The following is a 72,089-nucleotide window of genomic DNA, read 5'->3' as shown; positions in this document are numbered from 1 at the left end:
CACAGGCTACTCTTAAAAAAAGCTTTGAAGTCTGTAAGGGAAGAGAACTGTGTCATTTATAGCTATCAAATATTACTTCACAACTGAACTATGAATCTTTGCTTATCCTGAATTTCAAAATTAATCTCAAAAGAAAAGAATTCTATGCAGAATTTTTTTCTTGGTTAAAATGTCATGAACTTGGCAAAATCTTTAGTGATTCAGGAAAGGATAGACATCTGAATAAATTTTCAGAGTTGAAACTTTTGGAATTGTCTCTAGGTATTTTAAATAATATATAAATATTAGTATACAAGTGTTGAAATTTTTGCTCAGCACAAAGGTGGGCTGTGTCTTAGAGGATGACATTAGCACTAAGGAGAGATAGGTCATCTTCCAGGAGCTCCCAAAGCTCTCCCAAAGTTCTCCTGATTTTATCCCATTTTACTGTGAAATAGTGACCATGTTTCCAACAAGATCCTCAATCAAATCTAAAAGAATGGATTACAGATAGATATTGAATGTTTGAGTATGTAAGAATGTAGAAAGCAAGAGAAGGGCGTATATTAGTGTCTTGCATTTATGCTTCAACACATTCAACACATTCAACAAGCCTCTTAAAATGAATTACTAGTTTTTTCATTGAAGAAACTGAAGTAAATCATGATTAAATAAATTATGGAGGGTTACAGAATTAAATAGTTATTCACTAATAGGTCACCTGACTCTAAATCATTTTTATTTATGAAGTACCAACCAGGGACTAGATAATGTTCCCTAAGATCTGAATGTTTTATTTGTAGTACAAATGATTGAACTAACTTGATTACCAGAGATAAAATATTTCATTTAATACAATGAATATATATATGTGTGTGTGTGTGTGTGTGCACGCGTGTATCTATATATACCCACAAGTATATACATGTGTGTATAATTTATATATACATACACACGCATAACTTATACACACATGCACACACACAGACACACACACACATATATATATATAACTTCACTATTTGCCCTTTCTCTATCTTCCTGAAACATTTAGAATCAAACTGGATACCTGACCAAAGGGAAAATTACACAGAGGCATGAGCTAAGCTCTACCACATGATTTCAAATGCATAACTCTTAAAATATGGATAACTACAAACATATGGGGAATATATATGTGATCCGTCTGTTGAGTGTGTGTTGAAAAAATTGAGTAAGATTACTTCTCTGTTAGTAAAAGAACCATGTAGTTATTTTATTTTAAAACTTGGTAAGAGCTTCGTGTCCTAAGTTTATGCTAACACAGTCACAGCCTTATTGCCTCTTGGGACTGATGTAAAATATTAAAAGGGCACATATATTGTACATGTTTGTGGACTAGTTACCTAGACATTTACATGTGAGTTTTTTAGTTAAGCATTCTATGTTTTCTAGCTTCCAATATTGGTGCAGTAAAACATCTGAGGAAAAAAAATTCCAGGTAAAAAAACTTTACAATACCTATCAACATTATATCTGCATTTTACACTCATTTTCCTGCAGTATAAATTGAATAGAGAAAAATTTCTTATATTCCGCTAAAGATCCAGTTAAGCACACTAAAGTACATTGTCAGGCACTGGTTAAACTTAACTTCCTATATGAAGAGAATATCTTTTTCAAAGTGGAGTTATTTTCCCCTGTGCAGTCATAATTATATAATCAAAGTCTTTTTTCTCTTGTATGTAATATGTCTACACACTTTAGTAGGCATATATATTTAAGTAAAATAATAGATGCTTTCCATCAAACAATCAGGATACTGTAGAAAGCTTGAGTAAGGAAAGAGTCCAGATATCATTAAGCCAAATACATAGCTTCACCTTCTGGAAAAATCATGCCTAGGGAGACTGACTGGACAGTTCACAGTCACATGGTAGTGATCTAGTCAATACCCATGAGAATTGTAACAAAGAATCCTGATCCCTAGCCTAGTATCTAGTATCTTGCCTCATGTTATAAATAATTTTAGGTAATAAGTACTGTCCTTAGAAACAAATTTAAATAGTTTTCAGATTTCAGGGAAATAAAAAAAATAGGTCCTCACTTTCATTGACTTTATTATGATAACATGGAAGAGAACTTTAAAAGAAAATGGAATACTTGAGATTAATTATTTTTTAATTTTTAATTTTTTGAGATGGAGTTTCACTATGTTGGTGAAGCAGGATTTTTCTCAGTCCTGCTTTGACAGCCGGAAACATGTGGCCAGCAGGGACTCAGCTTCTTTTTTCTCATTGCCCTGCTCCAGCCTGCAGCTCCCAGACTGGCCTGGTCCTGCTGCTGTTTCCCGTCTCATGGGGATGCCACCTGGCACTGGCAAAGGATGGGAGGGCTATAGCATATACCTCTTTTTGCCCCTGCTGTTCAGGGGGTCCCAGGTTCTTGTCCCACATCCAAGAAGAATGAAGGGTGAGGAAGACAGGGACAAACTTTACTGAGTGACAGAACAGCTGTCAGTGGAGAGAGGATGCGAGGGTGATCCCCCATCTGATGTCAGGTGGTTTTTCCCCCAGTGTGGCTGGGTCCGGGGCTTTTATGGGCTGAGAATTGGGGAGTGCATGCTGATTGGTTTGTGAGTATGCAAAAAAGTTAAAACAAAGACACTACTCAAAGGTGGGCATGACAGAGTACAAAAATCAATTAGGGAAGATTAGGTATATGAAAATAGGTGAAGGGTGAGGATCAATCAGAGGAAAGTGTGCCAAACGGGAAGTGAAGCTCCTAATCTGGTCCACTGATTTAACTTCTGGCTTGGCTTTCAGGCTTTAAACTGTCTTTGGCTTGAAGGTGGGGTTTCACCAGGGACTTTCCCCTATCTGCCTAAATATTTGTTTCCTGCCACTATCAATTTTCCCCTCTGAAGAAGTACATCTAACTGCCATTAGGATGGGGATGATGACTGATCTTCACTGCTTCCTGCTGACAGGGGGCACTGTTTTAGGAAGACAGCAGTCATATCTCCCTTGGAGGCCTGTCTAAGGGTCCCTGTTAAAAGACAGCCATTGTCTGAGGCTCCCATTTGCTTGACCATTTTGGAGTTTGATGGCCTAAACGTGAGAAGAGACAAACTGGGTTATTAGAAGACATGGATCAAAACGAAACAATGGGGAAGGACAGTTTAAAAATCCCAAGGCTGCCAACATGCCCAGATAACTGGAGGCTGTGATTATACCTGCTAAGACTTGGGTGCATAGGTCTTGGCTTGGTTATCTCCATTGGTCTTATTTTCCATTATTGATCCATTTTGTTTCATCTGAGCTGCAGCCAGAGATCACTGGTTGGTTCATAGGGATAAGCAGGGTTAGTCTAAAATGCAGACAAGAACTTAAAGACAATTAATGATACTAGAATTTAATGACAAGTGTATGATCAGTTTTGAAACATAATTTTCCCTTTCCAGTTCTTATTTTTCCTAAAAACAAATCATAATAGAACTGATTTGTTTGCAAAATAAACTTTAGTCTTACATTTGGCCTGATTATTTGCATAAAGTGCAGCAAGAACAAATATTTTCACATAGGCTTTTTAAATTGGCTCAGATGGAAGTCTGGTCCATAAGGAACCTCAGGTAAGAATTTTTAAAGCTGAGCCCAGCCATGGGTTTTAGTCTCAAATACCTACGAACTGGGTAAATTCCTCTCTTCTTGAGGTCACAAGATAACTTGGGGCTCCTGGACCTGTAAAAAATTACATTCTTTACTTCCCACAGGTTAAGAACCCTGTACAGGAACTGTGTAAACAAGGTATGAGGTCAGTTTTCCCAAGGGGCTTTTACTGACTCTGCTTGATTCCTTATAGGGAAGGACATTATTCCAGTCAAAGTCATAGTAAAACAACCAGCTTCTCCAGTTGTGTCCTGTTGCAAAAGAAAATGGATTCTTATTGCTCTTATGCAAATAATTATATTGTCATAAGTTAAGAATACTCACAAATAGTTTCCCCGTTCTGGGGAAATCAGACGGAGAGAAACAAATATGCTCCAAATTTTGTTCACAAGAGTATGCCTTATTCAATTCTTAATAGCTGTAAATAGCTCAAAATGAAAGTTTCCATGACTCTGAAAAACAAAGTGTTTCAAGCAAAATGTTAAAAAGATTACTTTAGTCTTCTGTTTATTTAGTGCATTTAGTTAACTCTAGCTCTGCTTGATATTTATGAACATTTCAGTTCTCCATCAGTCCTAAATGTTTTTCCTCTATTCGAATGTCATAATCTCCAATAAGAAACCTGCATTTGAGAGCACCCGTCAAGGTCTTATAGCTGATTATAAACCACCTTTTGAAGAGGATTAAAACAAGACAAGCATTGTCTGTGAATGACAAAATTGTCTTCAGGTAGTCACAGTCAAAAACATGACTAACAAAGAAATTTGGTTATTTCTGTGGTTTACAATAACTTAACATAATAACCTTAATTATGAATGATAGGATGCACTCAGACATTACAGTTTTAGAAATCTCATGTAACTAAACACATCAAATAATCCTGTTTACTTCTCTTTTGGATGCTCCAGGAGCTCTCTATAGTGTCCAAAAGTTAGGGACTAGAAAAGACAAATTTGAAGCTAAAATTTGATTTTTGGAATCCCACCAAATATGTTAAAGGTTTAAAGCTTAATATTATGCTTAACTAGTTTGACCATGAGGGGAGATTCTTATAAACCTTTTATAACCCTTTACAAATTTTTGTTAAAGAGTAGATCAGTGTCTTAAGAAAACCTTGTTGTGCTTTGATTCCAATGGTCAATTTACAGAAAAACCAAATAATACCATTTTGAGTTTAGTCAATATGTTCATACAAAGAATTTATTTTACAAGATTTTTACAAACAGTCCACAACCTATTCAAACCTTTTGCTCTATCTAATTTGAAACAATCCTTTAACCCTCTAAGTGAGGCAAAAATTTACATTCCCATGCCTTCTTATAATCTTTTACTAAAAACACATTCTACTTTCCTTACACACCTTGCATGTAAATCTATCTTCAGTGGTCTCAATAACATTATAATGGTAATTCTTAGTAATTTTTAATTTTGGTGTAAAACTTGCCAAGTTATTTTAATTATGTACTAGGTGCAGATAGGGTCTGACTCTTTCCAGCATAGTTAGGGGCATGGTTAACTCCACATGACTCCATGCCTTATCAAACTGTAAAGCAGGCAAGTCCAACATTTTTCAAAAGCCAAAGAAGCAACTTATAACCTTGAAACACTTAGCAGATCCAATATCTGACCATGTAATTTAGACCACATGTTTACATTTTGAAGACATTTTTGTTTTGCCAATAACCTTTAAAGCTGCTTTTATTTCTCAAAGGTTAAAGTCACATGAACTAAAAGGCATTACAGCTTTTATTTTTCCTTTAAAAATGTTTGATCTAAGTGCTTATTTTTTCTTTAAGCCAATTAATTGGAGCTTTTAAAAACTATGAACATGATACAAACTACACATATATAATTACACAGACAGAAAAAGATCCAATAGTTGTAAGATTTTTCATTTGCCAGTCTCCTAATTGATTACTGGCCTCAGGGTGGAGCCTTTCAAGAAGTATGGCTATGAAAAAAATGCAGTTTCTATGGTTTAGCAAGAAGGCACAGCTGGAAGACAAAAACAGATTTTGAGAGGGATCTATTCACTTTTAATTCTTGGGTTCTGTGATGGTTAATATTGAGTGTCAACTTGATTGGATTGAAGGATGCAAAGTACTGTTCCTGGGTGTGTCTGTAAGGGTGTTAGCAAAAGAGATTAACATTTGAGTCAGTGGACTGGGAGAGGCAGACCCACCCTCAATCTGGTTGGGCACCATCTAATCAGCTTCCAGAATGGTAGGAAGGTGGAAGGGCAGACTTGCTGACTCTTCTGGCCTTCATCTTTCTCCTGTGCCGAATGCTTCCTACCCCTGAACACCAGACTCCAAGTTCTTCAGCTTCTAGACTCTCAGACTTAACACTAGTGATTTACCTGGGGCTCTTGGGACATCAGCCACAGACTGAAGGCTGTACTTCCGGCTTCCCTACTTTTGAAGTTTTGTGACTTGGACTGACTTCTTTGCTCTTCAGCTTGAAGACAGCCTATGGTGGGACTTCACCTTATGATCATGTGAGTGAAGACTCCTTAATAAACTCCCTTTTACATATACATCTATCTTATTAGTCTTGTCCCTCTAGAGGACCTTGACTAATGCAGATTTTGGTATTAGTGGTTCTAGAAGAACATAATTTTAAGGATGGATTTCTTTAGTGGGTTGTAGTTTTCTGGAGTTTGGTGTTTAACATGATTAGCCCCCCAAATGCTAAGGACTCTACTTCTAAGAGTATGGAGAACACTAATAGTTCATGGCATGAACTATTTAGAGAGTTATGCAAAATAAATGTATTTGGCATTCCTGATTCACTGCTAATTAGAAGCAAGGAGTTTAGTGACTCTATACATATTACTTTTGTCCATATGTGGAGTACCAAGGAATATAATGAAGTTGTTTAGTTGCTTCTAAGTTTGCTGGACAAAGTGATAAAAGAAAAAGGATGAACTCAGGGATTCTAACTCCTGGCTGCAGAAGCACATACTGAGCCTTAAGTCTTTCAAGATTGCCAAGTAAGAGTCTTATCTCCTGTAGACAAAGGCTGAAATTGCAGAAAATGAGGCACAAGCTCTTCTCATGCAAGTGGCTGACCTGCAACGAAAGGTACACATTCAGTCTCACCAAGTGTTTACTGTTAAAGTAAGGGTATTGATTGGAAAAGAATCGGACCGTGCAATTTGGAATAAGGACATATGAGAGGACCCTGATGAAGCTACGGATACTGAGCTTATCTTTTTTTTTTTTTTTTGAGACAGAGTCTCACTCTGTCACCCAGGCTGGAGTGCAGTGGCCGGATCTCAGCTCACTGCAAGCTCCGCCTCCTGGGTTCACGCCATTCTCCTGCCTCAGCCTCCCCAGTAGCTGGGACTACAGGCGCCGCCACCTCGCCCGGCTAATTTTTTGTATTTTTTAGTAGAAACGGGGTTTCACCGTGTTAGCCAGCATGGTCTCGATCTCCTGACCTCGTGATCCGCCCGTCTCGGCCTCCCAAAGTGCTGGGATTACAGGCTTGAGCCACCGCGCCCGGCCATAAACTCTTAAGAGTCTTTTTTTGCCAGAAGAAACAGCCTCTCCACCTCCAGTGGTAGCAGCATCCACTCCCTGACCCACGCTGCCTTCAGCCTTTCCACCTTTGTCTGAGGAGATTAACCATGCACTACCTGAGGAAACAGTGATGGCTTCCCCCGAGGCAGTTGTCAGTCAAGACAATGCTGATTCTCCCCAGGACCTACCCCCAACATCCCTGTTTGCTTCTAGACTTATAACAAAAGTTTCGGCAGGCCCCCAGAGGTGAGATTCAGAATGTGACCCATGAGGAGGTGCACTACACTCCAGAAGAACTGCTTGAGTTTTCTAATTTATATAAGCAGAAATCTGGAGAACAAGCATGGGAATGGATATTAAGGGTGTGAGATAACAGTGGAAGGAACATAAAGTTGGACCAGGCTGAATTTATTGATATGTGCCCACTAAATAGGGATCCTGCATTTAGTGTTGCAGCTCGGGGAGTTAAAAAATGTTCTTGTCGTTTATTTGCTTGGTTAGCCGAAATATGGATCAAAAGAAGGTTCACTGTGAGCGAACTGGAAACGCCTGATCTTTTAATGTAGAAGGGATTCAAAGGCTTAGGGAGATAGGGAGATTGGAATGCTGGAGTGGATTAATCACTTTAGACCTTATAACATTAGAGCTTACAGCTGCTTTGGACCATACTGCTCACCGGGTCCTAGATTCTTATCTCACATCCCAGAAGAATGAGGTTGCACTGACAACTGAAGTGGGAGAAGGGTGGAGAAGAATTTTATTAAGTGACAGAACAGTTTCTCAGTGGAGAGGCGATGCGAGGGTGGTTCTCCACCGTTGGGTGGTTTCTCCCCCTATGTGGCAAGGCTCAGGACTTTTATGGGCTCAGAATGCGGGAGTGCATAGTGACTGGTTTGTGAGTATGCAGAAAAGCTAAAACAAAGAAGCCAGTCAAAGGTGGGCAGGGTAGTATAAAAAACCAATTAGGGAATAGTAGGTATATGTAAAACAGTCAAAGGTCAAGGATTAATCAGAAGAAAGGATGCTGAACAGGAAGAGAGGTTCTCAATCTCGTCCATGGATTTGACTTGTAGCTTGGCTTTCAGGGTTGAAAATGGGTTTCACCAGGCATCTGCACCTAACTGCTTGAGCGCTTACTGCTGCTCTCATTGGTCTCGAATTCTTGAGCTCAAGGGATCCTCCTGCCCCCGCTTCCCAAGTAGTTGGGACTACAGGCACACACCACTATGCCTGTCTTAAGGTTAATTTATAAATAAATACATATATAGATCCAAATATAGAGTATGTGAGCAAACTTGGGTGTGTGTATAATATTCCTTTAAAATGGAGGGAGGTAAGTAAGAAACTACGAAAGGGAAATCAACAACAGATTTTTGACTGTTGAGGGCATTGAATTCATAGTTGCAAACTTCCTCACAAAGAAAACCCTAGTGGTAGATGGAATCCAAGTTATATTCTACCAAATATTTAAGAAAAAATTAAACTTATTCTACTCAAACTTTCCAGTAAATTGAAGAGGTGGAAATACTCCTTAATTCATCTTTGAGATCAGAATTACCATATATTGACAGCTGATTTTTTTAACAAAAGTATAAAAGCACATCAGTGAGGAAAAGACAGAGTTTTTAACAGATGTTTCTGAAACTATTGAATTTCTACTGGCAAAAATAAAAGTATTTTTATACATATCTCATACCACAGACAGAATTCACTCAAAATGTATAAGGCACCAAAAGTTAAAAACTGAAATTTTAAAATTCTACATAAACCATACAAGAATTCTTTTGCAAACTTGGTTAGACAAATATTTCTTAGATATAACATCACAAGCATGATTCAGAAATAAACAAATGTATTCATTAAACTTAATCAAAATTTTTAAATTTTGTCCTTTGAAAGATATTATTGAGAAAAGGAAAAGACCAGCCACACACTTAGAGAAAATATTTGAAAAATATACACTTAATAAAGGTCTTGAAAAATAGAATCTATAAGCACAAATACAATAATAGCAGAAGACTGCAGTATTTCACTTTCATCAATGGATAAAATATCCAAATAGAAAATTAGTAAGGAAACATCAAACTTAAACAACACTATAGACCAAATGGACCTGACATATACAGAACATTCCATGCAACAGCAGCAAGACAAGCATTCTTCTCAAGAACACACAGAACATTATTCATGATACCTCACATGTTATGCCACAAAGCAAGTCTACATTTAAGAAGACTGAAATCATGTCAGTTATGTTTTCCAACCACAATGGTATGAAACTATAAATCAATAACAGGAGGAAAATTGGAAAACTCAAAAGTACACGAAAATTAAACAAACAGTCCTAAACTCCCAGTGAGTCAAAGAAGAAATCAAAAGGGAACTGAAAAAGAAAATTAGAGAAATGAAAATGAAAACTAACATATCAAAATTTATAAATGTAGCAAAATCAATCAGAAGGAAGTTTATAGCAATACATACCTACGTAAAGAGAGATCTTTAATAAATAATCTAACCTTATGTCTCAAGTAACTAGAAAAGTAAAAAGAAACTAATCCCAAAGTTAGCTGAATGAAGAAAACAAAAAATATTAGAGAATAAATCAAATAAGTAGACTAGAAAAACAATAGATCCAAGAAACTAAGATTCTTTTCTTTAAAAAAAAAAAAGCATAAACGAAATAGGTAAACCTTTAGCTAGTCAAATAAAATGAGAGAATACTCAAATAATAAAGCTATAAATGAAAGATAATAAATTATAACTGATGCTACAGAAATACTATTTTCAATTATATAGTAACAAAGTACATAACCTAGAAGAAATTAATAACTTCCTAGAAACATACAACTTATCAAAACTGACTTATGAAGATACAGAAAGTCTCAACAGACAAATAATAAGTTAGGAGATTGAATCAAATCAAATATCTCCCAACAATGTAGGACCAGATGGCTTCACTGGTGAATTCTACTAAATATTAAAAGAGGGATTAAGGTCAATTCTTCTCTAACTTTTTCAAAAAATATTGAACTGGAGAGAACATTTCCAAATTTATTTTATGAGACCAGCAATAACCTGATACCAATGCCTGACACAGATGCTCTAAGAAAAGAAAATTACAGGACAATATCCTGCTGAATATAGATGTAGAAAATTCCAGCAAAATACAACCAAATTGAATTCAAGAGTACATTAGAAAGATCTTACTCCATGCTCAAATGGGATTTATTTCTGGGACGCAAGGATGGTTCAACATATGAAAGATAAAAAGCATATGATCATTTCGATAGATACAGACTAAAAATTGACACAATTTAACACCCTCTCTCAATAAAAACGCTCAACAAACTAGGTTTATAGAAGGAATGTATCACAACTTAATAAAGGCTATATATCACAAGTCCAGGGCTAACATCATACTTCAAGGTGATAGGTTTGAAGTCAGGAGAGTTGGGGAGGAAATGATAGATATACACATTACCATGAATGTGGTGATGGTTTATGAGCATATAAATTTGTCAAAAGATATCAAATTTGTCACTTTAAACATGCAGTTTGTTGCAAGTAGATTCCTTCTCATGAAACCTTGCCTCTACTAAAAATACAGAAAAAAAAAAAAACATTAGCGGGGCGTGGTGGCGGCGTCTGTAGTCCCAGCTACTCTGGAGGCTGAGGCAGGAGAATGGCGTGAACCCAGGAGGTGGAGCTTGCAGTGAACTGAGATCGTGCCCCTGCACTCCAGCCTGGGTGCCAGAGTGTGACTCCGTCTCAAAAAAAAAAAAAAAATTTCGATATTCTTCCAAAATTGTTGTATTATTTATCCAAAACAATTTTATTAAGAATATTTTGAAATCTATACACTGAGCTAGCTTACTACAATGTTAGAAGACAGAATAAGAAAACTATATTTTACATTGATTTAGAAAGGACCAATTTAGAGAAAGTAAACTCTTTTCAGTGTAAAACCTTAACCATTACTAAGACAAAGTCAGGTTCAACATAGTACTGCAGAAAGAGAAAGACTTTGCATTTCAGACTTTCATTTTGATCTGTAGTCAACAATGCTTATTTGAATATGGTGATTATTTTTCTGTTATAAGATGGTGGTTAAGGGGAATAAAAACCAAAATTCTACACCATCTGTATACAAATCTCAACCCTATCACTAAGTCTAAATATCTCTTTCCTCATCTGTAAATGGGACAATACCAATAGTTACATGCATTCTGTGAAGACTGAGCTAGCAAACAGGTGTAGAGTAGAATGATAGATACCAGAAGCCGGTAAGGGTATGTGAGTGGGATGAATAAAGTTTGGTTAATGGATACAAACACAGAGTTACATGGAAGAAAAATGTTCTAATATTCAATAGCAGAGTAGGATGACTATAGTTAGCAACAACGTATTGTATATTTCACAGTATCTTCAAGAGAAAAGTTAAAATGGTCCCAACATATAGTGATGCTTAATACTCAAGGTGCTGGATACCCCATATACCTTGACTTGATCATTACGCATTCTATGGATGTAACAGACACTCACATGTACACCATAAATATGTGAAATATTATGTATCAATAAAATAAACTGAGTTGATACACAGAAAACAGAGTTTCTAGCACAAAGTAGATATTTTAAAAAGTCAGCCAATATTACTAATATCAGAAAGCTTTATTTTCTGATTATTCTGTTTACCAAAATTTTACTGCTTATCAAAAGAATTTAATCAATTATTCATATTCTGATCATTTCATAGTCTCTTATATTACTTATTTTGAAAAGCAAGTACAAACTTTCAGAAATGTGATTGAAAATGTTAGAAATTAATTTACTATAGATTTTCAATGAATTAAACACTAAGAACTAACATTCAACGTTCCTTTCATTAAGGCAAAAAAATCACTTGTGGCCAAACAACATACTGTGAGCACATACATTGTCAAGATGCAACTAACATACAGGAGATGTTTTAGAATGAAAATACAGTAACTATAATTGAATAAAATTATTTTTGATTTACTTTTTATAATTACAGTAAATGCATATATTTACTTCTATCACTTTGGCATTTTATATGTGGTACTTTTGATTTTTTAATAATAAACAGTAACATTAAAACAATAATGGTAATTGCTAAGGCTTATACAGCAGTTACTAGTTAATAGACACAAATTTACATTCTTTACATCTATTTACTACTATAATACTTGTAATATTCCTATAATTTAAGTATATTATTGTTCCCATGATGATAATAAAAATGAAGTAATTGAGATACAGGTAACTTGAATAATTGTCCGAGATCACACACCTAGAAAAGGGGCAGGATTAGGAATTGACAAAACACTCTCACACAAATCTACCTACCGACATTTCTTTATCTACATTACCATGCAAAATAGAATATATTCTACAACAGTCCATTTATCTATACCTTGATTTCTCTAGTCATCTGTATATCTCAATGTCTTCCGTGACACTCATTTATTATTTCAAATCTTTAAAGTTCAGTAGCTTTCAACAATATTCTTGCTAGCATGCGAACATATCTGTATTCACCCATGCTCTCCCTCTCTAGTGCTTTGTAACACTTGGTCATCGTGATAAATATGTGCAGTACCTACAGACACAAACATTAGCATTGCTTTGGCAATGATGACATTAGAATATGGAACAACCTACCTGCTTTCGTTGTGTGTTATGATGTTGACAAACATTGGCATAGATCACAGTTAAGTTTGAATTATTATTATTATTGTTGAGATGGAGTCTCACTTTGCCTTCCAGGCTGGAGTGCAGTGGCACGATCTCAGCTCACTGCAACCTCTGCCTCCCGTGTTCAAGCAATTCTACCTTAGCCTCCTGAGTAGCTGAGATTACAGGTGTGTACCACCACACTCAGCTAATTTTTGTATTTTTAGTGGAGATGGCATTTCACCATATTGGTTGGTCTCAAACTCTTGACCTCAGGTAATCCAACTGAGGCCTCAGCCTCCCAAAGAGCTGGGACTACAGGTGTGATCCACTGTGCAAATTTTTAAATGAATAAAATATTGTCATTGAGGTTGTACCTAAGTTGAAGGTTACATATATTTAGAGCAAATGCTTTGCAATTCCAACTGCACCATATGTATTTCATTTCCCATTACCTATATCACCAACATTTAGTTATTATTCTGTAGTAAAAATAATTTTTTTCATGCTGTGTATTTCTTACATGTCCCTTTCTTTGATAAAGCTCAAAATAAAGAAAGTTCATTTGAGTTCTACATGACCAGGCAGGAAGGATACGGAAAAACATGCCTATGGGATAGGAATATTTTTATTATATGAAGTATATAAAAATTACTTGGCAAGGCACATTTGAATAAATGATAATACCTCTAAAAAGTAAAGGGAAGTGAAAATTATCTCCAGCTCTTTGCCCTGCTTCTGTTTGTAGTCGTTTTTTTTAACCAAACAAACAAAAACAAAAAACCATGCAACTTTTACAACCTACTATACAAATATAATTATAGTAAAAGTTGATTTAACATATTTCTTTTTTTATTATACTTTAAGTTCTAGGGTACATGTGCACAATGTGCAGGTTTGTCACATATGTATACATGTGCCATGTTGGTGTGCTGCATATTTCTAAGCCTGATTTATTTTTAAACCAATTGTAATGAAGATTCACAAGCAAAATAACTTTAGTCTTGTGGTTCCCGAACTGCCATCCTGTGTGCAGCAATGTATTCAAAAGGCACAATGGGATATTTTTAATTTTCTAGGGAAACACAACAGTACCTTTGGATATCCACGACTTCTACTATTAACTTTTTGTGCTTAACGACTTAATAAAAAGAATTGCTGGTAATTTATTTTAGCTTAGGAATAATTTTGAAAAATTACGTGCACCATAAACCAAGGAATTATGGGAACCCCTGTTTTAGACACTTCCTTATATTATTATATTAGAATTTTAGTTTTAATGGATACTACAGGGCTAATTTATGTGTGTCAATTGCTAAACCAGAATCTGGCATGATTTGTTTTATGCGATCACCAGAGCAGGCACCAGAGAAAAGACAAGTAGGCGAGGTAAAAAGAAACTTTATTAGCTAGCCAATGTGAAGGAAGAAAGGGCCAAGTTCACTGGTCTCCGGTGGTGGAGGCCGAGGAAGTCGCTCCCGCGTTCTCCGGCGAGGTTCCTAGGTCCGCATACGAGGAGAGGCCGAGGAAGTTCGCGCCGCGCGCCTGCCAGGAGCGGCTTTTCTGTCTACGGCTTGGGAGTGGGAGGGCAATAGACGGGACATGGGCGTGTCGGGGGCATTCCGTAGGTGCGGCCAGGTAAGTTTCCGCTTATGCCATGCTGCGCCTGCGCAGTTGGTCTGTATTGTTCCCGGGCGTGGGCTGCATTTTCCCGCGCGCGGGTAAGTTGGTGATGAAGAACCCGGAAATGCGCCGTCTTAGTCGTCTTTGTCCTCTCCCCCCGTCCAGACATGGCATGCGTCTGGTGAGAATTCATCTGAAGGTAACAACAATTGAAATATGCTGTACCAATCCTCGTGCCCTATTTCCCAAGCAGGTCTGTATCATTAGAGAAAAGGAAATTAATTGGTTCTCTCTACAGACTCTCTGTTTATGTTCTGTCAACAAAGTGTAGAGATCAGAAACCATCTTTTAACATTTTCCTCTTGCATGGTAATTGTTAAAAATCCACCCCCCAATGGCTTCCATTATTCTACTAGGCTACTCTTTCCTTTTCACATATTTGTTTTCCCATTATTTTTCTACTATGCATTTATCCAGAAGTTTCAGTGTGAATTAATAGCTTTTCTTTCAAAGAAAAAATATTTCTTACAGGGTATGTTTTCATATGCAGCACTAGAGAAATAAACCCAACAAACTCCGTGACATACCATGCAAGCTAGAGTAATACACTCTGTCGACGAAATTAATAAATCATCATAATATCAGATCCATCTCTAATTATAAAGACTTCTTCCGAGGGCCTCATGTTTCTTAGAGACCTATCATCTCCTCTTGTACTTTCGATAAATCTCAGATGTGTCTTAAGCTGTATATAATTATGTGACTTCAGATTGTGTATTTGAAACAAATTCCAGTTGAGTGAAGACTCTTCATACCTAATGATGTAGGAGCAAAGCACCAAGAGGGTCCCCTATTGTAACTACTTTGACAACCCCATCTTTTAGTGCTGAAATTCAGCTTTTTGGAAATAGCTACTTTGCAGTTCCATGGAATGAAACTCAATTTGTGTCACTGGCTGCTGTGCTGTAAAGGAGAATTTCAATGCCCTATTGAGTACTAAGTCTTTTTGTTAGTTTGTTTGCATGTTTGCAGAATAATCTTTACACTGACATAATGACATAGCCATAAAATTTCCTGAATTGAACTTTTGCTTCTCTCTGGAAATGAGATTGGAAGAAAAAAAAATTAGTGTAAAACAAATGAATACAAAACAGAGTCTTCTCTGTAATTAAGGATACACGGGGCTCATTATTGCAATGTAGGAAGGGTATACCCAAGAAAAGATTTAAACATCCCTCAGTAAAACTGTGGAAGAAAACTCTGCTAGATGGTGAGAAATAACAACAGAGAACTGAGAGTGAACAGTTCTAGGAAGGATAAACACTTCCTGAATGTTAAGCTAATTTTTAAAAATTATGATCTGGTTATTTTAAAAATGTTAATCTATTACATTAGACCATTTTGTATTGCTAGAAAGGAATACTTGAGACTGAGTAATTTGTAAAGAAAAGAGATTTATTTATTTAGCTCACAGTTCTGCGGATTGTACAAGAAGCATGGCACCAGCATCTGTTCCTGGCCAGTACCGCAGGAACCTTTCACTCATGCTAGAAAATGAAAAGATGCAGGCGTGTCACATGGCAAGAGAGGGAGCAAGAGCGAAGGAAGCAAGAGAGATGCTAGTCTCTTTTAAACAAGCAGCTTTCCCGTTAACTGAAAGTGTGAAAACTGACCTATTGCCATGGGGAGGGCACCAAGTCATTCATGAGGGATCTTTCTCCATAACCCAAACACCTCCCACCAGGCCTCACCTCCAACACTGGGGATCAGATTTCAACATGAGATTTGGAGGGGACAAACATCCAAACTACAGCATCTATTAAAATGAATTTTAGTTACTGGAAACTAAAAAAGAACATATCTCAATAAAAATCTACTCCAAGAGATCTACTTTTTAAAAAAGGTTAAATAAATAAATGCAGGCATTTTACGGATTTTTAATGCAGAGCTCTTATTTCATGATCTTTATCGCATGTTTCCCTTTATAAACGTACTGCATTCTCTATGAAACGTTTTCTAATTCAATTCTGTTTTGACTTAAAAATATGTTTACATCTAATTTCTTTATTATTTTATTTATTGACTATCCTACCACTCGAGTTCTATTTTTTACTGACAGATTTTCTAAACATTTTAGAATTTATGTCTTCTATTGCGGGAACTTAGCCCATTTAAACTCACTGTTATACTTGATATGGTGTACTTCGTTGCTAGTATTTGCTATTGTCTAATTCCTTAACGGCTTATATATTTATTTACTTTTCTCTATTGTAGTTATTTGTTCTTCTTGAATCCTGTTCATTCTTTTTGATTGTTTCAGTTTAATAAAATTTTTACTGAAGTGTAAATTGTCTACAAGTGCCAAGAAATTTTAAAAAAAACTAATTACTTTTATTTTTCTATTTTTAAAGGAAGAAAAAATTCAATTTTAGTTCAAAAATAATCTTCAGTCTTTCCAACCCCACTCTTTGAAATGTAAAAGGTGTATATCTACTCTAAATAAAATATGTTTAATATTATACAGTTATTTATTTATGTATTTATTTTTGAGACGGGATATTGTCTTGTTACCATGCCGGAGTGTGGTGGCATGGTCTTGGCTCACTGCAGCATCAACTTTCCAAGCTCAAACAATCCTCTCACCTCAGCTTCCCAAGTAGCTGGAATTATAGGCATCCACCATCACGTCCAACTAATTTTGCTTATTTTTAGTAGAGAAAAGATCTCACTCTGTTGCCGAGATTCGTCTCAAATTCCTGAGCCCAGTCTCCTGCCTTTGCCTCCCAAAATTTTAGGATTACAAGCATGAGCCACAGCACTCAGCCAATATTATACAATTTAAACCTACGCTTACATTCCCGAAATTATTTTTATTTCTGTATTTTATTTTTAAATCATAATCATAACAGGCATTACAGTTTAACTTCTTTACTACTGTGAAATTTCCTACTTGAGTTCTGGATTTTGATTAATTTCTTAAAGAGTAGTTTTCATCCCGATGGAAAATCCTGTCTCATTGATAATATGTCCCTGCAGAAAATAACATTTCCCAGAGAGCTAACTGTACCTTTAACTCTTTTCCACTCCAGAAAGCATAACGGAGGTGTAAACTATTTTCATCATGTCAGAATTATAGGCTACTATCTTGTTATTTTTTTATCTTGCAATTATATGTACCCTGCTATTTCTAATTATGGGTACTTTTCATTGATGTTGCCTAAAATATGGTGAACAATTCTGATTTATTGCATCATTGTTCTCTACTTCTACCTTTCTCTGTCCTCCTGCCTCCCTCTCTCTTTCCCTGTCTTTTTTCTCATCTCTTTCTCTCCTTGTTTCTCTCTTCTATGTCCTTCTTACCTTCTTCATCCCATCGTCTCTTGATTTATCTATATGTTTTCTTCATATTCTGAATTTTTGAAATTTCTTCTTTATACCAAACCAAAAAACATTTGTTCTTTTTTTCTAGTTGATAACAGTTATTTACTGTTCACACCCTTAAATGGATATTCATTAATTTTCTGCTTCACTTTATTCCTTATTTCTGTCATCTCTGTGTTCATATTTGCCTCTATATCACCCTTTTGTCTCTCTGCTATTATTTTCTAGGACCATTCCCATTGTATTATTTTCTTAAGAAATAAGGCTGATGTTAATGTTTTATATATTGGAAGATGCTTGCAAAGATGCTTGTGCTCTTCTGACTCTAGCTAGCCCTGGAATTTTGCTACATATGGAAGGTAGCTGAAAGGCCATAATATTGCTCCCTATTATCAGTGATATTAGCTACTTTTGCCTTCTTAGGAAAAAAAATAAAAATAAAAACTCCATGGCATTTGGATGAGACTATGAATTACTGTCACAGTCTGCTTAGTTCCTAGTTCAGCTAGGTCTGAGTTCTTGTCCCATGACCAAGATCAATAAGATGCACAGACACTGAAGAATGAGTAGAGTAGGATTTATTAAGCAAAAGGAGAGCTCTTAGCAAAGAGAAGGGACGTGAAAGCAGGTTGTCAGAAATGGGGCTGAGTTCTAGTTCTTTCATGTGGCAAGAGCAAGGAAGTCTTCCATGGGTTCTGCCCAAAATGGGAGAAGAGTGTTGCACCTGCACATGCTTGGGGTTGGCCAGAGTAACACCATCTTGCTTATGACCCATGAATGCCTTGGCAAACCCATGGCAGGGAGGCAGGGATGTGGGGTGCTAAAAACCACAATATTAATGTCATGTTAATAACGTTATAATGAGTTGGATCAAGTTAAGGACATTTAGGTTGATTTATTCTGCCTGGGCTTAAGTTGGGACAGTCCCACCTGAGCAACAACCTGGCATAAGGGAAAGTTCTTAAGCACATTTCTTCCTGTGAGCTGCAGAGGGAGTGTAGGTGCTCTCCTGCAGGTGTCCCTGGGAACGTTTACCTTCTGAGACCTTCCTTCTCTATCTGCCTAACCAGCCTCTAACTGCCTCCTCTCTCATTACTTTAAATCTGACACTTTACAGACTTTTATGTAGTACAAATGTTCCATGGGAATGTTTTGTGTTCTCCTGTTCAGTCAGGTTGTCTGACTTAAATAAGATTTCTTTAAAAAAAAAAAAATGGGTTATGTACTGGTGTTAAAAGCCACAATTCACCCAAATATGCCTTTCCCCCACTGTGTTTCCTGTCTGCTCTCTTCCCTTGCTTGAAGTTTAGGGGTTGGGAATAAAATAAAAATGTTTCATTCTATGTTTCTTAACCACAATCAAGACTGCACTTACAGAACATTATATTTGAGTCATAGATATCAATTTTCCTTGTTGACAAAGTTTTTTTTTCTTAGAATTAGGTTTAAAAAATGAGAGTTACTAAATACTATTTCTTCATTCTTTGAAAAGCAGAAAAGCTAAGATTATAAATAGGTAATCTAGACATGTGCTCCTCACTCCTTCCTATAAATTAAAAAGAAATATAATCTAGAGGCTTGCTAAAACATTTTGCAAGATACTGTGGTGTAGTAAAGACCACAAAATTTAGAATCAAAGCGGTCAGGGTACTAGACTCCATTCTGAATATATGACTTTTGTTCAATACACACCCTGATGATATTCGATTTACCCTTTTCTCTCTCATAGAATTGTTGTGAATTCAATGCCAAGTACTCATTTACTTCAAGTCACATGTAATAACCAGGATTTTTAAGTAATGCTTTACTTTTGCTTAAAAGATATTAAAATCAAAGAGTTGTATCTTTGTATCTCCTAATAAAATTAATAGCCAAACTTTTCTACAAATGATTATAAACGTCACTGTGATGATATAAATCTTAGAGGAGAATAGTTTCAGATTAGAGGAATAATCGTTTCTCATGACTTCAGAGAAAGACAAAGCAAAAATAAAATCCTAGAAGGTAAAGCCATTGGGGGGCCCTATGGGCAATAAGAGAGCCAGATTTGTGTGGCTCTTAAAGGTGTTTCTCTGAGGATTATTGATGACAATAACTATCTATTACATATTGATTTCTGGTATGCCATTGCTTTGAGTCTTGCAGACATGAAAGAAAGTAGCTTACATTATAAGTGTCATGATGACAAACATAAATAAAACAAGTTCTGAATAGCTTTTGGGGGAAAATTACATTTTACATGGTGATTATGAGTGTGCTTTTTGTTTTCTATAACTTCAGTTTGGCATGTTTTTGCAGTTGCTGGTACTGATTGTTCCTTTCCATGTTTTAGTACTTCCTTCAGGAGCTCCTGTAAGGCAGGCCTGGTAGTGACAAAATCTTTCAGCATTTGTTTGTCTGTAAGGGATTTTATTTCTCCTTCACTTATGAAGCTTAGTTTCACCGGGGCCTATAGGGGAGTGGGGAGAGGGAGAAAGAATATTATTAGGAGATAGACCTAATGTAAATGACGAGTTAACAGGTGCAGCACACCAACATGGCACATGTATACATATGTAACAAACCTGCACGTTGTGCACATGTACCCTAGAACTTAAAGTATAATAAAAAATAATAATAATACTTAAAAAAATAAAAATAAAAAAATAAAGTCACAGTGAACATTCATTTGTTAAATTTGTTTTACATAAAAACATCTCTCTTGACTCAGGACCAGATTTATCACTAGGAAAATCCAGGCATTTTTTTCAGCACCTGGCTCTCTTTCTCTTGTCATCTGTATGATCGTCATATTTATTTCCTCCCCTCTATGTTCCTATTAAGGATCTAGAACCATCACTATCTATCTCATGCTCCCCTTCCTTAAAAACTCTACTTTCTAAAGTGCATTAAAGTCCTTTTATGTAATGTTTTGTGTACATAACAACACTGGACAAATAGTAATTAAAAAGTGGTGGTTAATTGACAAATATCTAAAATGATATGTTTCTTAGAGTTATTTACAGTAACTGATACAAAATTTCTGCAACCAAACAAGTTGAAACAAGAACTGGCGTGTCCTCATTTTCCTGTTTCACCTTTCCTCTGCTGCTTTGTGAATTTTGGGCTTCACTGGATATGATTCTAGAGGTTCTCATAACCTTTATATGGTCACTATGTCACATATTGTTGGTAGAATTTTCTGTAAATTCCTTCCTACATAAAAATTTTATCTAATTTTTTAAATATATTTTTCTAATTGCCTTCCCCCCAGAAGTAAATTTGTATTTTTAATTAAACAGAGAATTCTTCTAAGAAGTAAAGAGAAATTAAAAAGCTAGTAGAAGGAAGACATTTCTTTAATAAATCTCATAGTTTCTGCTTTGAAACTAATTGCCATATTGAATTAAATGGATATTTTTGCACACACATACATGAAGATATATACACACCTATTTTGAACTTAAAAAATGATTGTATATTATAAATGACAGAAACCTCTATGACATAGTGTTTGGCTATACAGAGTTCACACTTCGGCTTTAGTTAAATTCATCTTCTGAATAGTTATATTCTATACCAAAAAACTAGAAGCAAATATTACAAACCATCAAGGCCATAAGTATTTAATTATTTGCCCGCATGCCTTCATGGCTTCTGACTATGCTAATAAAAGACACAAAGTTTCAATAAGTATTTAAGTATTTATGAGCACAAAAGTTGAATAAACAGAGAATTAAAATATAGTTCTTTAAATCCTCTCGGCAATGTATGAAAAAATTGACTTTCATTTACATTTGATATGTAATACCAAATATTCCATAAATACAGATATATAGATACAGATAGATGATAGATGACATAATATTAATAGATACAGTGATCGATGCAGAGACACACGATCTGAAACAGGATCCACAATCTACAATCTGTAGGCCAGGTTCAGTCACCACATCTTTCTGTAAATCTAGCTTTGTAGAAACACAATCATGCCCGTGTGTTGTTTCGTCAATGGCTGCTTTCGCAGAGTGAGAGATGACAAGGTTTGCAAAGCCTAAAATATTTACTAGATGACTCTCTAGAAAACTTTCAGAAAATATTTGTGAACATTTGTTCTAGAACAAATGCTTTTTGCAATGACATAAGAAGCTTGGACTAAAACAATGACCATTTATCTGCATTCTCTGTTGTTCCGAAATGAAAGCAAGTTACTCTCACTGGTTGTTCTATTCCACATGGGCTTGGCTTAGATTATCTACTGGACGGAGTACACTTAACTGGATTTGGAAGATCCAAGAAACAACTTCACTCATGCAGTTGGTGCTTCACTGCTTCTCTACAAAGTCTCTTTGCACCCTTCCCTTCTCTTGCCTCATCTCCTCTTTCTCACTGCACCCAGCCTATATTGGCTTCAGGTTTCACTGCGTGGTAGTCTAGGGCATTCAGACTTTATATGCCAGCTGCTTCAATAAAGGGTCTTTCAAAAGGAGAATTTGAAAGTTTCAGGGTTTTTCCTAGATTTAGTTGCCATAAAAAATAGCTTCTACCTCTTTCTTTCTTTCTTTCTTTTTTTTTTTGAGACCGAGTTTCATTCTTGTTGCCCAGGCTGGAGTGCAATGGCGCGATCTTGACTCACTGCAACCTCCGCCTCCTGGGTTCAAGCAATTCTCCTGCCTCAGCCTCCAGAGTAGCTGGGATTACAGGCATGCACCACCATACCCAGAAAACGTTTTTTGTATTTTTAGTGGAGACAGGGTTTCTCCACGTTGGTCAGGCTGGTCTCGAACTGGGTCTGCACAGACCATAAGGCCAGTGCAGATCCAAGGGGAGGGGGAAAAAAGATACTTTTTCACAGGGAACTAGTAAAGTCACATTAAGGAGCACCACTTGTGATGAGAAATATTTCTGCACCAATCTTTAGAATCACCATCTACCAGAAGGATGCTTAATGACACAATCAATTTATATTCTGGCAGGGTTCTTCATCCCATCACAGAATGTTAACTAAAAGTGTGTAGAAAGCTAGCCAGTCCAAGGAACACATTGAGAAGTACTGACCTTGATCCTAGAACACTACAAAGATTTCTAAATTTTTTGATGATCTTAATGAGATAATTTAACATACTCATTTCATGTTGGATTATATATTTATATGTAGAAAACATTTTAGGAAAGTTGTATTAGTAAATTTCTAGTAAATGTATACTCAAAATTGCATTTCTGAAATATATTTTTCCCAAATGAAATATTATTGAAAATTCATCTTTGCTTAATCAAATTCTTAATACTTAAAAAGCTGGATATGGATTTGTGAAAGCAACCTTCATTCTTCTTATAAAGTATTCTTATCCTTCCATTTAATTTGAGCTTATGCTTACTATATGTTACTAAAATTGACTGAAATAGACAATTTTTATACAAAGATGTCTTAGATCTAGTCGTAATGACCAAAACTATAGATCATAATCTCTCAAGTAATTTCAAAAGACTTCACTCATGTGTTTGGTGTCTCAACACCAAAACGATAAGCTCTGAAAGAAAGTGAGCTGCCAATATTTGACAAATAATATTCTGTAAAGTGAAATATTTTTACTTATAATAACCTGAAAAAATGAAAAAAAAATCCATTTAGTTCTTAAAGTGATCAGTTGTATATTTTCTATATTTCTATGCCACATGGGATGTTAGGAATTTTTAATTATATTGTGGATAGCTTTGAGATCTTTTTTTAATAAGTTGATTCACGAATAAATTTAAAAGAATACAAAGTTTAAAAAACCTATAATTAAAATTGTTCTTGTTAGTAAACATGGAATAATAAGGTACTAAAATAAAACAATATTACATAAAGAATTATTTGAAATTTACATAGCATGTGATATACATATATAACCTTCCAAATGGTCTATGTGTCTGATTTCATTATATAATTTGAGGTGAAGATTATACATTCATTATGAGAGTAAAAACTATATATTAAAAGATTTTTGTTCAGAAAAAGACTAAGAAAATTATATCAGGAATAATTTGTACAGTCATGTATTTCTGGGACTCTCCATGAAGTAGCAATTTAGCAATGCTTTCTCAAAATGATGACTGACCAAAGCCATAAAATGTGTCCTAAGAAAAGTGTTTTTTGAAAACATGTTTTAGAGGTCATACCCTTGAATAAGAATTTTAGCGTGGAATACAGTAACCATTTATTTATCATATATTTGCATACCTGTGAATGTAGACCTAGTGATGTTTTGTACTCTGGAAAAAGCATGTGGCTGCCACATCTTTATCTTTGTTTTAGTATTTGCCCTCTGGCTGTATTCATGGACATGGCTATCCAGGATGCTCCCACACACATGCCATTTTTGACTAAATGGGTTTAAATATATACTTGTAAATTCCGTAAAGAGTTGACTTTGTCTTCTGCAAAAATAAATGAGTAAAATGGTTCCCCAAATTTATTTTTTTTTGCTAATCACCTCCTATGGGCTTGATAGGAAAACAATAAGCACTGAAAGAAAGTGGGCAAATAAACTGAAAAACAAAAAAAACTTGGAAAAGTATAATATGTTCAAAAAATTCAAACTGTGTAGTATACGGGAACATGTCACTGCAGCAGAAAGCTTGAAAGTTGTGATATCCATGCAAGTCCTACCATAAATGCTAAGATGAGACGTAAGAATCAGAAATGTAACTAGAACGTTTGTACGAGCCTCTCAAGCATTTGTTGTCCATTAATGAGATTCCAGTGCTTATTTGTAGCAGTTTTATGTTCCCAGAGCACAGAGAGTATGGTAACAGAGAATGAGAAGGTGAAACATACACCCACACACCAACCCGGCCATGTCTAAGCAGCACTCCTGTCAGTATTAAATTTAATAGGAGTAACACACAAATTCATGTGTAGGTATGATTACATTTAGAGGGCACTACTCTTAGCAATATGCTGTGATATGTGGCATGAAGGCTCACCAAAGAGGTCAGTGTCCTGTGAAAATACTACTTTACATGACAAAAAGGGATTAAGGTTGCAGAAGGAATTAAGCTTGCTAATCACCTGACTTTCTGAGATGAAAATTATTCTCATAATAATTTGATGCTGGGCCCAACGTGATCATTTTTTTTAAAATTGGAAGACGGAGAAGAAAGTGTTTGACTCAGAGTAGTGTGATGTGAGAAAATATGGCTCACTGTTGCTGGCTTTGAAGATGGAAGGGAGTCACTAGCCAAGGAATCATGGAAGCCTCTAGAATCAAGAAAAGGAAGGGATCGAACTCTCCCCGAGAGCCTCCAGAATGCAACCCGTTGACGCCTTGATTTTAGCCCCGTGAAACCCATTCAGCACTTCTGATCTCCCTCGGTGCAGTATAATAAAGTAGGGTGTGCTAAGTACCTAAGTTTGTGGTTATATGTTACAGCAGCGATAGAAATCTAATAAATAGGTTTTGACTTATCCAGATACACTAAGCGCAGACTGCATCCTTCTGCCCAGGCTGTGAATGACCCAACAAAAACTTAATGGAGACCTTTCCCCCTTACCTGTTCCCCCACTTCTTTAAACATTGTTTTGCCCTCATTTCTGCCATGACTTACCCTCTACTGACTTCCCCACAAACACATGAAAAGTCTCTTAGAATAGCCTTCTTTGTACTGCAGTTACTGGACAGTTATGATCTTTGAATGTTTACAGTGTTGACTAAGAAAAAATCTAAAAATCAAATGAAGAAGGAATACCAGCTTTGAAAGTAAACTGCTACGAAGTCTGCCAGGATTTTACTTCTAATTACAACAATAAAAATTGAAAGGCTGTTCATTCTGAAGAAAAAAATAAGTTTTTTCGCCACTACTACCAGAACCCAGCTGATTCTGGAAACTATAGAAGTGTGGAAAAAGAAATATAAAGGAAATATTTTTCTTTCTACGTGAGAGAATGTACAGAAATGCAACACACACACACACACTGAATTGAACAGAAATATTCTGGTGCCTACAAGCTTCCTGAAGGTTAATTCCCGCTGTGGTGGGAACTGGCCTGATTTGCACTGACATGCAATGCTCTTCATAGACAAATGCCTCCTGTAGAGAAGTGCCTTCCGGTTGCTCCTGTTTGGGACAGAACATTCTATTGCACATACTTGGTTACATCTTATTTATCGTTAGACACATTTTTAGATAGAAAACATTCTCCATTTCCATCATTACAACTTTTGTTGAGATTCCAAAATAAATTATCCATGCTATCATACTCAGTCACAGTCAAACAATAAATATGGTAGTATATTAAAAAAATAAGAGACATGACGAATGACAATAAAAGGCGAGAGCACTATTCTCATTAAATTCAGAGAGCCAGCTCTGGGATGTGTCAGATGTGATATTTGATGACAATAACTGCAATTAATCTTGCATAAAAATTTGCCTAATCCTGTAATGTAGACACTTTATTTTTTTTATCATCTAATAGCTTATTCTGAAGTGAAAAGAAAGCATTTGTCAACTAGGTCAAGGGGAGTAAGAAAATTGGAAATGTTAAAAAACATAGACAAAGAATGTACACAGAATAAAGCCAGTAACTTTCAGCACGTTGTGACCCATTTGAAGACAACTATTAAATAAGTTTAATTTCATTTAACTTTTAACTCATGTCAGCCTAACAATATATTGACATTAAAGTAACATGTAACTTGCTGTTCTTACACACGCACAAGAATACACATAGAAGCATACATATGCAATTTTTCAATGTTCTATAAGAACTATTATTTATGTAGTTATAAGCTGATGTTAAATTATAAATGGTGAATGGTATTAACATATGTCATAATTTAAGACTATCTCTAAGAGCAGCACTATTGGTTAACCCATTTTAAAAATAATGTATCAGAGGCTTTCACATATGATTTAAGACTCACAGATGTATTTTAGATTTGCAACATTATCAACAAAGCAGCACCTTTTAAATAAATAATTAAAAATTCCTCATTTGAAACATGCATTATTAATGAGACACTTTGATTAATATTAAGAATAGGCATTTAATTTGTGAAGCACACCATATACACACAACAACAGTGCACTAGTCATAAGTATACAACTTGATGAGTTCTCACAGTTTACATACCTACATAACACTGCATAGATATAATGGAGTAGGCAATGTTTTATATCATGCTTTTAAAGCAACAATAAAGTTTTGATTCTCAAAGAGGAAAGAAGATAAAATCTATAATATGTTAAATAAAATATCATTGCAACCTTATATAAATTAGAGAAAAAAGAAGAAGAAATGATATTCTTTTGAAAACAGTTATCTGAAATAAAGCAGAGAGCCAGCCAAAGAAACCAGTGCAGATATGCTCTGAGCATTGACAGTTGTTAGATTAAACACCAGGGAACTGTTGATGGGGAATGTAGTGGATCTACTATGTTGAATATGAAGGAATCAACATGTATTTATGAAATGTGATATTTATACTAAATTAGACAAGAAAGAGGACTCAAGAAAGGGTTCTCCATGAATGGAATTATTTGCGTTACAGATCAAATTTTAAGGTTGGCTTGCCTGATGTTTAGAAAGCAGAATTCTAATATTATGAGAGTTATTTTTGTTCTTTCTAGAGTACCTGAAAATTAAACATCAAGGAAAAACAGAGCTTACATTTAGAAATTGGAAGGAAATCTGTGAATCACAAGAATACTTTTTGATTTTTTTTAAACAGCTTCACATGAATTAACATAAGTGAATTTGAAAAGCAGCCAAATAAAACCCATGAATATTATTTTGTTTTTTGTTGTTCTTTTCTTCTAAAAATAATGATTGGATATAAGTATAAATTCAGACTTCTCAATACTTAGCTCTCAAAGCGTGACCCCCAAACAGCAACACACTCAGGCCAAGAATTTTGAATTGTTTTTATTTCTCTCAAAAAGATGGATTCTCTCAGAATCTTCTTAGTCCATTCTCTTACCATACAGTGACTAATGAATTACCACAGGTGCTTGTTTACCATCCAGTTTCCTGGACCTCACATTCAGAGGCTCTGACTTGATAAACCTGTGTTGCAACCTGGAATTCTGAATTTGTAACATATACCCCCCAGGTAATTCTGTGGAGAATAATTCAGTTAGTAGTAACTAGTAGCAATAATTCAGAAATAAAAGTACTTTGATTCATGGCATTGACTATAGATGTCATTTCATAGCATTTAATGATTTGGCCAAAAGTTTTAATTGTATTGCTACTCTACAATATATGTAAATATGCAGCCGAAGTATACACTATTTGAAGCTGCATTAATTCTTCCAACATACCATAGTGCTTTTAAATTTATTTTTAATTTAGCTAATGTTCTGTATCTCTGCTCTAAGGAGTTAAACATCGAGACAATCTGAAGTTAATGAATTACCAACAAATACCATGAACAAATTGAGTTTCCTTATAGACAAATGAGGCATAAATAAATGTTAACATTAACTTAATCATGGCCTATTTTATGCAAGATATGTTTCTAGGTGGAATAATGATTAAAAATGTATGTTCTACTGTTGGGAGTCACTCACGATGGTGGCAGAAATATTAAAGGGAAATATTAGGAAAATTATAGGAAATAGTCATAAACCTTTTGGAAGGCCGAAAAGTTACATAGCTTGTAATAATTGAACAAGCTGAAGGCAGCCGCTTGTTACTTTTGAGCATTAGGTCATAAGGTAAATATTAGGGACAATAGAAGTTTCCCCAGTTAAGTCTGTTTACCTTACTTCCATTAACTAACCTTTCAGCCAGATGACCCTCTTGGCGGGAGGTCGACTAGGGATATTGCCCCAGTGGAATTTACTTCAGACCTTGGTAACTGAGCTTTAATCATTCATAGAACTACTCTCTTAACCATGTTAATTATCCACAAGTGTGTTTACTCAAAACTTCTGTTAATTGTATGCTAAATAAATGCCTGCAGTGCGAGCTGCTCAGGGCCGCCACAGAGATAAACCTCTCTTGGTGTGCAGGCAGTCAGACACTCAACTGGAATGGAAAACCGAGTATCTGTGTGTCCGTGTGTGTTTTACTCATATGTCGTTTGGGTCAGGGTCTGAGGGCAGACCACCGCAGCTAACGCCCACATGTGAGGAGCCTTACCTCATTCTACAGTCCTACGAAGAGGGTAGTGTAATGTCAAGTGTGGAGTACGTGTGTGTGTCTATGCCTGTGACTGTATTACTCTAGTAAGGCCACAAAGTGCATCTCTTGAAGAGATGATATTGAATTATAACAAAGTGACCTAAAGTTTGCATTCAGTAAAATAATCAGAAGTATAATGTTAGGTAACATTATACTTATAAACTCTTTGCCAGGAAACAGGGAGATGAAAGAAACAGTCTGTATTGGGTATCAACTCTGGATCAAGCAGTTTTTTATTGCTTCTCATATATTATCTTCTTACACATTACCACCCAACATCACAACTTGTACTGGATAAATATTGTGAAAGAATGTGACTTAAGTGAGTCCCAAAGCCCCCAGATTAGAAGACCACTTTTCAAGGCAATTAGCATAGACACATCAAGGTGCAGAAACACCAAGTCCGTCTCTCTGTCTTAAGATACTTTTATTTTTTATGAGGGGACACCAATAATAAGCAATAAAAATAGGTTGACCAGGCCCAGTGGCTCACGCCTGTCATCCCAGCACTTTGGGAGGCCGAGGTGGGCGGATCACCTGAGGTCGAGAGTTCGAGACCAGCCTGACCAACATGGAGAAACCCCATCTCTACTAAAAATACAAAATTAGCCAGGCGTAGTGACGCAGACCTGCAATCCCAGCTACTAGGGAGGCTGAGGCAGGACAATCGCTTGAACCTGGGAGGTGGAGGTTGTGGTGAATCGAGATTGCACCATTGCACTCCAGCCTGGGCAACAAGAGCGAAACTCTGTCTCAAAAACAAAACAAAACAAAAAAAAACCGGTAGAGACTGTATCATATTAAGAGGTGATACATGCAATGAAAAAATAAAGAGTAAATAAAGAGGAAAATCAAGGGGAAATTAGAGGCTGGGGACTACTGGAAGGGAGGCATCTTGCCATATTAAACAAAGTGGCCAGGACAGACCTTTTTCAGAAAGTGACTGGAACAAAGACTTAAAAGAGGTAGAAACAGCCCATCATATGTTTAGGAGGAGAGCGTTTCAGTAAGTGGAAGAAAAGCTGGAAGAGAAGCACCAGTATCAAATGTAACATGTATGTTGAAGGAACATCCAGGAAGTCAAGATGAGAGCAGGTCAGAGGGTTGAATCAGGCAATGATGGTTGAGCAGACCATCACCTGCATTCTGACTTTCACTCTGGGCAAGAAGCTAATGGTGAAAGTGTGGGAGCACAGAGGAGCTGTGATCTGGGCTATCATGTATAAGAATCCCTCTGATCTTGTTGGGCATAGACAACAAGAGTCAAGTGCAGAAGCACAGAGATCTGTTAATCGCCTACCTTGCCTACCTTTCAGGTTCTTCTGCTTGTTTCTTTTCTTCCTCCTGATTTCTTAATATTGAAGTCTCTAGTGTCAGACTTTGCTCTTCCCTTCTCCTGGCGCACTCACACTCTTGATAACTTCATCCTGTTTCGTAGAAATAAACCATCATCTGATTGTTCTCAAATTCTTATTTCTATTGAGATCTCTCTTCCCCATTCTAATCACATATGAACAATTTCTAGATTTCCTCCTAGAAGCCTCCATTTGGATTCTTAATAAGAGGTCCAAAAGTGACTTTCTCATCTTTCTCCTAAAGCTTGTTTTATTGGCTGCCTTTGCTGTTTTTGATGACCACAATCCCCCCGTTTCCTGTTGCCAGGCCACGAGGGGTAACCTAACAGTCTGGATTTTTTGTGGTGGTTGACAGAAACAGGAAAACATTATACCTAGAGAATTCAAGGAGAGTGGCCAGCCATGAGTGTTGGGGTGTGGGGATGCTAGCATTCTGTGACTCCCTTTTCCACCTGCTTATGCAGTAAAAGGCCAGGTAGGGGGTTCAGGGCTGTGCATGCTCCTTTTTAAACTTCTTCACCTCCACCTAGAGGCTTGTGCAAACAATGAACAGGAAACTTTTCAGCTGTTTTTCCCTTAGGATGCCAAGTCCAGGAATGCAGCATCTCTTTTATTCTTAAGAGAGCAGCCAGAAACCTTGACATTTCTTTGTTTCTTTAGTTGGTTGCTTTATTAGTCATACATGTGGCTGCTGTGGTGGTACATGGTTCTGCATTGTTTCTACACTGCTCCTAGTTATAGTCTAAGTCAGAAGGAGAATGACATGTTTTTCTGCCCAGAATCTCTCTGACAAGTATATGGTGCATGATAGAATGGTCTCACCATAATCAGGAAAGCAAGATTATTATCCCTGTCCCCCAACACTAGCATAACCGTAGAAATTCTGTTGCAAAATTTCTACAGCATGTGCTTTAACTACTCTACTGAAATGTATTTGGAAGTGATACAATCCTTTTTGTTTTCTAATGGAACTGTAATGGTCCTAATCAGTTTATTCAGGCTTGACCTCTATAAAGACAAACAGCTTCTTCTAATCTAGTCAGACATAGGCAGAGGAATGGAACTGCAACTCTTCTCTCACCATATACAAAAATCAACTCAAGATAGATTAAAGACTTAAATTTGGCTAACACGGTGAAACCCCGTCTCTACTAAAAAATACAAAAAACTAGCCAGGCGAGGTGGCGGGCGCCTGTAGTCCCAGCTACTCGGGAGGCTGAGGCAGGAGAATGGCGGGAACCCGGGAGGCGGAGCTTGCAGTGAGCTGAGATCTGGCCACAGCACTCCAGCCTGGGCGACAGAGCAAGACTCCATCTCAAAAAAAAGAAAAAAAAAAGAAAAAAAAAAGACTTAAATTTAAGACTAAAACTATAAAAGCACTAGAAGAAAATCTAGAGAAAACTCTTCTAACCATTGGTGTAGACAAAGAATTTATGACTAAGACCTGAAAAGAACAGGCACACAAAAACAACAACAACAACAACAACAACAACAAAAAACCCACCAAAAATAGACAAATGGGATTTAATTAAATTAAAAAGCTCACCACAGCAAAATAAATAATCAACAGTGTGAACAGACAACCCGTGGAATGGAAGAAAATATTTACAAACTGTATATCTGACAGGGAACTAATTCCCAGAATTTACAAGAAACTCAAACAACTCAACAAAAACCTCCAAATAATCTCATTAAAAGGCAGGCTAAAAACATGAATAGACATTTTTCAAATGACCAACAAGTATATGAAAAAATGTTCAATATCATAAAGCATCAGAGAAATTCAAATGAAAATCAAAAAAGACATCACCTTATACCGATAAGAATGGCTATGAATAAAAGACAAAAAATAACAGATACTGGAGAGGATGCAGATAAAAGAAAACTGTTATACATGGTTTGTAGAAATGCAAATTAGTACAAACTCTATAAAAACTGGGATTTCTCAAAGAACTGGAAATAGAACCATCATATGATCCAGCAATGCCACTACTGAGTATATCTCCAAAGAAAAACAAATTATTGTAGCAAAAGATACCTGCACTTGTATGTTTAACACAGCACTATGCACAACAGCAAATATATGGAATCAACAACCTAAGTGCCCATCAAGGTGAAACTGGATAAAGAATAGGTGGTGCATATATATACAATGAAATACTATTATTCGGCCATAAAAAGGAATAAAACCATGTCTTTTGCAGCAATATGGGTAGAATTAGAGGCCATTAGCTTAGGTGAAACAACTCAGACACACAAAAACAAATACTGCATGTTCTCACATGTATACATGGGAGCTAAATAATGTGTACATGTGGAAGCAGTGTGTGGAATGATGGACAAGGAAGACTCAGAGTGGGGGAGCTCGGCAGGGTGACAGATGATGGAAGACTACTTGGTGGGTACAATGTGCATTTCTCCAGTGATGAATGCACTGAAGGCCCTGACTTCACCACAATGTAATATGTCATTGTAGCACAACTGCATTTGTATTCAAAATATATACAAAGACAACACACACATACACACACACACACACACACACACACACACAAAAGAAAAATCTAGGCAGAGAGACTGGGGAAATAGAAGATCCACATGACCCTAAGAAGAATTGGATTTGACTTTCTATACTCCTTGTCACTCATTGCATGACCTTGAGCAAGGTACTTTGCCTCTGACTCTCAGCTATATGTCTACGCCTGGCAAAATGATGCCTGCCCTTTACAGTTTTTTTCACAAGAGAATTTCAGATAGGAGTGTCGATAGGACATTGCTTTTAGATAAGAGGAATTGTGAATATAAGCATTGTCCTTCTCCCTCCTAACTCCAAACCTGATTTGTTACCTAACTTTAGTTGTTTCAGCCACCACAACTGAGGTTGGACTGACCAGCAAGAGCAAATGGAGATGCTTAGCCAATGAAAACCAAATTTGGAGACACAGCCATGGTCAGGACAGCTTTATTGTCCACTTGCTTGACTTTCTTGTCAACCAGGTCTTCCTTGTTGTAAGACCAACAACCAATCAGGACAACAGGTCTTTCCTGTTGTAAGACTGACAACCAATCAGGACAACAGGTCTTTTCTGTTGTAAGACCAATAACCGATCAGGAAAAAGATAATGGAGTAACATGTCAGTGCAGGCTCACTCCAGTGTTGTGTTTGGCTTATTCATACATGCAATAGTCATTGCTCACAGAAGACTTACAGACCTCTAACCAATTCCATTGCTCTGGACTCCAAATGTATACAGCCAAGGTAAGTACCTTCTTGAAACTCACCTTAAATTAAGCTATATAGTCACTTTATTTTCAAGCCAAATTTAACTCATATAGTGACTGTTCCACTATTAAATTGTTGTAGCATTTTAAAAAAAAATTTTTTTTTTTTTTGCTTTCAACTTACCTTCTAATATCTTATTGAAATGGAGAACTGGGAGTCTTGCAGAATTACAGCATTTGAGATTTTGAGGGTGCAAGTCCATAAGACTTTATGTTTCTTGGCATTTTTATATGTATTTCCAAAAGAGAGTGAAAACAATTATGTCTAAGCTGTGCTATCAACACAGATGCCAATCTTGAGTATAAATTAAGGAGATAATGTTACTGCATGGGTGATAAGCTCTGAGAAGATCTCAGTCATATCATGAATCCCCAGTGGCTCTCATATATGTGAACCCTTAGTGGATGTTACACATATTTTGTCATTTTTTTTAGCAAGTTATTTATATCATGAATTTACGAACACGAAAAACAGGGTGAGGCTAATATAGCAAACAAGCAACCCATTCTATTTTACTTCAATCCCCAAATGCCAGTAAAGTTTACTTCTCCTTTGACAGCTAGAAAATTGCAATTTGGAATGGAAAGCTTATCCCTGCAATAAAGATCAGCTAGTAAAGTTTTACAGAGAAATGAGAAATTTGGCTGCTGGTTGTATTTGAATCTTGTTGGAAAGGAGGCTCTCACCAGAAAAGGTTGTGCCCTTGATGTGTTAAGCAGGCTGTCCACTTAACCCAAAGGTCTATTCAAACAGTTCAATCAAATTGTAAGCTGTCACAACAGCATCCAAATACATTAGGGCAATCCTGTTAACAGCTGAAAGACCTCGTCTAAGCACTGAGTTATGTTTATTCAGAAAAAAAGCTTCATTCCCAGCTGAGAAGCTGAAAATAGACCTCAGGTTAAAAAAGATAAGTTTTTAAATTGATTTTTGATTGTACAGATTCCAAATCTATGAACAGTGGCCCTCTAAGGCAGTGGTCTTCAAGATAGGGTCTTGTAAACTTGTTAGAAATGCAAATTTTTTTGCCCTGCTCAGGCCCTAGTGAATCAAACTCTAAAGGCATGCCCAGTGTTTTGCTTTTCAACAAAGCCACCAGGTGGTTCTGATTCAAACTGAAGCATAAGAAACACTTCTCTAGGAGTTCATATTTTTGGTGAAGCATTAAGAATACTGTGTTCATTTTCACAGTGAAAATAAATTTTGCAAATTGAATTTATCACGATCATTGAATAGGTTACAATTTTTTAGAAATATCTTTTTTTTGTATAGTTACTGAAATGCAAAGCTGAATACTAGTGAATTAAATGTAACATTAATATGGATTGTTGGGATTGTTTACATCATCATGGAAAGGAAAACCAGGTAATGTATAAGCTGATCATTATAATGTTGTTATTAGTAACAACAAGAAAAGAAATATGCGGGATAAATATCGCCTTCAAAAATGTGGGTGGTATTTCTTCACCAGAGAAAATGAAAATATATTACAAATCTATTTATACAGTAATTATGCCATCTTAATTTAGGTTGATTAACTCCAAGTAGTTGAATAAAGTCTGATAATATATTCTAAAATTTGTATTATTGGTTCAGCGTAGAAAATAACCACTTCCACACTTTAATATGGAAAGGACCTTGTTATTGCTTCCCAAGAGATCTGGGATGAATCTGGCCTCCCATTACTGTGTGGATGACTTTGGAAAACACCTTAACCCTTCTGAGCTTCTGAAGTTGAGGATTTTGAAGTTGTTTTGCTTTGTTTTGTTTGGATATTGAGTTGATAAAACCAAACTTGCACAGCTGGTGTGAGCAGTCCTGACAAAGGCAGTACAACACGCATCAGAGTAGCTGCCACACTCTGGCTGTGTCGTTCATATTGCCTCTTCCTTTCGCGTTACCAGTGTTCTTTATCCCTGTTGTACACTTGCCATCTGTGATGCAAATCTTTCCAGGCATCTCTGTCCTTTGGTTCAGGCCTAGCTCACCTCCCTCAGCTTTCCTCTGCTCCTTCCTCTGTAATACATATTTCATCATGTGCAAGCAATCACATATCTCCAAACTTGTTCCTTATAATGATCATTTAATTTCCTCACCTTACTGAAATATGATAGCTCCATTTTGCTAGCAATTCTCTTCTCATGCCACAGAAAAGTCTTGGCGTAGTTCTAACGTATTCTCTTATCTAGGTCATCTGTCATGATCACTCTAAAGCCTTCCTATTTAAAAATGAATGCAATGCAAGCATGCAAACTACTTAGATCCTCCTCTTCTTTTTTTAACCATTCACTTTATAAGTGTCATGGGGTACTTTTATTTTTAATCTAGTCTTCATTTCCTGTGGGTATCCACACTCCCTAGGCAGACAATGTTCTCTAGTCGTCAGCTCCAATCTACTTTTGCCATATGTGACATTGAAACTAGCTTTCACTTTGTTCCTTAACATATCCCTCAAGGTTTTCTACTTTTGTGCATATTTTCATGCCATATATTGAATACAAATATCTTCATTTCTACAATATCCTCTAAAAATACTATCCATTAAAGCCCAACTGAAATGTCATAATCTCCTATCATATATCATCTGTTCATTCTCTTGATTTAAACTGTAACTGCCTTATAATATATGCTACTTATGATAATGTGTTTTGCTATCATTTCACAATTGAAAGTATGTATTTACTCCAAAATGCATGCCTCTGTCTCTTTCCTTCTGTGTCTATACTTATAGCTAAACATATCTATTCTATATATTTTATATAGAATTCAAATTATAAAATAGCTATAAAGATGTAGATGGAATACCATAAGTATGTATTCTAGCTATATATGAAATTTATTGTATTCAAATGCATATGTGAATTTTTCAATGTTCTATAGAAGAACATTGGCACCATTTATCAGCCTTATAAGAAGGGAACTCATTGAAAGACATTATAATCACAGAAAATGAAAAATAAAAGAAGTTCTCCAAAAAGCATCTTTGTCATAGAGAGAGCTGATGACTTCTTACCAATGCACTCCCCTATGTGCTTAAAAAATTATTCAAAAGACTAAAAATCCCTGAGTCAATCACTAAGCATCTATTTTCCTTGTTGGATCTTGATTTGTGATACCTGACTGGTATCTATAGGCTACTGCTGACTGCCGGGACCCTACCTGTCAGCATTGTACTACATCTCCTATCTCGTTTATACCTGGGCTAGTGGCTTAGTCTTTATGCTTACTTTGCTGAGCCCATGTATTTACATTAGTCAGACTAGAATTTCAACTGGTGACTCTGGGTCTGGCATTCATAGTTGTCTTTCAAAGAGGTAATAAAAATTTTAATTTTCATTAAAATTAATATGATACAAATAAAAATATGTTAGAAAAAACAAAAACAGGGGGACTTGTCATAATAGCTAACAAAATTTGTAATAATATGTAACAACTGATTTGTAAATACGAAATTTAAATTAATGTCAGATTATGGCAAACAATTTTGAATGTTTCTTACATTTTGGCTCACATCTATCCTCTTGAATATTTTTTCTCTTTCTCAGAAATCATACCGACTAAATTTAGAGATGAAATATTTGCTACTATTATAAAAATGCAATTGTCTTTACAGAATATATTATTTTCTGTATATTCAAAATACAGCCCAGAAGATTTAGGGGAATACTCTTCTTTCCTGTGTTCAACCTCCTGAAAAACAAAAGCAAACTAACAAAATCAACTTTAAACAAATAAGGCAAATGGGTATATTTGACTTTCACAGCTTTTGACTAGGTAGTCATTTAAAAATTCATTTAGGTACAATTTTAAGATCTGCTTTAATAATAAAATTGATTAAATTATTAGTTTTAACCTTTAGGTTCAAGGGTACATGTGCAGGATTGTTATATAGGTAAACTTGTGTCACAGGGGTTTATTGTACCAATTATTTTGTCACCCAGCACTAAGACTAGTAGCCAATAGATATTTTTTCAGATCCTCTCCCTCCTCCCACCCTTTACTCTCAAGTAGGCCCCAGTGTCTATTGTTCCCCCTCTTTGTGTCCATGTGTTCTCATCATTTAGTTCCCACTTGTAAGTGAGAACATGTGGTATTGATGTAGGATTTTTCTTTTGGTCAGTTTGCAAGCTGGGACCCCCAGCCAGCGATGTCCCACCTGGGCCTAACTTGGTCACGCTACCTGCTGCAGGAGATGGTCACCCATTCAGTCAAGTCTTGCTTTTGCACCGGTTCCCAAGTTCCTGTCTAGCATCCAAGAAGAATGAGGTTGCTGACCATCAAACAGTGAGTAAGGCGGGAAGTTTTTTTGGGTGATGAAACAGCTTTCAGTGGGGAGGATATGTGAGGTAGTCCCCCTATCTGAAGTCAGTAAAACTCCTTTAACATGGCTGAGACTAGGGCTTTTATGGGCTCAGAATAGGGAATGTGTGCTGATTGCTTTGTGAGTATGCAAAAAAGTTTAAAGGAAAGACACCACTCAAAGGTGGGCACAGCAGTATAGAAAACGAATTAGGAAAGAGCAGGTATATGTAAAATAGGTGAAAGGTAGGGATCTATCAGAGGAAAGCACACCAAACAGGAGGACAGGTTTGCTATCCTGTCTGAGGGCTTACCTAGGACTGTCTTTGGCTTGGAGGTTGGGTTTCACCGGGGACCCATCCTTATAGACCTAGGAATTTGGCTGCCTCTGGCCTCTATCAGTATTTGTTTTTTTGTTATTCCATTAGTTTGCTAAGGATAATGGCCTCCAGATCCACCCATGTTCTTACAAAGGACATGATCTCATTCTTTTTTATGGCTGTGTATACTCCATGGTGTACATGTATAACATTTGCTGTATCCAATCTGGCATTGATGGGCATTTAGGTTGATTTAATGTTCTTGCTATTATGAAATTAGTGCTGCAATGAAGAAATGCATGCCTATGTCTTTATGGTAGAATGATTTATATTCCTTTGGGTATACACCCAGTAATGAGATTGGTAGGTTGAATGGCAGTTCTGTTTTTAGCTCTTTGGGGAATCTCCATACTGTTTTCCACAGTAGTTGTACTAATTTACACTCCCACCAACATTGTGTAAGTCTTCCCTTTTCTCTGCAACCTCACCAGCATCTGTTATTTCTTTACTTTGTAAATAATAACCATTCTGACTGGTATGACGTGGTATCTCATTGTGGTTTTGATTTGCACTTCTCTCATGATCCAGTGATATTGATGTAGCTTTTAAATGCTTGTGACCACCTGTATGTCTTCTTTTGAAAAGTGTCTGCTCCTGTTGTTTGCCCACTTTTTAATGAGGTTGTTTGTTTTTTTCTTGAAAATTTGTCTATGTTTCATATACATATAGGTGTTGGATATTAGACCTTTGTCAGATGCATAGTTGACAAAATTTTTCAAACTTTGAATGCATATTTTTATCACATTAATTCATTTACTGTATACTATCGAGTATCTATTTTGTTATCATCTGTGACATATGCTAACAAGAGCGAGGAAAACAAAATGAATATGAAGAACTTTATGCCTCAGAGAGCTCACAGTTATATGCACAAACACAAATGCACATCTAGGTTTACTAAATAGACTGGTTGTCTACTACTACATATTGTAGTAGGGATTAGGACTGAGATTTATTTGCATATTTTGTACTTCATTTTCCCCAAGATTAAGATTAATTTATAATGCTATTGTCTTTTTTGAGATATAGGATTCTATCTATATATGTCTGCCAAATAAAGCTTATTTATTGAGTTTTTCAATAAATAAGTATGATTTTAAGTCATAGTTATTATTTGTGATCTATTTACTACTTTTTAAAATCTCCCCCTATAGGGATTTGTCAATTTTTAAAATTCTGTCAATATTTCCTTTCTATAATTTTAGGGTATGATTCTTCAGGGTTTAAAATGAAGGATTATTATGTCTCCCAATAAGATGCCCCGTATATCATCTATATAGTGACTGACTATAAATCATGACATGTTCTGTATTAATTTCTCTTTTGTCTGATAGTAATACACTATTATGACTTTTTTCAGAACAGTATATTCATGGAATAATTTATCCATCCTTTTAAATTCAGCTTTTCTGAATTACTATGATATATGTGGATCTTTTATAAAGACTATACAGTGAAATTTTAATTTTTTTACTTCTGGAATTTCAGTATTTCAAGTAAGTTAAATCAGTTTTTATCTATTGTGATTACTAATGAGTTTTTGTTTTCTTATCCTTCAAGTTTTCCTTGCTTTCTCTCTTTTTGCTATCTAGTATATAATTTAAAAAATTATTTCTTCTCAACTATCTTGTTAATATTTTAGTAGTTATTTTAAATATTAAAATCCACACTTGAGTCAATAAATGCTGTTTAATTTAATAATTAGAACAAAAATTAGGCATCATTACTAGTATTTCAAAATAATAAGAGCTATTAATGACAAACCTACAGCCAATATCATACGAATAGGCAAAAGCTGGAAGCATTCCCTTTGAAAACCAGCACAAGACAAGGATGCCCTCTCTCTTACCACTCCTATTCAACATAGCATTGGATGTTCTGGCCAGGGCAATCAGGCAAGAGATAGAAATAAAGGCTATTCAAATAGGAAGAGAGGAAGTCAAATTGTCTCTATTTGCAGATGATATGATTGTATATTTAGAAAACCCCATTGTCCTAGCCCCAAATCTCCTTAAGCTGATAAGCAGCTTCAGCAAAGTCTCAGTATACAAAATCAATGTGTGAAAATCACAAGCATTCCTATACACCAATAATAGAAAGCCAAATTATGAGCAAACTCCCATTCACAATTGCTATAAAGAGAATGAAAGACCTAGAAATACAACTTATAGGGGATGTGAAAGACCTCTTCAAGGGGAGCTACAAACCAATACTCAAGGAAATAAGAAAGGACAAAAACAAATGGAAAAACATTCCATGCTTATGGATAGGAATAATCGATATCGTGAAAATGGCCATATTGACCAAAGTAATTTATAGATTCAATGCTATCCCCATCAAGCTATCATTGACTTTCTTCACCTAATTAGAAAAAAAAACTACTTTAAATTTCATATGGAACCAAAAAAGAGCCCACATAGGCAAGACAATCCTAAGCCAAAAAAACAAAGCTGGAGGCATCATGCTACCTGGATTCAAACTATACTGCAAGGCTACAGCAACCAAAATAGCACGGTACTGGTACCAAAACAGAGATATAGACCAATGGGACAGGCAAGAGGCCTCAGAAATAACGCCACACATCTACAGCCATCTTATGTTTGACAACCCTGACACAAACAATCAATGAGGAAAAGATTCCCTATTTAACAAATGTTGTTGGGAAAACTGACTAGCCATATGCAGAAAACTGAAACTGGACCCCTTCCTTACACCATGTACAAAAGTTAACTCAAGATGGATTAAAGACTGTGATGTAAGACCTAAAACCATAAAAACCCTAGAAGAAAACCTAGGCAATACCATTCAGGACATAGGCATGGGCAAAGACTTCAGGACTAAAATACCAAAAGCCATGGCAACAAAAGCCAACATTGACAAATGGGATCTAATTAAACTAAAGAACTTCTGCACAGCAAAGGAAACTATCATCAGAGTGAAGAGGCAACCTACAGAACAGGAGAAAAATTTTTAATCTATCCATCTGATAAAGGGCTAATATCCAGAATCTACAAGTAACTTAAACAAATTTACAAGAAAAAAACAAATAACCCCATCAAAAAGTGGACATAATATATTAACAGATACTTCTCAAAAGAATATATTTATGTGGTCAACAAACATATGACAAAAACCTTATCATCACTGGTCCTAAGAGAAGTGAAAATCAAAACCACAATGAGATACCGCCCACTGTAGTTAGAATGACCATCATTAAAAAGTCAGGAAACAACAAATGCTGGAGAGGATGTATAGAAATAGGAGTGCTTTTACACTATTAATGGGAGTGGCAATTCCTTAAGGATCTAGAACCAGAAATACCATTTCACCCAGCAAATCCATTACTGGGTATATACCCAAAGGATTATAAATCATTCTACTATAAAGACACATGCACAGGTATGTTTATTGTGGCACTATTCACAATAGCAAAGACTTGGAACCAACACAAATGCCCATCAATGATAGACTGGATAAAGATAAAGAAAATGTGGCCCATCCATATACACCATGGAATACTATACAACCATAAAAAAAGGATGAGTTCATGTCCTTTGCAGGGACATGGATGAAGCTGGAAACCATCATTCTCAGCAAACTAACACAGGAACAGAAAACCAAATGCCACATGTTCTCAGTCATAAGTGGGAATTGAACAATGAGAACACATGGACACAAGGAGGGAAACATCACACACTGGGGCCTGTCAGGGGGTGGGGTTCTAGGGGAGGGATAGCATTAGGAGAAATACCTAATGTAGATGACAGGTTGATGGGTGTAGCAAACCACCATGGCACGTGTGTACCTGTGAAACAACCCTGCACGTTCTGCACATGTATCCCAGAACTTAATGTATAATTAAAAAAAAAAAAAAGAATTACAAGTAGAAATCAAGTTAGTCTGTCAAACCATACGTCCTCCTCAGTATATGATACCTTGCTAGTTAAGAATTGTTATTTCCTAAGCCCATATATATATTTAATCTTTACCTTCTACAGATAAATAGAAGGAAACAAGGTTTTTTTCTGTTTTTTTTTTATAATTTGTTTTCTTTTAGAGGTGGGGGTGTCTCACTATGTTGCCCAGGCTATTCTAGATCTCCTGGGCTCAAACAATCCTCTCACTACAGCCTCTCAAATGCTGAGGTTATAGGCATAAGCCATCATGCCTGGCTGACAAGAAGTTTTGATTAAGTGTCTACTCCATGCTAGACATTGTACTATGCATTCTTCTCACCCTATCCTTTATTGAAGGAGGTTTTTGAAATAGTGCCCTTTTCAATACAATATTGTAACAATTATTATTTAATTCATTTTCATTTGCTTATGCAAGTTATACTAGAACTACATTATACTGTCAAATCATACTGAGCATCTAACAAACTAAACATTACTGCTCTTCTTAACATAACTTTCACTATTCTTTATTGCATAATCAATTCTTTTGGTTTGTTTGTTTGAGATGGAGTTTTGCTCTTGTTGCCCAGGCAATGGTACAGTCTCGGCTCACCGAAATCTCCACCTCCCAGGTCCAAGCAATTCTCCTACCTCAGCCTCCCAAGTAGCTGGGATTACAGACATGTACCATTACACCTGGCTAATTTTGTACTTTTAGTAGAGATGGATTTTCTCCATGTTGGTCAGGTTGGTCTCGAACTCTTGACCTCAGGTGATCCGCTCACCGGCCTCCTGAAGTGCTGGGATTACAGGCATGAGCCACTGCACCTGGCCAGCATAATCAGTTCTTTTTATCAAATACAGAGATTCATACTTACAGGTAAAACAATTTGTATTTTCCCTTGCCTATTTTTTTTTTTTGTTTGAGATAGCTTAAATTACCAATTTTTAAAAGTCATATTAACCATGGTTTCTAACATTTAATCATTTAATGTTTTGATTAGCATCCCATTTCTAAGTTCAAGTATTTGATTAAAATGTTACAGTAGATAGAACGTAATCTAAGCACTTTTTTCTTCAACATACTACCAGAAAAAATCTATCTGTGCTAATTTTGGCCATTACTGCTAGTGAAACCTTAATTTTGTCATCTATAATATTATTATGTACAAAATCATGTTCTGAGTGCTAATTTTATTCTGAGAAATATACTGGTGTTAGTTCTAAAAACTTTTAAACAAACTCATTAAGTAGAAACTATTATACACACTTTGCATATGAGGTAAACAAACTTCAGAAAGCAGAGCTAATTTTCATAATGACACAGAACTATTAAATTGTAAAGCCAGAAATCAAACTCGCATGTGTCTAAATGGAGAGTCCCACTGTTTAACTCTATGCTACAAATATTTCTGTGGTTTTCCTTGGAATCAACATCAAACTTGTAAGTCTGTGTAGCTTCTGAAATCTACTATGATTTACATCAAAATACCATGGCCACGAATTAATTTATCAATATTTCACAACATTTATTAACAATGAAACTTTGATTCCGACTATAGAAATCCTCTGGAATTTAGAATGCGATTCATCTGCTTATAGCAATTTGAACATACTGAAAGTAGCTACGTTATTTTTACTCTATCTTGGCTTATCTAGGCTTTCAACAATCTCTTAATATTATAAATGTTAATGATAAGCATTTTTACAGTTAAAAATTACTATAAAAAGCGGAGATTGAGACATTGAAAAGTTCTGCTTTTTCTCTATCATCTGTTAATATAAAAATATTACCCACATCCAAGAAATATTTTACATTTCATTTTTCTGCTTCTGATTCTTTCCTCTTTAGGATTTTTCTAGTTACCTTCTACTGCTTCTTATTACATACTTGTGAAAGCACTTTCCTTGTTTTTAGTGTTTTCCATTAAGTGTAGCACATCCAGAGATTTATTCTTTATAAAATTATATATATTCATGCAACTTTAAAACATTTTTTATTTTTTTTAGAGACAGGGTCTCATTCTGTCACACAGGCTGGAAGGCAGCGACACTATCATAGCAGCTCACTGCAGCCTTGAACTTCTAGGCTCAACCAATCCTACCTCAGTCTCCCAAGTAGTTACAACTACACATGTGCACCACCACACCTGGCTAATTTAATTTTTTTGTCTTGCTATGTTGCCCAGGCTGGTCTCAAACTTCTGGCCCCTATTGACTCTGTTATCTTTAACTCCTAAAATATTGAGATTACAGGAGTGAGACGCTGCACTTAGCCTCATGCAACTTTTTAACAATCTTTCTTGTGCAATTCAATCTTTTTATAATGAGAAGGATATTTATGCATATAGATTAAGACATAGTTTAGATAATGCTATACCAAGCATTAATACTGCTTTTGTATTATTTAAAACAGAAGAATGTGCCGTCTGAGCAGACAAAACACAAGAGCTACCCCTTTTTCAGAGCTGTTGCTGCTTCTCTTAGGGTGAATAAGTTGCCTAGAGAGCATTATCTGGATGCCCGTCCCAAATCCACCCTGGCTAGATAGCAGCCTGCACATTCTGGTGCTTTCTATAATTTCTATTTTTTCAGAGAGTTGATCTTCTTATGGACTTACATAGTAGTTCAGACTTTTCCTATCATAGAATTTTTCATAACAATTACCTAGATTTGTAACTTTATGATGTCAGGGAGTAGTCATATCTTGTTTACCATTGCATACCTGCAAATAAGATACTCTGTGGAACGTATATTGTTATTTACAATATGCATTAATATTTTAAATAAGGACCAAATTAGTACTGAAATATCTGATAAACTCAAATTACTCATTATGTCCAAATTATTTTCTAACTGAAATTAAAATTCAATTCATGACTTCTTTTATATATATACCAATAAACTATATGATTTATTATGTTATCATTTATCAGGAAAGAATGACATTGCCAAAATGGTGGAATAAAATCAATATGGCTTCACCATCCCCAACAGAAAACCAACAACAATTACCCAGTGCAAAAATTATCACCAACAATATCCCAGAACTCACAATTTAGTCTGAGATGAATCCTGGAGCCACAGAGAAGTGAAAAACCATGAGCAGAAGACAGAAGAAATGGACTTCTCTATTTGCAGTGCCTCTCCCACCAACAGTAAGGCACCATGCAGAAAAGTCTCCTGGATTCGCAATTTCCATACTGGATGAAGAGAGATTGATGCAGACAGCCCATTTCCCAGTCATTTTGATCCGTACACAGGAAAACCGTTCCCACCTCAATCTGTGGGAAGACTTGTAAGTGCCTGAGGGAGAGGGCAGTTGGAGACAGACAGTGGAGGTAGGGCCAGTAGCCCCAGGAGATGAAACTCAGACAAATAAAATGTCAAATCAGACAGGTGGTTAAGCAGCATTATTCTGTGAGAGGCACGCTCCATGGGCCATCTGGAAAAGAACCCCTAGCCAGTCTCCCCACACAGCTGGAACATGCCCTTTGGGACCCCACTCATTTGGAACAGGCAGGCCTTCAAATTTTTGCTAGAACTGTGGCAATACTGGGTTAAGTTGCCACCTAGTAGCAAAAAGAGGGACTGACCTAGAGCTAAAGGGATCAATATGCAAACTGCACAGAATATTTAAACACACGTATGTTAGGGAAACCAAACCAGCCCAAGAAGCAAATAGTGGAATAAATAACTAATCATTCAATGCAAAAAAGTAGACTTACATCTGTAAGAAATGCTGACAGAAAACTAGGAACCTTCCCAAATGGACAAAGTAGAGAACTAGTGTTTGATTCCAGCAAGATGGTGACATGAGCTTTCAGATCAATAATTTAAAATAAGAGTATTGAGGAAACTCAGCAAAATCCAAGATAAGGCAAACAAGCAATTTGGAAGCTTATCAGAGATTAACAAAATAAAAAGCAAACAGAAATCCTAGAACTAAGAAATACATTGACTGAAATAACAAATGTATCGGAGGGTCTCAACAACAGAACCAATCAAACAGGAGAAAGATTTTGTGACTTCAGAGGAAGAACATTTGAAAATATGCAGTCAAAGCAGAAAAAAGAAAAATAATAATGAAAATGAATTAAAAATGTCTACAAAATCTAGAAAGTCACCTTAAAAGAATAAATCTAAGAGTCATTGAACTTAGGGATCTGAAAAAAAAGAAAGTGGTAGAAAGTTTATTAAAAAAAAAAAAACAGAAAACTTTCACACCTAGAGAAAGATATAAATATTCAAGTACAGGAATGCCAAAGATTACCAAACCAATTCAGCCTCTGTAATACTACCCCAAGGCATATAATAATCAAACTCTCAAATATCAGGTCAAAAAATATTCAAAGGCATCAGTGGAAAAGAAGCAAATAACATATAAAGGAGCTCATTTGTCTGGCAGCAGAATTCTCAGAAACCATACAGAGGAGGAGTGAGTGGATGATACATTCAAACTGCTGAAGAAAAAATTGCTAACTGAGAATAAATTATCCAACAAAGCTATCCTTCAAACATGAAGAAGAGATACTTTTCTAGACAAATGGAAGCTAAAGTAATTCATCACCACCTGATCTGTCTTATAATAAATGCTACAGAGAGTTCTTCAGTCAGAAAGAAAAGGATGTTAACATGCAACACAGAAAATCATCTGAAGATATAAAGCCTACTGGTAAAAGTAAGTACACAGACAAATTCTGAATGCTTTATTGCTGTAACTGTGGTGTGTAAACCACCATACCTCTAGTATTAGCACACAATTCAAATGTATCAAAAATTACTAGATTGATTTGTTAAGAGATAGATGAATATAAAAATACATAAATTGAGATTAAAAAACATCAAAAAGTTGGAGGATGGAGTTAAAGTATAGAGTTTTTTAAGTTTATTCTTTGCTTTTCATTAAAAAATAATTTCAAATTTTATTTCAGATTTACAGAATACAAGTGCAGGTTTGTTATATCTATATGTTCCATGATGCTGAAGATTGGGGTATAATTAATCCAGTCACCCAGGTAGTGAGCATAGTACCCAAGACTTAAGTTTTCAACTCTTGTCCTCTTCTCTCTCTTTCCCTAGTTGTCCCCAGTCTCTATTTTTGCCATCTTTATGTCCATATTTACCCAATGTTTAGGTGCTACTTATAAGTGAGAACATGTGGTATTTGGTTTTCTGTTCCTAGGTTATTTCACTTAGGATAATGGCCTTCAGTTCCATCCATATTGCTGCAAGGGACATGATTTTTTTCTATTTTATGGCTGCTTATTATTCCATGCTGTGTATGTACCACATTTTCTTTATCCAATCCACCTTTGATGAATCCTAAATTGATTTCATGTCTTTGCTATTGTGAATAGCGCTGCAATGAACATATGAGTGCATGTGACTTTTTGTGATTCTTTTTCCTTTGGATATATACACAGTAATGGGGTTGCTGGGTCAAATGGTAGTTCTCTTTTAAGTGCTTTGAAAAATCTCTAAAATGCTTTCCACAGTGGCTAAAGTAATTTCACTCCCACCAACAGTTTATAAATGTTCTCTTTTCTCTACAGCCTTGCCAACATCTGTTATTTTTTGATTTCTTAATAATAGCCATTCTGACTTGTGTGACGTAATTGCTTATTGCAGTTTTGATTTGCATTTCTCTGAAGATTAGTGATGTTGAACATATTTTTATGTTTGTTGGTCACTTGTATGCCTTCTTATTAAAAGTGTCTGTTCATGTTGTTGGTCCACTTTTTAATGAGGTTATTGCTTTTTTTCCTTGTTGAATTGTTTAACTTCTTTATAGATTCTGGATATTAGATCTTTAATGGATGCATACTTGGTGAATTTTTATCCCATTCTGCATGTTGTCTATTTATTTTGTTGGTAGTTTCTTTTTCTGTGGAGAATCTCTTTAGTTTAATTAGGTCCCACATATCAATTGTTGTTTGTGTTGCAATTGCTTTTGAGCACTTAGTTATAAATTTTTTCCCAAGGCTGATGTCCAGAGGTTTTCTCCTAGGATTCTTATAGTTTGAGAGCTCACATTTAAATCTTTAATCCATCTCGAGTTAATATTTGTATATGGTAAAAGGGAGAATTCAGTTACGTTTTTCTGCATATAACTAGTCAGCTATCCCAGCACCATTTATTTAGTAGGTGGTCCTTTCTTCATTGCTTATTTTTATTGACTTCATTGAAAATCATATGGCTGTAGGTGTATGGCTTTGTTTCTGGGTTGCCTATTCTGTTGGTCTATGGTCTATTTGTCTGTTTTTGTACCAGAGTACCATTTTGTTTTAATTATTGTAGCCTTATACTTTGAAGTCAGGCAACGTGATACCTCTGGCTTTGGTCCTTTTGCTTAGCATTGCTTTTGCTGAATTCAGCATTTGTTTCTTTTCATTCTTTGTGATCAAAGCTATTTTCTATTTAAAATAACTTTTTATAACTCTGAGATGTTTTTTGTAAGCCTCCTGGTAACTACAAAGGAAAAACACATAATGGATATGCTTAAAAAAAAAAGAAGAAGAAAGAAAAAAAAAGAAAGGAACTGAAACATACTACAGGAAAAAATCACTTAATCAAAAACAAAGATGTTAAGAAAGAGTTACAAAACTACCAAAAAAATAACAAAATGGCAGTAGTAAATGCTTGCCTATCAATAATAACATTTAATATAAATGGACTAGGTTTTCCATTTAAAAGACAGACTGACTGAATGGATTTTAAGAAAAAGATCCAATTGTATGCTGCCTACAAGAAACTCACTTCACTGTAAAGACACACAGAATGAGAGTGAAGGTATGGAGAAAGATATTTTACACAAATGAAAGTCAAAAAACAGGAGGAGTAGCTGTGTGTATATCAGATAAAATAGACTTCAAGTCATATGATTATTAACCAGAATGAGATATTTTGTTTTTGCCTAGATAGAAACATTCCACCTTTACTATATGATGCATGTACTTTATAATCAAAGTTAGAATAGAAAACAGTTTTTCTTTTTATATGGATGCTCTAAGATGCTGTCTTTTAGAACATTACATTTAAAAAAAAAATTAACTAAAGTCACTAATTGCTACTTGATCCCAACCTCTTGTTTAATGATGAGCACATACAAATTGCTACTCTTGAAATTTTTTCTACGAAATTATTTTGACTTATTTCCTCTCATTGGTTTACTTCAATTCCCATACCCATACCTAAAAATTATACTCACTTATTTTTATTAGAATGCATGACATTTCTTATTTTAAATAGACTTTATTTTTAGAGCAGTTTTAGGTTCACAGCAAAATTGAGCAGAACATAAAGAGGTCTGTCATATGCTCCCTGCCTCTACACATACATAGCTTTCCCTATTATTGACATCCCCTACCACAGTGGTACATTTGTTACATCCAATGAACCTTCATTAACACATCATTATCACCTAAAGTCCATACTTTATGTTAGGGTTCAGTCTTAGGGTTGTACATTCTATGGTTTTAAATAAACGTATAATAACATATATCCATATTTACAGTAGCATACAGTGAAAAAAATATGTTCAGGTTAATTAATCAGCACTGTATACCTTTATCAGCTGTTAAATAACAACAAACAATGACAGGTTTTCAGTCTCCACCTATTGAGAGTTGAAGCCAGCTGGGCTTCTGGGTCAAGTGGGGACTTGGAGAACTTTTCTGTCTAGCTGGAGTATTACAAACACACCAATCAGCACTGTATGTCTAGCTAAAGGATCATAAATGCACCAATCAGCCCTCTGTAAAAATGCACCAGTCAGTGCTCTGTGTCTAGCTAAAGGATTGTAAACACACCAATCAGCATTCTGTAAAATGGAACAATCAGCACTCTTTAAAATGGACGAATCAGCACTCTGTAAAATAGACCAATCAGCAGGATGTGGGTGGGGCCAAATAGGGAATAAAAACTGGCCACCTGTGCCAACAGCAGCAACGTGTTTGGGTTCCCTTCCACGTTGTGGAAGCTTGTTTTTGTCACTCTTCACCATAAATCTTTCTGCTTCTCACTCTTTGGGTCCACAACACCTTTAAAAGCTGTAACACTCTCCACGAAGGTCTGCGGCTTCACTCCTGGAGTCAGTGAGACCAAGAACCCACCAGAAGGAAGCAACTCAGAGTGTATGGGAAGGAACAAACTCTGGACACGCCATCTTTAAGAGCTGTAACACTCACCAGGAAACTCGGCAGCTTCATTCTTGAAGTCAGCAAGACCAAGAACCCAATAGAAGGAATAAATTCCAGACACACTATGATGCTGTGTTTTTATTAAGTTTGCTGTACACTGTATTTTTTCCTTAGGTGAGAAGAAGAAACATCAGAAGCAGTTAAGGAAACAGAAATTGGGTTCTCTACGGAAGAAGAGGCATTCAGCTGGATGGCTTTTGAAAAGCGTTTGCTGTAGATTCATCTGCAATGACTTTTGTCTTAGAAGTCTTTGATTTTATGCACTGACATGGTTTCTTATTCTGTTATAAATATACACGGTTCCAGTCCTTCAATAAACCTGTCACATTGTTATTATGTATAAAGGCACTTTTTCTGCAGTGTTAACAATGTCATCATCATCGACACTAATGTCGTGATCATTTTAATTCAGAACGATATTTGGCTATGTTTCGATAAATGGACAACTGGAGCCTCATTATCAATGTTAAAACATTTCCAACATTTACTTATTCCAGGTTGCTGACAGACTCTGAAGGTATATTTTTGCATGTGTAGGGTCATATTTTTTTCTTTTGACATACAGAATTCTTCAAAATCACCAATTTGTTTATCATCAACCTTGAACATAATTGCAGGTCAGACATTGTGTCAGGCATACACTACTGTCTTCAGTCACTGTGTTCCAAGTGTTGGCAAAAATATATACAGAATCTTTTATGCTAAATTTATTTGGAAAACTTTCCACAAATACACCTCTGTTCAGAGTAGCTAGCATTTTATTCAGAAAAGTGTATGTGTGTGTGTGTGTGTATATATATATATATAATTATTCCTCATTGATGTAAGAATACCATGGTCACATGGCTAAATTAATGAAGTTACAGTTGAGAGAAAGTATTGGCAAAAACTGCAATTAGTTTTGCACCAACCTCATACATGCCATAAGTGTTATTTTTGATAATTTCAGCTGGAGAATGAGCAGAAGAATTGTTAAGGAATAATAACATCTCACAGTTTCCATACAGTTCATTTTATTTGAAGTGAGCATAAGCCACTGGTAGAAGATGTTTGGGAAACCAATCAGAAAAGATGTCCTTGGTAATCCATGCCTTTTTGTTAACATAATAAAGATCTGGTATGAAATTCACTCCTTGAAAATAGTAAGAATGCAAACTTTTGCAAATCCAAGCAAGTCTACATCCATTTATTCCTCCTACATTAGCACATCCAAAGACAGTCATTAAGCACTTGGCATCCTTAATTCCTGCAAGGGCCATTTTATAAGCTGTAATCAATGTCTTTCTGGGGTAATAACACCAAAATGGTGATGATTTATCAGCACTAGAGACTTATTCTAATGTCAGATTTTCATCAGTGATGATTTTGGCAAACTCATAAATTTCTCCACTGCTTCATGTTTAGCAGATCCGTTATCACCACAAATCTTCAAAAAACTGATGTCATGCCTTTTCTTACATTTCTACAATCAGCCTGTTAAATACTTGTAATTCTCTTCGGTTCTCAGTCCATTATGATATATGATTCTTGCATGATCAGCATACCATCAGCTGGCCTGTGGTCAGTGCTGATGGGTATACACTCTCAATACACAATCAAGATCCTCATTTTTATCTTTATGTAGTGTTTTTCTATTTTAATGAATTTCTGTTCATCATTTTCAGCATAGAACTTCAACGGTTTTTCCTTCTGATTCTTCAGGTCATATATGGTGGCCATTCAAATATCAAACTCTTCTGTAAGATATTTTTCACTTACAACACTGTCCAGTTTTCTCCAATAGCTAGAAATTTTGTGGCATAGATAAAAATAAATGCTTCCTTTGTTTTCTTATCACTGTTACTCATTGGGGGTATCTGCAGGTCTTTTTCAACATTTTCAAAAATACCTTTACATAATAGAATAAGAAAAAAAAAAACATAATGAGTAATGTATGTAGGCTTTGGGCCCACGTGGGGTATTGTGGGGAACATGCCTTTGAGATGTTTGGGCCAGGACAAACATGAGTTATCACTCTTTGTGGGTGTGATTTTGTGTGCTTTTTGTCAGGAAATCTAAGCATGCACACAAAGACATAAGAAGCTAAAGAGAGCTGGTAGGGTTGTTTTTCCCTTGGGAATGCCAAATAAACTATACGTTGTGCACCAGTGTTTTGACTGCAATCTGTCACATGAGGTCAGGTGTGACTTTTTCCAGTGTTGGTGTCATGCCAGCACTCAAAAAGTTTTGAATTTTGGAGCATTTTGTATTTTCAATTTTTGGATTAAAGATTTTCAACCTGTATCTTCTTTGGTGAGTTGTCTGTTAGGGTCTTTAGCTCACATTTTCATGGAATTGTTTGTTTTCTTGTTGTTAGGACTTACTTGTATAATTTAGATAACAGTCCTAATGTTTTGTTTGTTTGTTTCCAAGTATTTACCCCTAGTCTGCAGCTTGTTTCTTCATTTTTTTGACAGTATCTTTCACAGAGCAGAAATTTCTCATTTTAATTAAATCCAGCTTATCAATTACTTTTTAATGAATGATGCCTTTGATGATATATCTAGAAATTCGTCACCAATTCAAAGTCATCTAGATTGTCTCATATGCTTTTAGTTTTATAGTTTTGCATTCTGCATTTAGGTCTAAGATTCATTTTGAGTTAATTTTGTCAAATGGAATGTATATTTTTAAATTCTTTTTTTTTTTTTTTTTTTTTCCTGCATGAGGATGTTCATTTGTTCCAGCATCAATTGTTTAAAAGACTACCTTTGCTCCATTACGTTCTTTTTGTTCCTTTGTTAAAGATCAGTTGACTACATTTATTAGGTCTGTTTCTGGGCTCTTTATTCTGTTCTACTGATGTGTTTGTCTACTCTTTTGACAATACTGCACTGTCTTAATTATGGCAGTTTGTAATACATTTTGAAGTCAGATAGTGTCAATCCTTCACCTTTTTTTCCTCTTTCAATATTGTGTTGTCGCTTCTGTCTGGGTATCTTACATCTCCCTATAAACATTAGAATCAGTGTGTTTATATGTACAAAATAACTTGCCTGGGTTTTGATTGGGGATGCATGGAATCTCTTGATACAGTTGAAAAAAATTAACGTCTTGAATATATTGAGTCTTCCTATCCATAAACATGGAATTCTCTCCATTTATTTGGTTCTACTTCGATTTCTTTCATCAGATTTTGTAGTTTTGCTTATACAGATTTTGTATGCGTATATTATTAGATTTACATCTACGTATTTCATTTTTTTCATTGCTAGCATAAGTAGTGTTCTGTTTTTAATTTCGAATTTGACTTGTTCATTGCAGCTATATAGGATGGTGGTTGACTTTTGTATACTAACTTTGTGTCCTACCACCTTGCTATAATTGCTTATTAGTTCCAGGAAGAATTTTGTCAATTCTTTTCAACTTTCTACATAGATGATTAGGTCATCTGCAAACAAAGACAGTTATATTTCCTCCTCCATAATATGTATACCTTTTATTTTCTTTTCTTGTCATTGCATTAATTAGGACTTCCAATAAGATATTGAAAAGCAGTAGTAAGAGGGTGTATTATTGCTTTTTTCTTGGTCTTATTGGGAAAGCTTTAAGTTTCTCAACATTAAATACTATGTCAGCTGTAGGTATTTTTATAGATGTCTTTTATCAAGTTGAGGAATTTTCCCCCATACTGAGAGTTTTTATCATTAAATGGGGTTGGATTTTTTCAAATACTTTTTGTGCATCTATTGATTTGTTCATCTGATTTTCTTTACATTTAGGTTATTAATACGATGGATTAATTGATTTTCACATGTTAAATCCTCCTTTCATCAGTGAGATAAATCCTCCTTCGTTATGATTCATAATTCTTTTTATACATTGTTGGACTCAATTTGCTAATATTTTTGTTGAGGATTTGTGCATTTATGTTTATAAAATATGTTGGTTTTTAGTTTTCTTGTATTGTCTTTGTCTGTTTTGTGTATTAGGGTAATGTTGGCCTTAAATAATGAGTTAAAAATACTTCTTTTGCCTCTGTCTTCTGAAAGAGATTGTAAATAACTGATAAACTGTCTTTCTTAAATGTTTGGTAGATTTCACCAGTGAATCCATCTGTGTCTTGTGCTCTCTTTGGGAGTGTTACTAATTATTGATTCAATTCTTCAATAAAAATGTCCTACTCAGATAGTCTGTTTCTTCTTGTGTGACCTTTAATAAATTGTGACTTTCCAGGAGTTGGCCCGTTACATGTAGGTTATCAGATCTGTGGGCATAGAGTTGTTAACAAACTTTTTTTTATGTCCATGGTATTTGTATTGCTATTTCATGTTTATTTTTGATATTACTGAATTTGTGTCTTCTCTCTTATTTTCTTAGTTAGCCTGGCCATGGGTTTATACTTTTTTCATTTTCTGTATTGATTTTCTGTTGTTAGTTTCATTGGTTTCTTCTCTCTCTCTCTCTCTCTCTTTTTAAGAAACAGGGTCTTGCTATATTGCCCATGCTAGATTCGACTCTTAGCTAAAGTGATCTTCCCACCTCAGCTTCCTGGGTAGATGAGACTACAACTGCATGCCACTACAGCTGGCTTTCTTATTTTTATTATTTCTTTTATTCTGCACACTTTGGATTTAATTGGCTCTGCTTTTCAGTTCTTAAAGAGGAAGCTTTGATTATTGATTTTAGAACTTCCTCTTTTCTAATATATGCAATTTTATATATTTCCTTCTAATCACTGCTTTTTCTGCATCCCACACATTTTGACAGTTTGTATTTTTATTTTCATTTAGTTCAAAATATTTTTTAATTTATCTGAAGACATTTTACTCCATGTGTCTTTTATTAGTATGTGTGTAATCTTCAAACATTTTGGGCTTTCTAAGTTATCTTTCCATTATTGGTTTCTAGTTTAATTACATTGTCACCTGAGAGCAGACATTGACTGAGTTTATTTTATTCTAATTTGTTAAGATGTGTTCTATCATCCAGAAAGTGGTCTATCTTGATGAAGTTTCCATGTGAGCTTGAGATGTGCAATCTGCTATTATCAGAAGAAACAGTCTATAGATGTCCATGATATCCAGTTAATTTATAGTGTTGCTGGATTCAGTGATATCCTTACTAATTTTCTGCCTGCTGAATCTGTCAATTTCTGACAGAGGGTCATTGAAGTCTAAAACTACAACAGTATAATAGTAGATTCATCTATTTCTTCTTGCTGTTCTGTCAGTTTTTGCTTCTTGTATTTTGATGTTCTGCTACTATAAATGTACACGTTGGAAACTGTTATGTGCTCTTGCTGTATCTTTAATTTTCTATAGCTGAAATTATGTGCCTAGATGTGCTGGTTTCTTTTTTTTTTGTTTTTTGGCATGATGCTGCTTGATGTTCTCTGAGCTTGCTGAATCTGTGGTTTAGTGTTCAACATTAAAGGAAACGCTGTAATTATTGCTTCAAAGATTTCTTTTTCTTTCTTCTTCTTCTGGTTTTCGCATTAAATGAAATTTACTTTTGTAGTTGTCCCACAGTTCTTGGATAATCTACTTTTTTGTTGTTGTTGTTGTTTTTCAGTTTTGGAGATTTCCATAGAGATATTTTCAAGCTCAGCAATTTTTCTTCCTGAACCATATCAACTAATAAGCCGATCAAGAGGCATTCTTCATTTCTGTTACAGCATTTTAAATCTCCAGTGTTTCTTTTTGGTTCTTTAGGAATTTCCATCTCTCTGCTTACACTTCCCATATGTTATTTTATGCTGTCTACTTTTATTATTAGAGCCCTTAGCATATTTTTATGTCATAAGTTTATTTATGAACACATCTAGTCTGCCATATGAATTTGAGTTTGATCCATTTTTCAAATAAAGTACACCTGTTAAAATGTTCTTCCTATCTAACAATGAACTAAAACATCTTTATTTCTTAAGTAGTTTGTGTCTTACTATAAAGAAAGGTGTAGCAAATTCAAATCCAAAGTACAATATCATAATTAATAAATACCACTTGTTTTCACAGTCTCTGCCTCCTTAGGAGCCATTATAAGGAAGGACCAGGGAAGAATTTGCCTCTAGCATGTAAATTAGAGTTGCTTTAAATTCTTAGTCTAATTCCCACACTCTTGCCATATCTGAGTCTGGTTCTGATTTTGCTCTATTTGTTCAAACTGTGTTTTTTTTCCCAGTTAATATGCCTTGTAATTTACTCTTGATAGCCAGGTATGATATACTGTGTAAAAGGAGCTTCTGTAAATGGGATTTTTATGATGTAGAAGTTAGGTGTTGGGGGAGGGAAAGCATTCTATGATCCTACAATTGGGTTTTAGTCTTTTAATAAGCCTGGACCTCTGGACTGGGAGTTTCACACGTGCTTTTCTGCCCCCTTTTAAGTGAGACAGAATAGCTAAAATGGGCTGTGGTTGAGTATTTCTCTTCTCCACATGGAAGCCTAGAGTCAACAGGAGTTGTATATTTCCCTTTCTCCATGTAGATTAGGCTCTGGTAAAACCCCAGCGGGTGAGGCTCTAGTTACATAGTTTTTTCTTAGTGAAGACCTTGTTAGGAAGAAAAGAATGTCTAGCATATTTCAAAATGGTTATTTTTCCCCTTCCCTGTAAGAAGAGTGAAATAATTTTTTCTGATATTTACCATGAGTACAAAGTCAAACTTCTGGAGATTACACTCACCAAAGGTGGGGACATCCTTATGACTGCCTCAGGCTTGAGCACACTGAGCCTCTAGCAATTCATTGATTACATTTCAGGTTTCCTAACCTGGTACTGATTTCTGTGGTGATTTCTGCACATGGGTTTCTGCTGTAGTAACTTGTGATTCTCTCTATTTGCTTGAGGGTATCTCTAATTTGGAGGGAAGTGATTGGCCCTGTGATCTCACTTCTCTTAGGGATCTAAGAAAAGTTTTTGATTTCTTAGTTTGTTCAGCTTTTTACTTCTTGTTAGGATGGAATGGGAACTTCTAAGCTCTTTACATGCTGGACTGCAAATTGGAAGTTTCTACGTTTTCTATTTAAGTTAATATGTGCATTACTTTATATACAAACTATGGGTAAGGTCACAAGTACTATCTTTAGCACTTATTCCTATTATTCCCTATTAACAATCATGTGCATTAGGCTGTTCTTGAACTACTGTGAAGAACTACCTGAGACTGGGTAATTTACAAGAAAAGAGGTTTAATTGGCTCATGGTTCTGCAGGCCATACAGGAAGCATAGCAGCATCTGCTTGTGGGGAGGCCTCAGGATACTTCCAGTCATGAAAGAAGGCAAAGGGGGAACAGGCACATAGCATGGGGAAAGCTGGAGTAAGAGGAGAGATGAAAGGTGCCACACACTTTTAAATCACCAGGTTCTCTCGAGAACTCCCTACCATGAAGGCAGCACTAAGCCATGGGGGATCCATCCTCATGATCCAAATACCTCCCACCAGACCCTAATGCCACCATTGGGGATTCCAGTTCAACATGAGGTCTGGGCAGAGATAAATACCCAAACTGTATCATTGTGTACCACCAGAATCTCTTTCACTTCACTTGAAATACCTGATTTCTTCTAAAATATCTAATTTGAGTAATTTACCTATATTTCTTCCTCCTTTATAATTTATCTTAACATGATTTATCAGTTGATTGTTTCTCCCACCTCATTATTTTCTGTTACTTTTCTTTTCTTTCCTTTTCTTTTCTTTTTTTTTTTTTTGAGACGGAGTTTCGCTTTTGTTGCCCCGGCTGGAGTGGAATGGTACGGTCTCAGCTCACGGCAACCTCCACCTCCTGGGTTCAAGTGATTCTCCTACCTCAGCCTCCTCAGCTGGGATTACAGGCACCTGCCACCACGCCTGGCTAATTTTGTATTTTTAGTAGAGATAGAGTTTCTCTGTGTTGGTCAGGCTGGTCTCGAACTCCTGTCCTCAGGTGATCCACCTTCCTCGACCTCCCAAAGTGCTGGGATTACAGGCGTGAACCACCGCACCCGGGCTAATATAAATAGATATTTGGAAGCCCTGTTTTGGTCATTTGTGATTACAATAGTAATTACAACTTACCCCATACTCTTAAGAAAAGCAAAAGGACTATAACATAGGGATTATTACATTCTATATGTAAACAGGAAATCTAAAATATAATGAGTATATTTACTGCAGATCACACATCTAAAGATGAGGAAGCAGAGAAGACTTCTGCCACTTTTTATATAGAGTAAGTTTTTCTACTATTAAAATTTATCATCCTACTATCTTTAACATAATAAATATTCAATTTCTATTTCCTATTTCTGCTCCCCAGATCTATACCTTCCAATAAAAATAAGAGAGCCAAGCACTTGCCATACATAACACGCAGCATTTTTCTGCACAGAATTCTAAAAATCACTAGAGAAAGGCTTTAGATCAGCAGAATCTATTAAAAGTTTGAAGTTAAACGGGTTGACTGTCTCCCCCATGTTGCACGTATTCTTTCCAAGTAAAGCTCATGCCATTCGTTATGTCATATGTGCAAGTCAAAACTCCATATTCCTGAGCTGGGAAGTACCACATACTACAACATTTAGTGATACTTGAGTTACTAGAATAAATGAGTGAATGAAAGTCCCATGTACTTGCTTGTCTTTGTTAGTATCTTTATTAGCTGAAACATCAAATTCTGCTGCTTCCAATTTTCTCAATTCACTCTTTATTAGATATGGTTTGTAATTGTTTACAAATCATAGTTTTCCTTCCTTTTTCTTTTTTCTCTGTTAATTTTTCTTTCTCTCACATATTATTTTCATTGATATTGTCTCTTTCCCTTGGCAGTTTTTTTCTCTCTGATTTTATTCTTGCATTATTTCTCATATTCTTTCTTGACACAGTTTTAGCCTTTTAGCCTTTTAAAAGCCTCAGCACATAGAGAGATGTTCCTGGGGCCTTTAACCTTATCCTTTAGCAGAGAGACTAGCTTGCATTTATAGCATACATAATTGGTGACTACCTCAGGCAAAAGACAAACTTAGCATATACCCTGCAGGTTCCCGAAATAGTTCCCTTCATGTCCATACTTCTTCAAGTTAAACTCAAGTACTTTGTGACTCTTTCTGGAATCTCTTTCTGCTCTGTCAAATCACACTGACAGCTGGTTGTGCCCGTTTGCTGGGGACTCATGATCTCCAGGGTACTGCTGCCTTTAAGATTGGCTGACCACTATAATCTCCTGATGTAAATCTCTAATAACATGTTCACTCCTACAATTTATCAATAATTTGTGCCCAATAGATGTCAAACCTGACCCCTTCTACAAAGCCTGTATTATTTAGTTTACATCTTTAAAAGCATTGCTGCAAAACATTCCATTAAACAACTCTCATCACTTTTGCAGTGCATATATGCACAAAACTGCAAGGTGATTTTTGTGTGTGTGCATATTAGAATTTGTTACCATGTAATTGAGCACATTGGAACATACATGCCTGTCAAAATAAGAAGGAATTTAAGGTAACTTGCTATTTCTTTGAAGAAAGGAAAATTGGAAAGAACCATATGCTATTTCCACCCCATTAGTAACTTATAAATTACTATTTTCTCTGTTTAACCATATGAAGGATAAAATCTAGAGTCACAGAAAGTAAATGAAGAGTTCAGAAATAATCCTGAGAAATAAAATTGAAATATTCAATTTGAAATTCTAGCTTGCTAGTGATACTTCTAATTCTTAAACAGTATAGTGATTCTTTCTTGTGCACACACATCAACTGATTGTTTAATGATGATATTTTAGAAATTGGCTAAAATATAGAATAGTTGAAAATTGATAACATTTATTTTTTAATTACAAAACTATAATTTGATTTAAAAAAATCACTAAGTTTTTATACTATAAATTGTGAAAAAGTAACACAAAGTATAGCAACTTTCAAAGAAAGATGTTCATATAACCTGTATGTCTTCATAATTCAATGCCATATATCATGGGGTCAAAGCACATTCCAAAGGATAAAAACCACACCTTTAAAGTTTTCTATATCAAATGCATGAGAAAGAAAATCATTCCTTCTGCCATAAAATTTCAACTTAGTTATTCACAGTATAGCATCTTCAAAGAACAACCTGGAAACGAAATTTTGGTGAATAATTTATAAGTCAAAAGTAAAGCCAAGGGAGCAATCCTATATATATATATATAAATGTTATCATAGAGCACATAGAACTCAGACAACATATCAAACTGTAAAGAAAAGCAAACAAAACAAAACAAAGTTTACATTTACATAAGAAGTAAAGATTGCCTTTAAGAAAATAGGTAGGTCATAAATATAGCAAAATGATGATACTGTGAAGAAGTATCCAGGGTTAAATGTTTTGAAAGATATATGTGTAATTATTTTAAAAAAATAACTAAACATGTCTACATTTATTTCTTAATATTTTCACTTATAACAATTTGTGCTGCTGAAACAGAAAAAAAAATAACAAAGAGAACCAATTTTCTTCTTCAAAATGATAAATCAAAGCCAATAGAATTTTTTTTTCTTTTTCATTCCAACATTCTTTAGCCTTCTATGTTTCATACAGTTCAATCACTTATTTACTCTCAACACCCAACCCATAGTTATTTTTGTTTGTTTCTCATTATGCTTTTACACACAAGGCATCAATATTAAGATCAGCCTTCATCAGAACAAACATGGATAGTGATTGCTATAGATTTGAGGACTCTGGACATGCTATAGCAATATATAGACTCAAGTGTTCCATAATCACTTACACAATAAAATGGGGAAAATAACTGACTTGAATTTATCCCTCAGGATACTTACTAGTATCTTTAATACTATCTTATAATACTCTATAAGATTAGTTCATATAAGGAAGCTATTTGTGGTATAATAGACTTTTATTCAGAAGCAAAAGGATTTTAATCCTGGTTCTGCCATTTATAAGTTATATGATTTTAGAAAGCTATGTGTTATTTGGAATCTCAGTGATCACATCTAGTCAAGGAATATAAAATATATACTTGTTGTGATGGTTAATGTTATGTGTTAACTTGGCCAGGCTATGGTGTCCAGAGTTTGCTCAAACACCGGTCTAGATGTCGCTATTAAAATATATTTTAGAGTCGTTAACGTTTAAATCAATAGATTTTGAGTGAAAATTATCCCTCATAGTATGAGTGGGCCTCACACAATCAGTTGAAAAAAGCCTGAGATTTTCCAAAATGGAAGGAATTCTACCTCCTGACTGTCTTCAGACTCAAAATTACAACACTGACTCCTGCTGAGATTTCCAGCCTGCTGGCCTGCCCCAGAGATTTCAGACTTGCCAGTCTCCACAGTTGCCTAGGCGAGTTCCTTAAAAATCTCTCTCTCATTGTGTGCGTGTGTGCGCGCATTTACATCCATCCATCCTATTGGCTCTGTTTCCCTGGAGAACCCTAATAAAATTTTACTATCTGTTGTTGAAGATTCAAGTAAAAAATATGCATCAGATGGCATTCTGGTCTTCAATTTGTTAGTTTATCTATTAAGAGAGCCCCTGTATATGGAGAATCAACAACATAAATTTGTCTCCCTCCCAGTCTCACTAGCAAGCACAGCTGCACCACTCACCTGAGAGTCCATCTGCCTATTTCCTTTTGGAACTAAGATGACTAGTTCAGCAGAGCACAAGGGCATGCAGGCAGGAGGCAAAAATTTAGCTAGTGGATCACTAGGAGTAATACAGGCTAATGCAACTTCCATTTCTACCCCTTGATTCCAGGACCTGTGAATCCTAGCTATATTAGACATTAATTTAGAGCATATATAGCTTCCTGGAGAACCTTGCCCCAGCCTTACAAGGCATTGTCACTTAGCTGACACTGTAATTGAGTCTTCTAATGGCGCCTCCAGCTTTTTATTAAGCCAGCTGCTTCAGGATGGTAAACAATAAGACTAGTCCTTTTCAGAAGCAAGGCCTCCCTTGGCCTCCCTGTTGCACTTCATTTCATGTGAAGTCAGTTCTTTGATCAGAAGCAACGTTGTCTGGAATACTAAGATATGATGACAGATAATGCCCATTTCTTCAATACCACAGACGATAGCCTTGGTAGAAGCATCGAGTATACAGTTGTCAAATCTATATCCAAAGTGTCTATTTCAGTAAGAACAAAATGCTACCGCTTCTGTGATGGAAACAGTTCAATGTAATCAACCGGCCACCAGGTGGCTAGCTGATCACTTCTGGGAGTGTTGCCATATCGGAGGCTCAGTGTTTTTCTCTGCTGCTGGTAGAGTGGATACTCAGCAGTGGCTGCAGCCAGGTCAACCGTGGTGAGTAGAAGTCCACATTGCTGAGCCCATGCATAACCTCAATTCCTGCCACCATGACTACTTTGTTCATGACCCCATTAGGTAATAACCAGGGTGTCTAGGGATAGAGGCTGACTGGCATCAAGAAATTGTATCATCCTATCCACTTGAGTATTAAAATCTTCCTCTGCTGAGGTCACTGTTTCGTGAGCATTCTTATGGGGCACAAATACTTTCATGCATTTTGTGCATTCAGAGAACTCTAGCCACATACCTATTTCCCAGGCTTCTTTGTCATCATTTTACCAGTCATGTTCCATCCAAGTCCCAGACCTTACAGGTCACAGCCTACAAATCATTATATAATTGCGTATCTAGCCATTTCTCCTTCCAAGCAAAATGAATAACTAGGCACACTGCTCAAACTTCTGCTTAAAGAGTGAAACTCTCTTCAACATTGTCTTTCAGTGACTTCCCAGAAAGAGGCTGTTGTGTGTGACTGTTAACTTTTGAGTAGTATCCACATACTGCATAGTTTATTTGGTTGATTCTTACAATTCAAGTACTCTCTTCACAGATAAACTAACAAAATGAAGATCAATACAGCACATATTTGTTTTGGATCTTCAACCACAGATAATAAAATTGCATTAGAGTTCTCCAGAGAAACAGAACCAACAACGGGTGCATGTGTGCATTTATGTGCCCACACATGCACACAAATATGTAGAGAGAGAGTTTAAGGAATTACTAGACTATGGGTGCTGGACGGTCTGAAATCCATGAGGCCGATTTGCAGGCTGGAAATTCCAGCAGGATCCGGTGTTCAGTATTGAGTTTAAAGGCTGTCGGGAGGCAGAATTCCTTCCTCTTCAGTAAATCTCAGTCTTTGTTCTTAAGGTCTTCAAATGATTGGAAACAGCCCATGTGCATTGTGAAGGATCATTTGCTCTATCCAAACCCTGCTGATTTAAATGACAGTCTTTATTCAAGACTGTCTACTACTGATATAAATATTAATGACATCTTTTACAAAGAAATACCTTCATAGCAATATCTACATTGATGCTTGGTCAAACAACTGGGTGTCGTTGCCTAGCCAAGCTACTCATAAAATTAACAATCACACTTGTCACTGTAAGAGGTGATCATTAGGCCCAAATTGAATAACAAAGATTTAGTCAGACACTTAGCACAGTCTTGTACACAGCAGCCTTTTTACTACTGCTGTATAATACTACCAGTACTAACAGTATCACAACTAAAAGCACTCCTCATACTACCCCTGTTGCTATTACTGGTACAAAGGCAGGCATATTTGCATACTCTCTGACTTGTTTTCTAAGGTTTACTGAAACATAATTATTTGTTAGTCAAGTAGCTCCCACACCAATCCATTCAAATTCCTTAAATTTTGATCAACTCAGTTACATATTACACTAAACAATCTCCTTTCATCTACCACCTAAGGTGTTGGTATCACTAGTTTTCCCAAAGAATTTGCTTATTACTCTCTTGTGAATCATCGAGTCACATATTCTATGGAAAGAAGCACAGGCGTCTTGGAAATCAATAATCTTACATTCAAAATTCTGGAGATAGCTACATAAATCTTCAGCAAACTACTTTTTTCCAAACTTCCATTTCCGCTTTGTAAATTGCAGACAATATGATCAATATGATCTATGTCCAAATTTTATTGTGTATACTTTTGAAGCTCAATTTATTAGCTTACATAGACTCAAATTTGTATTTATTCATGTTTTGACTAGTCTTATACTCCATATTGGAGACAAACATCTTTTTTATTTTTTATTTTTTTTTCTTTTGAGATGGAGTTTCACTCTGTAGCCCAGACTGGAGTACAGTGGCTGGATCTCAGCTCACTGCGACCTCCAACTCCCGGGTTCAAGCGATTCTCCTGCCTCAGCCCCCTGAGTAGCTGGGATTACAGGCACCCACCACCACACTCGGCTACATTTTGTGTTTTTAGCAGAGACAGCGTTTCACCATGTTAGGCTGATCTTGAACTCCTGAGCTCAAGTGATCCACCTGCACAGGTCGCCCAAAGTGCTGGGATTACAGGCATGAGCCACCATGCCCGGCCGAGACAAGAATCTTGTGAGTAGCATTCGCCTATTTGTATTTCAGTCCTTTCTCCCCTACCTTAACGACTTGCACACTATAATAAAGAACCAAACTATGTAACTATTATTTAAATTAATACATATCTTTATTTAACCAAATACGTTCTAAAATAAATGATTAATGCCTATTATCCTTCTGGAATTCATGGTAGAGAATGCAGTAAATGGAACAATAGTCCATTGGGAATGCAAACAGAGGAATGGAGATGGGCCCTGTCCTTGAAGCAAGCAAAAAGATTCCGAGAACAGAAACTGATGGTAACTGGAGAAGAGGGTACCCAAAGCGAAATCTTGAAGTTATTCATTTTGACCTGGAACATTGCTCAACATTATTTTGAGCCTTATTGTCCAACAGTTTTATTTAGTAATACGTTAGTTTTTAAAATAAAATGTTCTGTAGCAACAGAGCCTGGGCACACTTTAATTGCTAATACAGTTTTGGAAAATGCAGTTTCAGGACCCAGAATAAGGATGCATGAAAGATTCTAGGGAAGAGGGATAACAGATATAAGGCAGTGCCCTACTGTGTTTCAGAGAACGCAAAAGGTGCAGTTTTACATCATTCTCTCAGGACACACCTTCAAGGTTTACTCCTTACCCCCCCATTTATGATGGGGAAAATACTGGTTGTGAAATAAAACTGAAAATAATCATTCTACCTACAAATAGTGTGTCTTTACTTATATTTGTCTATTAGATAAAGGAAGACATTTTTATATATTTGCAACTATTTCTATGAATAGCTTTAACATGATTAAATTAATACACAAATTTGGGGTTCCTTAAAATAATTTTTAACCCTAATTTAAGCCAACGAATAGAAAGCAGATTGTCCTCAAACCTCTTTTTGAATTTAAGATTAATAATAATTCCTCCTAGACATTTCTTTTACCCCTAAGCTGCCTCTGTACAAGTAACCAGGTCAAATCATAGGCAATCACTCCTTTAAAAATTATGTCCTGGGCCAACATTTTCTTACTAAACTCAATACAGTTACTGAAGCTGTTGTAAACAACCTGTGTTTTTTATTCATTTAACAAATATTTGCTTATTCATTTAACACATATTTACTGAGTACCTACTATGTGCCAAAAACTCTATTAAACACTAAACAAACAGGAGTCAATAAGGTCGATCAGTCTCTATTTTCTGAAACTCACGTTCTATTAGAGAAAAGCAGCAATAACAACAAAATTAATAAATAAAATTGGACATTTTCTCATATCCTTAAATGTTATGAAGAAAACAAAAAGTTTAATTCAACAGATAGAAATGTGGAGGGACAGGGAGAAATTTGGCACCACAGAATGTAGGCTGTTTAAAGATGAAATACTTCCCTTGGCAGCAACATTTGTTCAGAAGGATGAGGGGAAATCTCCAGGCCTGAGAAGCAGCAAGGTAGACAGAGTTCAGTAAGTGGAAAAGTTCTGAAGGTGAACAGAAGTCGGCACTCACTGAAGGCATAGCCAAAGAGAAAGCACTGGAGGAGTCAGGTGAAATTGGAAACACAGGCTGAAGCCCAAGACCATAGAGGAACACGGAGGGTGCTAGAGCTGCTCCTGCAGGCTCCTACTAGTTTGGGAGAGCCAAGTGAGCACATCCCTTAACTCCATGCTCAGTGAGGTCACGTTGGTTGCTTGAAATTGAACACGAAGGGCATATTTACACTGTGAGATTTACCAAAGCTGTAAATCACTAATCCCACCCCACATCCCAATACACACACACACACCACACACACATATGTACACACACAACAGGTTTCCCAATGTATCATTGGACAAGCAGAAAAAGCAGGCTACCAGTCTCTATCTTGCCAGTAACAGGTTTAAGTGTAAATGGGTACTGTCCTAAACAAAGGCCTACACGCATATTTCAGGCTGAATATTTTAGAATTAGGAAATCTGTTTCTTCCACTTCCCTTGCTTGAGGATCATCATGAGGTTTTTGTGTGTTTACATCTGCTCCTCTGAGAGTCTATGTTGGGCAAATAAGTGTCACTGTGCTCCCCTGGGACAGGGATAGGACCATGGCAATCATACGGCTGTGACATAGGGAGAGAGGAGATTTTCAGATGCAAGATAAGAGTCAACCACTCATGGCTGAATGTGGACAGAATAAATCACATCTGCTCTCTCCTCAGAAAGATACATGAGTAGGTCATCCAGAGAAATAAATAAAAAGGAGCCACCAAGTAGATATCATATTATTGTTCCATTCAAATGTATCATGTCTGAAAAACTTTGAAGAATGCGCTTACTTCAATTAGTTTGTTAATATTTATTTCTTAGGGGATACATACTATATACAGTGAATATGATCTTTGGAATATCACTAATTTATGTTACAGTACAAACTATGTTATTAACTAGTTGAGTTGTTTGACACTTTGCAAAACATCTTTTTACCTTGGTTTCAGCATCAGAGATAAATTTGCATCTTCCTCATAGACTTTATTAAGCACTCAAAGCAATTTCATATGTAATGAATATTAAGAGCATTCTCTGGCACAAGGTAGGATAGGCTGGTATAAACAGTCTAGACTTCACAATTTGGCAGACCTTGATTGGAATTCTGTCCTTGCCAGCAGCTTAATACTTCAAAATTTCAGGGAACCTCAGTTTTTTCTAATGATACATGGGGATAATAATATCTTGCAGTACTTCTGTGAAACTTAGAAAGATGCTATTCTGTGTTTCGTATGATGTGTATATAGTTGGCAAACAATAAATAGTGGACTTGAATTTCATTAGGGCAATCATTCAAAATACATGTGGAAATGCATTTTTGAGCAAAATCAAATATCAAATATAATAGACCAATGTTAAACCAAACAAAAAGCTGGCAATAACTTTAGACACTAGGATTTGTTTTGATGCATTTCTTTTACATGTTTGTTTTCTGTACCATTCAAATTTAAGTTTAAAACTCTTGGCGGAACTTGAATCTTAAGGAAAGAATGGCATATTTCCAGATGAAGGTCTTTACTAAAGTCAGGGCTCATAAATTCCTCCTCAGTGTAAGCTTTCAATCCCTTCTGCTTCCATGTCAATTTATTATGATGATGTTTAAAACTGTACATGTCCAGAGACTGGACCGCCTGAAGGAATAGAACTCCTGAAAATCTGGGGCGAAGATTTGATTGACTCTCCTCTTGGCTCTCTCAAAACTTTCTAAAACATTCCCTTTGGAGATCACTTCCATAGAAAATAAACTCCTTCAAAAAGTTTGCCAAAGCTCATTTTAGCAGTATTCAGAAAATATATTTGTCCTAATTGCTCAAGTCTATTTTTAAAAGGTGATAACCAGCAGGACTGTTTTGTATTTACTTATGAAATAAAGAGTTTGAGTTTTTCTTATTCGAGACTCTTCGTGTCCTTTCTCTCTGCCAGAAAAATGTCAAGGTTTTTTTTCCACAGGGGTTCATTTGTGGCCTTGAAAGTTACAGTTATTGCACATCGAGAAATGTGTACTCTGAATCTATCATTAACACATTATATGGCCATGTAATTTATGTATTTCCAACTGTGAACTGAAGAGAGTTCTCGGTTTAGTGTTTGCATCACTGTTTTCCTTTGTTGATGTCTTTAGGCTATCTAAAGCCTTCTCCCAGCTACATCCAGGACCTTTAGATGCTTTGCACTCTACTGGGACCAGCTAAAATAATTGCTTTATTGCATGAGAAACATTGATGATGCAACAAGCTCCTTTCTTTAGATAGACCCTGGCTGGTGCTCTACCTGCTTTAATATCACCTTTGCACAGCCCACAGATTGATGAGCCACTAGCTGCACACTGATCTAATAAAGACCCTAATCTAGCTGCTATGAAAGGTCACAGCTCTTTTCCACACAGGCAAGAAATCTGATTGCACTGTGTAAACAGCTATTCCACTAGATGCACAGACAAGACTTTGTAATCCTTGCTCTTTCAAGAATAAATGTTTCGATGTGAGTTTTACATGAGAAAAAGAGACCTGAGCCAAAGTAACTAAAGTGGATTTCCCCACATTTCTGATACGCCTTTGCAGGCTTCCTGCCCTCAGGATATCCATAATGTGTACCTTCACTGGATGTTTACCCCCTAGCCAGTCCCCATAGTCTGAGCCCATGAAATCTTCACATTCCTCTTCCCTATCAACACTGCTTTAAACTGTGTCCAGAGATGATCCGTTAATCTACTTTCAACTGGGTTGTTATGAGTTGACGAAAGTTTAATATGTCACCCTTACCAGAGGCTCTTCGGTGTTTTCAAAAGGGAGCTTTAATATCATAAAGGAATGAAATCAGATGCCTTTTTCCTCAATTGCTGCACTATAATGACCTAACATTAGTTACATTCACGCAACCACTGATTTATTTTCTTTATTCCACACTAGGCTGGTGAGTTCCTGGTGTAGGTATGATGTTCTATTTGACTTTGTGTCTTTAGTACTCAGAGTCATGCCTGACACATACCAAGTGCTTAAGAATGTTTGCCAAATGAAAGGATGAACGGTTAAGCAATGCTCAGGAAGTGTAGGCCAACGGGATGAAATTATATATTTAGGAAATAAAACCTTATCAGAACAATTTGCGTTCTTTCAATTTGCAGCCATCTAAGTGAGGCTAGCTCAGGACTCTAACATCTGAAACAAACAAACCACAGACTCCCGGACATTGTTGGAACAGAGTCTGGAGACAGTTAACATACATGTGTGTTCTGCAGGCAAACTGGAAACATGCGAATATCATTCCCTTAAATGAGAAAGAAAAGGAAATCAGCAAACCGGAACAAACCCTTTCTTCTCTCAAAGTCACAAGGAGAGAAGTGTTGCGTAGAGAAGATGAGAGTGTCATTTTGCTTTAAATCTGTGCCAAACTGACATAGTAAGAATAATAGCACTCTAGGAGTTTTGTCATTGATATACACTATCTGTAAAAAGCGAATCGATGCATTTATTTAGAAATTTGTTCATTAATTTTTACCCTTTAAAAGTAATGTATGCTTATTTTTGAATCAGTGGATTTCTAAATGAAGTACAGATGTTAAAAGAATAAAAAAACTTAAATAGCTACATTGTCTTTCACATGGTAGCTATAAACATAATTTATAATTAAGATGTATTTATCTTCTAAGAATGGCTTTTAAATGTCATTTGAAAAAAATCAAGAGTGCTATCTGCAAAATAAAACAATGCCAACTATTTCACATTTTCAGATACGATTTTTCTTACTCTATGGCCTTTAATACCATGCCAGTATATGGGGAACAAGGGTGTGTGTGAATGTGTATTATTACTATGCCAGGATACTGTATCTTCTGTGTTTTGTTCATATTTTATTTAAAGGCAAATCACAATAAAGTGAAAATTAACAAATGTTACCGTCATTCTATAAATATTCATCAAGATATGTTTTGGACAAGTGTTAAAATTGGGAAGTGGTAAGAATTCATAGAATACAGTACTGGAAAAGTTAATTTTCCTTCTCACTTTAGATGAAAGAGGGAGCAAGAAGAGAGAATTTTTTTTCTAGCACTGTAAGCTATGCTGAACCAATAGTAAGAAGTAGTGAACTGATAGCAAGATGTAGAATAAAACTGAAAACATAAATAAAATGTTCATTAAACTGGTATCGTTTTCGGAGAGCTACTATGTGGTATGTATCAACCACGTGAAAGCAACTACTGTACCGTTTCTGGGAATATGTGGTGGGAGACAGTTATTCACTAAGTCAGGACTTATTTTTGGATTTGTAAAAGATCTTTACGATGGATAATAACATGATATCAGCCCTGTGTGAGAAGACTAAATGAATGATGAAGTCTAAATTGTGCTGAATGCCAGCAAATGGATCAAATGGCATTCAAAATAATACCTCAATTTTTTATCAGGACTGTGACTATATTTCCAACCTTTCAGATATGCATTCTTTATGGTACAAAATATGCTACATAAAATTAGTAAAATCTGTTGCCATAGAAAAGAAAAAAATTATAGAAAAGTTAAAGTAATGAAATGAACTGCTGAAAAAAGAGAACCACAGAGGAATCAGCAGCTCAATAATGTGTATTCAAAAAGTATGCTAGTAAATGGAACCCAAACTCTCCCCACCTCATATTCTATTATTTATTTATACTTTAAAAGCCTCAATGGATCAGAGTTAAATTTTATCATTTCATTTTCTAAAGATAACACACTTGCTTTTATTCTTCTCTCAATGATTCTACCTAAAATAACTGGCTTATTAAAACATACATAGAATAAATATCCTGAGAAACTTCACCAGGAAAAATAAGATTATAGAGAAACTTAATTTAATTATAGATCAAAATTATTGTGATTTTTGTATCCATATAAGTCCTATGAAATGGAAGAATTTACTCCATGCCATTTTGATATCGCTACAAAAATAAAAGCCAAAAAGTCTTTTGCCAAGGCATTAAATGCTGTTGGAACTTGGTGATAAGCTTTCACACTTCAACAACATTGATTTAATCTTGAAAATTGTACTGAAAAAGTACGAGATGTTGAATGTATGATATATAAGGAAGTTAGCAAAGAAACCTAAGGAACACAAGGAAAACAAAAGGATATTTTGTGTCTATCTCTCCCAACTCTAACATCAGCCCTAACTCTGAGACAATGAGGTTTTTGAAGCCTACCATATATACAGTGGCTTCAGGAGTAGCTTTCACTACAACTTAATTAAGCTTGGGTGAGGCTATGAGATCAATGCTCCCTTGATAGTGGCATTAGCAATAGATCATTGCTATCCTGGTCAGTTTCACTGCTGTATCTTCAAACACACTCTAAGAGTATTTTGAGGTTAGAATGACATTTACTTTGCAAGTTCTTTTTTTTTTTTTTTTTTTACAGCTACTCTCAGCTTGTAAAGAGAGCGAAGGCTAACATTGAATTTCCAAGGTTTTGGAATGACCTGTGTCAGGACTCTTCTGGCATGAAATACTATGCATTATTCATAATGCCCAAACCCTTCAAAATTCAACAAGCATGATTTAATTTCAGGCCAGCAGATAAAATTAGTGTGACATTTTTGGCATTGTTATTAATATCAGTAATGAAAGAAACACAGTTAGTTATATGAATATTGTCAGAAAAATCCATTTAAGTAAAATATTTAAGAAATCCAGGCATATATGCTTAAACTGTCATTTGTGAAAAGCAATTAAAAACCTTTGTGTGTTTATGATCTAGTAATACTTAATTCTACAAACTTTTTTTTCTTTTTTATGTATTTAATAATCTGTCTATAAACTTATTTGGTC

The 72,089-nt window shown here is 35.8% G+C and overlaps 1 long non-coding RNA gene across 1 annotated transcript; it reads left to right on the top strand.

The window, feature by feature from the left end:
• Positions 1-13,722: 13,722 nt before the first annotated feature.
• LOC110743364 lies at positions 13,723-51,213 on the top strand. Its single transcript, XR_002522317.2, has 3 exons — positions 13,723-14,720; positions 37,759-37,922; positions 50,529-51,213. It is a non-coding gene; the product is annotated as an uncharacterized LOC110743364 (long non-coding RNA).
• Positions 51,214-72,089: the final 20,876 nt, after the last annotated feature.

Source organism: Papio anubis, chromosome 3 (assembly GCF_008728515.1).
Source record: "Papio anubis isolate 15944 chromosome 3, Panubis1.0, whole genome shotgun sequence".
Lineage (NCBI taxonomy): Eukaryota > Metazoa > Chordata > Mammalia > Primates > Cercopithecidae > Papio > Papio anubis.
The sequence above is the reverse complement of the archived record's forward strand: the minus strand, read 5'-3'. Positions and strand labels throughout refer to the sequence as shown.